At 40.2% G+C, this 54,695-nt stretch overlaps 2 protein-coding genes across 2 annotated transcripts; both read right to left on the bottom strand.

Moving 5' to 3' along the window:
- Positions 1-513: 513 nt before the first annotated feature.
- ccdc88b (coiled-coil domain containing 88B) lies at positions 514-36,092 on the bottom strand. Its single transcript, XM_026357334.1, has 27 exons — positions 35,862-36,092; positions 34,544-34,692; positions 33,275-33,383; positions 27,647-27,716; positions 27,395-27,453; positions 26,325-26,408; positions 25,322-25,462; positions 24,152-24,297; positions 23,667-23,748; positions 22,958-23,116; positions 21,363-21,509; positions 20,888-21,062; positions 20,532-20,647; positions 20,095-20,163; positions 18,735-19,409; positions 18,245-18,424; positions 16,376-16,716; positions 16,032-16,191; positions 15,103-15,501; positions 13,450-13,611; positions 12,694-12,971; positions 12,349-12,492; positions 10,797-10,983; positions 8,565-8,710; positions 5,881-5,988; positions 3,747-3,898; positions 514-1,512 (listed from the first exon to the last, which is right to left on the bottom strand). The coding sequence occupies exons 1-27, from the start codon at positions 35,919-35,921 to the stop codon at positions 1,145-1,147; spliced, it is 4,866 nt and encodes a 1,621-aa protein (XP_026213119.1). The 5' UTR covers positions 35,922-36,092; the 3' UTR covers positions 514-1,144.
- A 1,856-nt stretch (positions 36,093-37,948) lies between these two features.
- Positions 37,949-42,082, bottom strand: rom1b (retinal outer segment membrane protein 1b). Its single transcript, XM_026358141.1, has 5 exons — positions 41,933-42,082; positions 40,495-40,737; positions 39,895-40,082; positions 39,084-39,330; positions 37,949-38,215 (listed from the first exon to the last, which is right to left on the bottom strand). Exons 1-5 carry the CDS (start codon positions 42,080-42,082, stop codon positions 37,949-37,951), a joined length of 1,095 nt encoding a protein of 364 aa, XP_026213926.1.
- Positions 42,083-54,695: the final 12,613 nt, after the last annotated feature.

Below are 54,695 nucleotides of genomic sequence, written 5' to 3'. Positions count from 1 at the left end.
AGAGCTGCATGATACAGGTAATTATTCTCTATACTGTGGGTTCAGAGAATTATTTTAAATTAGAAACAGTTTAGAGAATAATAATAAATTTAGCTGCATTCAGATCTGGTTGAGTTTAATGAAAAAACTGTTACAGTCACAGAAAGATAATGGTTTGAGTCAAAATGACTGTTCTGTTAAGGTCTAAATGCCCAGATTCAGAAGACGGCAGTGCCCATGATTAATTATTGATGCCTGTTAGATAGAAAACAGGATATGAGTATTTAAGTCTCATCCAGGCCTCCACCTCACTTGAACTTTCTCTAACCAACACTATTTCCTCCTTAGCTCCCTACGGGCAGGAGTCACAGGCTAATTACTGCGTCTGCTGGAGCTTTGTCACTTTAAGTTCTGTCATTTGGGCATTTGCTGAAATAACCGTAATAAATGTGGCAAGACCGTGAAAGAACCTGAAAAATAAAAGGGCTTTTTACTAATTTATTATAGGTTAAAAAGAATAAAGCCTTTTATTTCTTTTTATACTCCATTTTTATAATTTACCTAACAGTATTATTAATATATTCAGTCACACTTTAACCTGATAAATGTAGTGAAATTAAATATCTTTAGTTTCAGGGCCCTGTGGGAGAGAAGATGTTAATTACTTCACGACTTAACTACATTGGAAATCAATAATAGAAGGATTTATTTATTCATGCGTCAAAGAATACTAAAATGATCCCATATTTAAAATAGCCAGACATACAAAAATCTATGTTGAAACACAACATTATATACAATATTAAAGATGTTTTCGAATTGAAAATTGACTCGAGTCACAGGCCATCACTCTGCTTGGGTAGCAGAGAAGATAACACTCTAATAGACACATGAACATTAGCTGGGTTATCAGTTATTGTAGATGTTAGCACCACTCTCTCAGGGCACAAATCTACTTTACTGTAATTTTTTATATAGTTTATTATTTAACTTGTTAACACAAAGATTTTTCAAAATGCTACATATATAGCAGTCCGAGCTATCTATCCAAACAATTTAGTTCGTTATTTACAAAAATAAATGACTATTATTCAAGTTCTCTTTCTTTTAATTAAATCAGACTAAATTATGTTTCTAAAGTGCACAGACATCACAATACCCTTCGTCATTCCACTTTCTCTTCCTCATGTTTCCCTTCATCCTTCTCAATATTCTCCTTATTCGTCAGTGTTGAGTCTGTTGCCTGAGGTGCATCCTTTTCGCCTCTCTCTCCTTCCCAGAGGACAGTAGAGGAGGTCTGGCTGGACTGCAGCCGCAGGCGGGGAGGTGGCTTATGGTCTCCAGGACTGAAGGATTGAGAAACTCCAGAGCCTCCTCTGGTCAGGCCAATACCCCAGCCGTGACGTGATCCCAGCTTACGGCGGCCCCCGGAGCCAGAGCGCATGGCCGGAGTCCCGGGAGCAGAGATGTCCGGCTCCGTCTGGGATGGATCTTTTCTCAACAGAGAGGGAGATACTGGAGCACTAAGTGGGTCTGAAACCATATGAAATGAATGAAGGGGGAGAAATTATTATTATTATTACTTAAATCAACTAATTATACAATGGATGTGGTAGTTATGTTGTAGCCAACATAACATGTTAACATGTAACATGTACAAAACCACCAGAGAACGGTTTCAGGTCATGAACATGAGTCCTGTCTGTCACCGTCTGCGACAAAACTACTCGGTTGCTTTACAGCACAGACCAGGAACGTACATACAAAAAGACCTCTTCTTCTACTGCAAATGCTGTTTCAGGGACGACGGTGGAGAAATAAACAAATTCAATTCCATCCATCATCCATTATCCTAACCGCTTTCCTCTCAAGGGTCACAGGAGTGCTGGAGCCTATCACAGCTGTCACTGGGCGAGAGGCGACGTACAGTCTGAACAGGTCTATCACAGGGCTTAAGGAAAGACCTTAATTTTATCTTACTTATAACGAGTACTAAATGTATTATGATTTATTAACAGATCCTCAAACAATAAAGACATGTCTGGATCAGAAGTCAGGCGATACATTTGTCACAACAACCTGCAAAACGTCTCAAAACCACGTACGGCTTCAGGAGGGACTTTCACTGCGTCTAATATTACAAGGAAAAATAAAAAAAGCTCACCACTTAGTGAGAAATTCAGACCAAACGTTGCTTTTGGAGGATGTCGATGAGATGAGCGGAGATGCTGAATTGAATGAGCTGTCAGGAGGTGAGCTCCAGATGGTGGTGGAGCATTACTGATCTGACACCAATTCCATGCACAATAATTACCCATAGGAGCACAAAATCACACATGAAAGCAGCTCATGTACCGTGCTGAATAAAAAATGTCCAGGTCATTGATGTTACAGGCATTATTGATAGTTGATAGTTAGAGACACTGATCTCAGCGACGCTGCATGTGTACATTTAAAATGACAGATGAGTTTATCATTTTTTGTATTCATGTTATTTATCAGTTTTCAGGCACCCAAACTCTGGATTCTGTTGCCTCCCTCCCACCCCCAGCTCCTCTGTAATTTGCATGCTGCATTAAACTCACAAAATGAAACATCATTAAACCCAAGCTACAAGATGAGTGATTTTAATGTTTACTGTAGACTTTATCAAACTAATAGAAGGTGAAACGTATTTTGACTTACAGCATCTTGTTTAATCAGATAAAGACCTGAGATGATGACTTCAGTCTGTGGTTAAAATCACCTTAACCAGCCATAAAGAAGCTTAGTTGCTCTGTTAAATGCAGGCGTCACCTCATTGAGAGAAAGTGAAGTGGTCTTCCCAGCAGGAACTTCCATATAACAGAGCATCAGCATCAGCTAGAAATCCGCAGCAATCCGAGGTTCTTCAATCACGACCAACTACGCTTTGCCAACCACAAGCCCTCCATCTCTCTGTCCTGAAGATTTTAAACAATTTGTCTACAACATTCGAAACATCAGAATTGTCAACCCAGCTCCTTGTGCAGGTACTTGCACATTTAACGTCTCCATATGATCCAAAATACAGCAGCATAAGTCATTTTTGATCAGCATCCTCACTCTCAGTAGTCTGAGTTGTTAGATATTACTCAATGTAAATTGTGTTTATTTATATGTATATATTTTTTACTGTTACTGTTATAGTGTGCCTTCTTTATGTGCTATATGTGCAATCTTTAAAATACAACCGTTAAATCCATTTAGCTTCTTTCAGTTAATGTGTACAAAACCACAAGAAGATAAATACCCTCCCAGTTTGACACCCGGGTTAAGAAGGCAGGAGATAATAGAAAACAGTGCACGAGGAAAGAAAATTAAAAGGGGACAATAATAGTATGTCAAACACAGAGAAAAAAATGTGCTTGGGGTTTAAATCTTGGCTTTGAAAACGTCTGCAGAGAGTTTTTTGCTTCACTCAGTCACTAAAAGTGTCAAGGTGCATAAAAAGAGGATGAAGCCTCGTGAATCTTTTCCTTCTCCAACATGTGATTAACAGAGAAAGCCGGCCTGGCTAAGCCTTGGCATTCTATAGGGAGAGATCTAAGGAGCAGAGAGTGGTATCAATGCCGACCACACTTGGTAGTCATGAGATGATTTGTATGCATGCCTGTAGCCTCGCTTGATGGGTTGAGCATGTGAGCATATCTTTGTGAAAACCAGTTGTCTGGTGTTTGTGTGTGTGTGAGAAAGAAGAGGCAGTGTGTTGTGCAGGGCTGTGTGTGTGTGTGTGTGTGTGGTCTCACCAGGATGAGGTGTGTGTGTGTCTGCTGTTAATTCAGTGCTGTCGGCCAGGTTTTCCACGCTGCCTGCGGCGGTGAAGAGGGCGCGTCCCTCTCTTCCTCCTCCCCGCGGTTTGATTAGCTTCTTCATCCTGTCTGCAATCCAGTTAGATTTCCTATGAGGACGCAGAGAACAGGGACCATTTACAAAGAGGGATGAACTAGTGGAGTGTGTGTGTGTGTGTGTGTGTGTGTGTGTGTGTGTGTGTGTGTGTGTGTGTGTGTGTGTGTGTGTGTGTGTGTGTGTGTGTGTGTGTGTATGTGTGTATGTGTGTGTACCCTGATTTTCCAGATAACACTTGCAGGGTACCAAGTGTCACCAGCTGTTTACAAAAATGCACTGTGTGTCATCCAGTGTTTTCAAAAATTAGAACAAAATACGTCTTAAAGTGGCAACTGTCATTTAGCATGCCAAAGAAAGCACTTTGAAACACAACATAAAGAAAATCCATTTTAGAAATGTTATAATTAAAACGTCATAACATATTATTTGTAGCACTGAGGACAAAATGCACAACAAAACTAATCATTAAAAGTAAAATGTATAGTATAAAATGCTCCTCAGCTCTTCAGTGTTTCCTCTCACTGAGCCGGGCGTTTGGTAAAGGTTAGAACTTATGAACTGAGAAAGCTGCACAACAAAAACATAACAAATCTCAATACACTGAACTCAATTTATCTTTTTATTTGCGTTTCCTCACACATTTCTGCAAAGATACCTTCATGAGACCGCTACCAGAGTGGGATCATCCTCTTTTTAATCATTAGTATTAGTCTTCTTGAGGAACAGATGAGGGAGTCGTTAGCTACATGTAATTAAACATGTAGTTTAACTACATTTTGCGATAGCTCGCTCTTAGTTTAACTAAATTCATATTTGCATGAAAATTAATATACATTCAGGACGCTGGACTGTCAACTCACCAGAGAAAATTATTATACTAATAATAACTGTAAAACTAAACTTGAATATACTACTACTAATATTATACTAGGCATCAATTAGCCATAAGTATTGATGATTGCTATGAAAAGCAGGCGTCTAACACAGAACCAATGTTGACAAAGTTTATAGTGTAGCTTTAATTAACCAAACTCGATTTCTCCCTGTGGTAACTTTATTGTGGTTTAATTAGTACTGATGAATACTGTAGTCAGTGTGAAGATATTTGTAGCTGGTGAAACTATTTCAAAGAGCCCGCTTTAACTGGAAACTTAGAACTTTTCCAGGAACCGTCCCTGACGTAAAAATCATTTTGAGGGAATTGTATTTGCATTTCCACAGCTGGGCAAAAGCTTTAGGAAGATTAAGCAAATTACCCCCCTGAAGTATCAAAAGCGTGACGGTATGATCATTTTTACATCATTACGTGCACTTTATCGTCAGTCCATTGCTCCTGAGATGTCTTGGGCTGCTCATTCCTGATACCTTCTACTGTTTTTATTTCAATAGTTTAATTTTAATTTTAATTAATCAACATTGACATATAGTTACTTAACCTTTTAGAAAGACTTGTTTATTTACACACTCAGACATAGAGTTTCATTATCATTCATTGGAGTCGTGTTTCTGCACAGCTGATGAATGTAATTTCACTATTTGCTCTCTTTTAGCTCTGTTTCGGTCAACAGATTTGGTAGATTAAGCTTAAGTTGCTAGCTGTGTGTCTGCTGTTTCGTGGTATTTCAGATTATGAAACAAGTGAGAGTGAATCAAAACAGCAAAGTTTTGGATGGATGGCCATAAGAAGAGCTGAACCTCAGCCTAATGCTCTGTAAAGCTGAGGAAAGCTGCTGATTCTGGTGATGAACGAACTCCCATTATCACATTTTTGTGGATGCATGCTATCCATAGTCTTGCACAAATGTCTTCTGTGTAAACTACAACTTGACTGGTCCTCAAATGCATATATATGCAAAGCAGTAATTCTAGTTTTCACATTCTTATTATAAAAATATTATAGCTGCTTTTAAAGAGCACTTTGTACTGCCATTGTATATGAAACACGCCATAAAAACATACTGGCCTGCTGGTATTGTATTGCATTGAATCATGTAATAACTTGGCAATTGATGTATGCATATTTATAGTGTGTACTTGGCCTTGGTGGCTGGAGGCTGCATGCTGGGCTCAAGGACTCTGTACTGATCCATAATCTTCTCCACCAGCTTCTGCTTCTCTCGACGGAGCTCGCTGAGCTTCTCCCTGAATGAAACATATGAAGCATTAGAACAAAGCAGCTGAGAGTAAGATGAAGACAAAAAATGAGCAGGAAGGTCTGTGTGATTCATTTCATACATTCATAATCAAAAAGAGTAGATGGGATTTTTCTGCAAGTGTGTATGGAGCTCTGTGATTCAGCCCATTCCTATAAACTCAGTACTGAGAAATGGAGCCTGCTGTTCTGTTTGAACTGGCTTCTTTTTAAAACAGCAGATCAGAAAAGAGACTGCATGTGGACGTTAATGTTCATTTGCTGCTGGTGAGCAAAGGGTTGCAGAGTTTGGGCTGCAATATGGACAAACATAAAACGGGGCATTGTTGGAAAATAGCCTGCGCGCTCAGCAAACCTCTGCAGAATAAAAGACGCCAGAGAATAAAAATACTGGACACAAAGTTGCTGACAGTATGAGGTGACCGTTGGTTACAGACACACAGCTGTGGGCGGAAAAGATCAGGCATGTTAGCGGAGACGAGCAATGGAAAATGAGACATTTAGTTCAATATAAAGGCCTTGGTACATTTTTAGCAACAGGAACGGCTGATGGCGATGCTGGTTTGTTGGTCCATTAGTTATTATTTGGTGTTAGAAAAGCTTCTCCTTCAGTGAGACAGATTAGAATTTAATAGGAAATTGAATGTTTTGTTGTGTTTTTAATTGTAAATTTGTTGTTAATGTAAAATGTTGTTAAGCTCTACCAGCAAAGTCATATAATAATGCAGCATTCTGTATTACCAATTAAAGTAATTACTACTACTAATTGCTGTTGAATCATTATGGAATTGAGCACAGACATTCATGATCCTGCTGTTTCTGGTAATATGTCTGAAGTCACCATCAGGTTCACATTTTGTGGAAATCACAGAGATCACTTTGAATCTAAAAATGCACTGTGCACCTTGTGATAATACCTCACCAAATAATTCAGATGGGAAAGGGCTGCTGAGGGAATCTGGTGAAGATTCGACTGAAGCTTGTGGAATAAGTTCAAAACCTTTGTTGTTATTAGAAGTTATTTTATGGGTCTTGCTACTTTTTTAGGTGTTTTTTACTCGTACTCTAAATATTAATCATTGTTTAATTAAATTCTAGCAATGTCTGTCACTGGAACATCCATACCTGCTACCGGAGGGCGCAATCACAATAATGAAAACTCAGATCTTTAGTTTTAGTCTCTATGAATCTTGGGGAAATATCAGGCGCTGGTGTAAATGCTCCACTGAGTTCAGCAGCTCGTTGCCATTTGGTACTGGTTGCGTTGCACAGTCTGAGTGGAACTGCTGGTTATAAGTTATAAGCACATACATTGTCACTGTTTGATGTATTGTTAATATAAAGTTATTGATTTTATAGCTGCTTGTGTTAATATGTAAATCAAGACTTAATACCTATTATGATGCACATTTGATCTATAATCCCCAGTTATGTTCAAATACATTGTTTTTTACTAAAATTAATCTTTAAGTGTATCTTTAAAGCCTGACAAATGTGTTCACTACTTTTCCTTACGCATATATTTCATTATTCATAAAACAATTGTTGGGGAATATTCCCAGGATAGAAACACTTCCATGTTGCATGTTTCCTAACTTGTTTTTCTTACTGTAGCTTTGTTTCTTGTACTGTCAGCAACTGTCGATTAGTGAAATAGTGTGAATCTACAGGCTGGAATAGTAAGTAACAACAGTAAGTTGTTACTGTGTGTGCATTTGTGTCCTTCCTCCTGGGAGTGAATGAAATCCAAACAAAACGATGACTTTCTCACCTAAACCTTCCTCCACAGCACTTTTCCTCTAAACTCACTCACTCTAAACACGATAAAAAATGGAAATGCTTTAAAAATTGATAAAACTCTATTTTTAAACTGCACATTATGTAAATAATTTGCTTATTATTATATCATGCCATATGCAGTATATTGGTAAAAACAAGAATCTGTGCATCTTTGCGTCATCTTTAAATGTTTTTTCATTCTCTTTTATATTATCTATGCTAAAATGGACTGAAAATTAAAGTGAATACTATAGGTCTGAACATTTGATGGCTGTTTAAATTAGTAACAGAGACCCACCAGTGTTACAGGTTTAAGTGGCTACAGATGTCACCTGGCAGGGTGCTGAACTCAAAAGTGCTGTGAAACACTAATAAAAAAAAAACATTTTGAAAATTGAAAGCTTAAATTTAAAAGGCTGCTTGAAATATGACTCATTGGACCTAAAGGGTGAAGCTGGTTCTGTATGCTGACTATTAGTTCTGGATTAATCTGCTACCAGTCTATTAGTCATTTAAAAGGATGACTGCTGGGGGCTGTTGGGCTGTGAAATTGTTGTCTCAAACCTTCACATAAGTGCTTTCATGAATAAGAATATAGACCATGTTACCGCCTACAAACATTACATAAAATTTGCTCTTGCATGTAGTTATAATCTGAACAGTGGTGTTAACAGTGATGTTAAGAGTGATGTTAAGATGCTTTGTTATAAACCTGAAACAGAGAAACAAATCATCTGATTTGTATGTGTGTGTGCGTGCGTGTGTGTGTGTGTGTGTGTGTACTCACTGGTACTCCCTCTGCTGTGAATAGTGCTGGTCACGGCGCTCCAGGCTCTGCTCCAGAAGGGCCCGGTTCTCCTTCAGCAGACTCTGGTTCTGCTCAGCCAAGTGGCGGTTCTCTTCCTCCATGTTCCCCTTCAACTGGGTCAAAAGCTGCACCCATAAGATCATAAATATCAGTCGAAATAAATAGTTTGGTAAGATCAATGTGAAGTTTTTGGATGTTTCTTTATGTAAACCTCACATAATTATTCAATATGAGCACATCTATGAAAGTATTCTCATGACAGTGTGTGTATTTATTCACATAAAATAAGAAAAGTTGTTAAAAAAAGGCAGGAGAAAAACACAAAATAGATCTGCAGTTATCACTCTGTTGGTTCATGTTTGGTTGAATAGCGAAGTTTTTGGATGTTTCTTTATGTAAACCTCACATAATTATTCCATATGAGCACATCTATGAAAGTATTCTCATGACAGTGTGTGTATTTATTCACATAAAATAAGAAAAGTTGTTAAAAAAAGGCAGGAGAAAAACACAAAATAGATCTGCAGTTATTGGTTCATGTTTGGTTGAATAGCAGCAGTCTGTAAAGTATGTCAGCTTGTCACATACGCTAAACCAATATCAAAGGACACTGAAAGAGGTACAGCGACACTCAGGAGTTAGTGTCTGAACAGCAGGGCAATGGTCACTAACTGTAGATTAATAAATCCTGACAGAAGTGTAAAGCGAGAGGTCAGAGCTCAGCAGCATCAGCTGACTGAAGGCACGTAACCACAAATGAGCAAAGAGCATAGAGATCAGGTCTGAATGAAAAATGGACACAGAGAGCTCGGTAAAGTTTACACCTAAGGCTAACACACGTAGCCCCATCACCCGGTGTTGTTCTAAGTCGACTTTTTCCCTTTAATCAAATCTCTTCTCCTGCTCCATCTCCTTCTGTTAAATGTTGGACAGCAGGAGCCATGCCCAGCTACAAAGAGCATGGCAGGAGGCTGAATGAAGCATCCAAGAAGCTAACACTTTAACACTTCCAGTGTGAACTAGAGAGCAGTTTAACTTGAGCCGACACAGAAATGATCTGGACAGAAATGAGGCTGAAAATGAACCAAGAAATGTAATTTGTGCAAATATCACACTCATCAGATTCAATGGGGAAAGTCATTTGAAAGAGTAGTTTGACATCAAAGAATGAACTTGATTTCTTATCAAAAGACAAAAGACACCCCTCTCATGTTTGTGTGGTAAACATGAAGCTACAGACAGTTTTAAGAAGCCCAGTACGACCACAGTCTGATCTGCTGGCCACAGAGCAGCACCAGTGGAGCACATGACAGGTCCAGTCAGCTTAGGACTGAATGCAGGTAGAAGAAGATAGTTTACAATTAAGTGTACTAATAGAAAGGCTGTATTATCTTAGTTTATTACAATCAAAAATGACAAATGATGATATGTATGATTTCAGCATGCTGCAGGAGGCCAGAGTTCACAGTCAGATAAGGGACAGTTGTGGAAATGATCCAGAATCGCAGTCTGGTCTGCACGGGTTGAATCTATTCAACAATTTTGTGTCCCTGCATCTTCTAGCCAAATATCCTTTTAGAGAACCGAGTGATTCAAGAGTGGTTTCATGAGCATTTGGATGAAGCAAGAGCACAAAACATCTGCTGACTGACTTCTTAAACTCTTGGTGGGAAGTCAGTTTCCACCTGTTTGGTCCCTCAAACAACTGGAGACTTGCCTGCTTGAAAAACCATTTTCCATTTTCAGTGCTCGTTTGACAGCATTACACAAAAAGGAAAGCTGCAGTGAAAGCACAAGATACTTCTGTTCCCGCTTAGCTCCAACACTTTTTAGACAGATTTCTAATTTTTTCCTTGATATGTCAAACTGAAATTGGTTTTATGTCAAATATTACAAGGAACAGCTACTGTTCCGAACTGATGATATGACGTGAGTTGTTCCTCTCCAGATAGATATGTAAAACACTTTCTAAAACCTGCAATCAAATCCTAATAAATCTCGTTTAATTGCCCAACAATGTTTTAAATAAATTTGTTTCTTTATTTGAAGAGGGTAATGTATCAGAGTGTCTTTGCTATGAAGCACTAAATCCCTTTTTTGCATGTAAATGATCAACCTGCAGCTTGAATACAAAACACGTGTGTGTGTGTGTGTGTGTGTGTGTGTGTATCAGCAGGTGTCTGTGTGTGCGGTGGGGTGGGGGGCTAATACCTGGTACTGGCTGGTGAGGCGGGCGTTGCTCAGATCCAGGCTCTGGTTGGTTTCCCTCAGCGCGCTGAGCTCCCCCTCCAGTCGAGTTCGCTCCAGCTGGGAGGCACTCAGCTCCCCCCTCAGCATCGAGCCCTGAGCCAGCAGCTCCGCCTGCGACACCAACCACTCCTTCTGCTGGGTCTGCAGCCTGTAACACCAACACAACAGGGTTTTACTCATTACTCACTGCTGTCACTGTTATGTGTCCTCTAAAGTGCATCACTGTTAAACTGTAAATACTCTCTAACTAAAGCTCATTCTTCTATTATTACACAACGTAATGAGTCTCCATAAAACCAAATATTAACCAAGAGATAAATCTGGTGTAATTACAGCCAGAGTGGTTGAAGGACACATTATGAAGCATCATTTGATTCACTCAGAGGTTTTAAACTATTGCTTACAAAATAGTAACAGCGAAGAGGTAGCAATCATCTTTGTTTCATTTTGTAATGAGAACTATAATGAGATAAGATGAAACTCTTAATGATCACTGAGGGGAAAATTAGGTAATGTTCAGTAATAACTATCCAACATTTTATTTTCCCAGTGTGGATTCAAGGTGTTTTGGAATAAAACTTTTTAATGTAATTTAAAATTGGACCAGTAAACAGCGTGGATCAGTGGCCGATGTCTCTATATTTCCCTTCAGACTCCACCACCACACTAATCTATTATTTGCGATTAATCCACAAAGTGTCAGTAGTTATAACATATATAGTGAATTAAATCTTTGTTTTTTGTCTGACAAACAGTCCAAGACACAACAATATGATGAAAAAATATAAAAAATAAATAAAAACCAAACTGAGATAAGTGAAAATCCACCACTATTGTTTAGTTTTTGCTCTTCTTTAACTTGATTTCTGGTCTTTACCACCAGCTGTGACAAATATACATCTCTTTGGTTGGTTTTACTTGAACCCACAGTGCAGGAGAAAAACAATTAATTTATCGGCCTGATCTTAAATATGCTAAATAAAAAATAATTCAAGCTGATGAGAGTGTCAGAGCTGAGTAATAATTCTCTGAAGGATCATCACAACGAGTGACTCCTTTTAACTACAAGCACTCATGTAATCTGGTTTTAGTATACATCTAGTTAGTAATAGTTAGTTAAACCTCAAATCATAGCAAGACTGGTCTGAGGCCTAGAAATTCACAGATGTGATCAAGAAAACATTAAATATGCAGATAGCCACAGTTTGGAGCATGGAAAATATCCTTAAGTTCCCATCCTTACATAAAACTTAGGTGTTTTGCTTTTTCTTGCTCGTCTGTTCTGTTTGTACTGATCCCAAAAGCCCCTAAGCCTTAAATCAGGAATATTCTGTGCATTCCTACAGCACATTTGCATTCGAACTGATCCGTGTTGCACCCTGTGCTTCATATAGAAGCATTACCGCTGCTGCTCCCTGTATTCAAATGAATAGGCGTGCAGTGAGAGGAGGTGAGAGAAAGCATGACCGGATCTCATGAATGCGATGCCGAAGAAGCTGACTGGATTTGTTACCGCTCGTTGTCTTCTTTCAGTCTCTCCAGCTCTCGTTCTGTCTCCTGCCTTCTCTGGGCCTCGGCTTCCATCGCTTCTCTTTCTGCCTTCATCTCCCGCTCTCTCTCCTCAAGCTGGGTTTTACCATCCAAGAGCTCTTTGTACCTTGAGATAGCACAACACAACATTCGTCCCAACAAAAAAATATTTCTTAAAATGTAAGGCTGAAAGAGAGAGTGTGTATCTTTGAAGGATGCAAGTTGTTGGTGTGTTTCTGCGTTGTTCTTGTACGTTATCACTGTTCAGGAGAACTGCACAAAACACTGAAAAATAACCTGATTTCATGCAGTCAGTGCATGTTTGTACCTGGTCTCCAGCTCCCTGTGCTGGGCCTCCAGGCTCCGGTTGTTGCTCCTCAGCTGAGAGTGTTTGTCCAGCATCTCCTCTAGCTCCACTTCCTGTCGCTGCTGTAGCGCTGTCATCCGCTCGTGGTCCCGCCTCAGGGCCTCCATCCTGGCCACGGACTCCTCCCGCTCCCGTGCCCACACTTTGGACTCGGCCTCCAGCGCCGCACACCTGACCTCGCTCTCGCTGCAGCGTGTCAGCAGCGCTGCATGCTGGGAGCTCATTGACACTTGCTCCACCTGCGTGTGTTTTTGTGTACGTAGCATTAAACAAAGAGATCACGTCTGTGCCTGTGTTTTAGGAGCTCAACACAAAGTCAATAACCCAAACACTGAAAGTTTCATAATGCTGTAGGTTTATTAGCCTTTCTGTTCCCCGGTGTCCACCTGCAGAGGCTAGCAATATTTAGAACTTTTACAAACTTCTAGTAATTAAAATTACATTAATATAAGCATGTAAGATAGGTAATCTTAACACGAATCTACAGCCACAGTAGTTGTTCTAGAGAGGCTGTTCCTAGTCACAGTGGTAACTGAACTAAATGCATGCTTACATGCAGACATTTAACAAGTATGATGATCAAAACCTCTCCATGTACTTGAATTTATCTGGACCGCACGCTTACAAACAATTTAAAAGTGAATGTCTATGTCTAGTAATTTCTTTTTTTCTCAAATTAAACAAATATATTCACACATGACTCTACACTCTGTTCACCTGTAGCTGGGTGTTGAGAGTCTGCAGTCGGGTGCAGGAGTCCTGCAGGCTGAGGGAGTGCCGGCGCAGAGCCTCCAGCTGCTCCTTAAGGTGCTCACATGCCTCCTGGGACTGGGACAACCGCGACAGCAAAGCCTCTTGTCCTGCAACTGCCAACGCTTTCTGAGGGGAAAAATATTCATATATATATATTTCACAAAGAGAAAGCATCCACAGCCATGTGTAGCAGTGACTGCTACTTTTTTCTTCACATGCACTTTTAAAAATCCATACTATCTGAACTTTGACCGAATCTGCAGCTAATCCTCTCAGAACACTTCAGTCAAGCAGTAGATTTATAAAGTGAGAACTTATACAATAAATACAGGGAGTAACTGGAAAAAGATGACGGCATAAAATCTGTTCAATGTACAATTACACCGTGCTTGCAGTACACCAAAACTCAGCTCTACAGCCGCTGCACAGTATAAATTTGTTTGAACATATTTGCAAGTACTGGCTCAGGGACCACACATTTCATGTGTGTATCGTCTAGAGAGTCGAAGGCTGAGTTTTGGTGTGCCTCAGCTCTTTTTTTCATTTTGGATTCTTTCACATTTCCTCCCTAACAGAATCACACTGCTGCACAGGAGCTTTCTACTTTTTTCACTGGCTCCTTTCTGCATTTTCACCATAGTGTTCTGCCAGATAATGTCAGAAGAGCATGTTCATCAACTCTAGTATTTACTAACTACTTGTGTACTAAGTACTAAGTATGCAGTACTCCTTGTACTTAAGCATTTCCATTTTATGCTATTTCTAATCTACTACACTATATTTCAGTAGAAAGAGTATCTTGTGAAGCATGATGGTGGCAGCATCATGCTATGATAGGGCTTCTCAGCTCCATAAGCAATGCATGTTTATCAATTTAAAAGACTTATTGATCATAAGAAAGACCTTTTGCAATTATATTAGCACTGCTGTTGTTGATTAAAGAAGTAATACAAATAACATTTGAGTATCTGGGACATCAGCAATTGTGCAATCTCCAGTTAAACTAACATTTTCATGGAAAACAAGAACATTTCTAAGTGACCCCAAACTTTTGAACGGTAGTGTCTGTTTTAACTTAAAAACACGTTTTAAATTTTAAGTATAATTCAGATTTTAACAGATTAAGTTGATTTAGCTGATAACATTTCTACTGTTACTGCTTTACTTCATCTATCCTAATGTAAAACTTAAAATTCACCTGGGAAAACGCAACAAATGACATTCCCGACCTTGGTAAAGTTGGAGCCACCCCTTAAAGTTTGATGTTAGAGTTTATATGCGTGTGTGTGTGTGTGTGTGTGTCTGTACTGTATGCACGTGTGTTTGGGAGAGAACGAAAGAAGTAGGAGCTGAACCATGAGAGCAGAGGAGATAAGGAAGATTAACAGTAGCCGAGGTGACATTATAAAAACTGATGAGCAGAGATAAAGCAGTAGTTCTGAAAATAAAGTGCTGCTCTTGGGGAAGTGGAGGTCTACAGTGAGTTGATAGTCATCAAGCAGCCCTTAAGCAAGAATTTCAGCATAATATAGATCGTGTCCCTCATGCAGAACATGCACTGAACCCAAATACACACATATACATCCGGCCGTAATATATGCAAACACAGATACGCACCTCTTTTTCCAGCTCTATCAACCTCTCACTTAGCTGTCGCTCTGTTTCTCCTGTGGCATAATCATGGGCCACGGAAAGGTTATGACCTTTGCCAGCTTCAGAGGACTGATCCAGATCAGATGTCACCTGGGTGAGTGACTCACAAATGTGTGTTTTGTTTGTGGAGTCTGAATTTGAATTAGATGCGGCGTCCATCTCTGTACTTTCTCTTCTCTTTTCCAACTGGAGAAGAGATTCACTTTTCGCCAGGCTCTGGGAGAGGGACTCTATTCTCTCCTGTGACTGGTGGAGAGAATTGGTGGTGGTCTTTAGCGCAGCTTCGGCTTTTAGTAGCTTCTGGTTGAGATGTTGAACTTCAGCGGACAGTTCCTGAGACCGTGCCTGCTCACTGGATAAGTCCTGATAAGAAAGAGAAGGGTGCAGAGTATTTAAATGTTGAACTATTTGCTCTGTTAGCATCATAAGGCAAAACAACACTACAGTATTACCAGACCTTCACAGAATATTTTTGCCCTTTCTAGATAATTAAAATTATTTTGGTTTTAATTTTTTAAATCAATAATTATAATTTTGCACAAAACAGAAATCGGATACATCAATGAAATCTTGAAATTGAGTTTATATATCAAAAAACTTTTTGTTTTGTTTCTTCTTTACAGGGTAAATATTTTCATATTTGGACAGTTTTTTCAGGCCTTTATACTAAGCTAAGAAACTGTCAATAAAGTGAATAAAGTATGGAAATTGTTGTTGTTTTTTATTGTGCACATACTTCATTGGTACGTAGTGTCATAGTTTGTTAATAGTTTGTAACAAGGGAGCATAAACTCTGTTCCTCAGATAAGATAGTCTGGCTGAGTTTAGGTGAGTTTACCTTCCTGGGGCAGGGCTTAAATCAGTGACTTAACTACCACATTTCCCTCACACACCTGGCACAGTGAGCTAATCTTGGCCTGAGCGTCTGTATACTGCTCCTGCAGCTGCTGTTTGCCCTCCTCCATGCTGGTTAATCGAGTGCTGAGCTCTTTCTCCAGGTCCTGCAGCCGAGTGCAGAGCTCCTTGGACTCAGACAGCTGCTGACACACACGTCTGCACACACACACACAGGCCAGCAGCAACACAGGCCAGACAGAAGGTTGAATGAAGATAGACTTGACATTATAGATAAATGCACGGTGCTGCTAAGTAGCTCTCTCTGATGCCTTGTAAAGTTAATTGCATACTTCTGCTCATGATCAAGGTTAAGTGTATGCACAGAAGTGTGTGTGTGTACCTGTGTTCAGCATCCAGAGCCCGAGCTCTCTGGTTGCTGTGCTCCAGGGCCAGGTTCGTGCTCTCCAGCTGTTGCCTCAGTCTGGCCACCTCCCTTTCCCTCTGCCTTCCCTCCTTCCGCTGGGCATCCAGCTCCGACTGGCATTCCTCCTTCTCATGTTCAAGCCGTGACGCCTCGAGCTGGGCCTGATCACGTGCCCGGGCCAGAGATTCTGCCTCCCGAGTGGCCTCGCGGAGCTCTGCCTCCAGCTCCTCCTCCCGACGGCGTGAAGTCTCCAAACTCCGACCCTGGCGTTCGAGCTCTGCTCTGAGACTCTGAGTGGTGAGCTCCAACTGGTCACTCTGGCAAATAAGACAAGATGGAAGATTAATGTTCTGATCACTACAGGTTACTTCAGTTTACGTTTAGTCACAATATCCAACTTATGAAACACAAAGAAACAAACAACAAACAAACAAAACTCTGTTTACAAGAGAACTCCACCTTTAACACTATTAGTTTGATCAAGAATGAGAATCACACCACGTGAATTAAAGATACACATTCAGTGACCAAAATAGCATTACGGTATGATTGTGTTTCTGTAAACCCACCCAACAGCGAGGAAGCAAAGAGAAGAAAGAGGATCTAGAGGAGTTGTAATTTCCTATTTTAGGTTTGATTTACCCCTACAGCTGAAAAAAGAAGAGTGGACGTCATGTACCATTTAACACTCACTATTATTATCACCATTGATTCTGACTCTGTTTCAAACACATGCTACTTGAAGTTATTTTATCAATAAACTGAAATTATAGCACAGCATCTCCTCTGACGTAACATTAAAAACAGTAAAAAGTTGTTTTAGTGTTTGATTAAGGGAACACTTCATTATTTTATATATGGTCTTATGAGGTGCAATGAGCAATACTGTGTAAAGGAATCGCCTGATGTATATTAGCACACTACGCTTCTGTAACAACCTACTTTTATAGATCGTATAGTTGTTGTCTGCATGGCCGTAAACCGGTTAACACAGAAACAGCTCTTACTAAGAGTATTTAAAAGATGCGTACTGTTTGGGTAATTAAATGTAAGGGTGCAGCCTCAACAGAACACAGTAGACTATTACAACATCAGAGGAGGGATTATGTACATGTCTCTCTGAATAGTAGAATTTCATGAATCCCCTTTATAGTTTCTTTAATGCTGACTTAGTACATCTTTGTCTTAGCTTGCAATTTCTCTGATGTCTTGCACTTTTACTGCAAACAGTACATTACACACACTATTCACAAAGATTTTACATCCTGCAGAGCCTGAAAGGGAGATTTTTAGTTTAGACTTTTTTATTAACCTACATATGGGGAAAAACCCCAACCTGCAACCTCCCCTCTGGGTGTGGATGAGCTGGTTGTCAATATGTCAGAAACTCACTCGATCAGTACTGGATGTATATAAACACACTGCCTTACTCTCAGAGAGCCTGAATCATCTGTTTTACTTCACGCTGTCAAATCCGCCTCCTGCTGAGCAATTTCTCCGTGCAATAATGTAATTAGTTTTCAGATAAATACAAGAGATGGTGAAAGAAATCTATTTGGCAAGTGGAACTCAGAACTAATGCAATGAATTCAATGTAAACAAGTCATTATTTAAAAAGATTACAGAATAATGAGATTGGCTATTAAAAATGGAATGAATTCATTAATGTAGGATTAATGTTGCAACAAAAAAACTCTGCTCTCTTTCATTTGGTTTGTACTTTAATTTTTTTATTTACCTCTTGTTCATCTTCCCTGAAGTAAAGTGACATCGACTGTGGTCATGTTTGGTGTCACAGCTGTCATTGCATCGTGTGTGTGTGTTGGTGCATGTGTATTCTCCAACCTTGCGCTGGGCGTTGCGCAGGGCGTCCGCGGTGCTGCGTAGTGTGTCCCTGTCTCTCTCCAGTGCGGCCCGTTCTCCCTCCAGGGTGGCGATGACTGTGGTCTGCATCCTGTGAAGCTCCGCTTGGCTTCGGAGGCGACACAGTTCCTCCTCCATGACCAGACCCTCAGACTGAAGCACCTGAAAGAAACAGAGAATTAATTCAGCTGCAACTATTTTTATTTTACAGTTGAGTTAAATGTTAATACCAGTTTGATAGAATGCTCAATGACAATGCTAACATGCTGATGTGTTGCAGCTATGTTATTTAAGCACAGTAACATGGTAACGGAGCGGAAAGCAGTTGTGTTATTAATGAAAAGAGCACCTTTTCAAAGGAAATTGAAAATAACATAAATGCAAAATAAAGCTTGACCACTTGATGTTGCTACGATGTACATCTGGCACTAAACTAACACCTTCTTGACTCCGTCCTTTCATCCACTCATACCTCTATCTGCCTCCGGGCCTCTCCCAGGCTGTCAGCTGCTTTTTTCAGACGCTGCAGCTCGGCCTCAATGACCACCAGCCTCTGCTCAGCCTCCCAGGTTTTTCTGCTCTGCTCTGCCAGCTTGGAGCGCAGGTCCTGGGCCACACTTGCCTGTCTGTCAGTCTCCTCCTGAGCCTCCTGGAGCTGGTTTGTCAGAAGCACCACATCAGGACCTACTACAGCCTGATGAGCAGCTTCTGTCTGTGTATTATCTTCCACACTCTTTGGATGCTTCTGGGTCTCTGAGCTTGTTGTTGCTGCAGCGAGTTCTTTCTCCTGTTTCTCTCTGTCTTTCTGTCCCCCCTCTGCCTCACCTCTCCTTTTGGGCTCCATCTCCTCAACACATGGTTCACCTTTTCCCCCTTGAACACCAAGAACCTCTTCACCAACTCCAGCTTCCCTCTGGGTCCTGATTATTTCTACTCTTCTCTCCCTCTCCTCCATCATCCTCACCCTTCCTTCTCCCTCCCCCCTGCAGGATTCAGAGCCCTGTACTCCTCTCTCCTCCTTCTCATCCTCTCTGTCTGGCTTCCTCACTCCTTCTTCTTTCCTCTTGTCTTCGAGCTGTTGCAGTCTGGTCACAAGCTGTTCCAGGTGCTGCTTTAATGTGGCATTTTCATTCTTCAAGTTTTGAAACTGAAAAATACAATGGGAGAGAAATTTCTGTGCCTTTGAAAGCTTTAAATCTTTTGTATTTTTGCTTTTTAATCCTTTCTTTTTGCTTCCACATATTGAACAGGAATAGATTGTATGAAAAAAAGACTCTTCTCAAACTACATCCTGGTTCACTGCATGAAATAAGTAAGACAAAAATTAACTACAGACTAGGAAATTGGTGGTTCATTTAAATGGTTTCTGGATGGTTATACTCTACAGATACAAAGAGACCTTTCTACACCGATAACCACAGCAAACCATAGACAGAAGCTACCAGCGAATACACTGTAAAAGCTGTATCGTTCAATTTCATTTTGTAAGTTCATTATAATCATCTCAATCCAGTTGATGTAGAAACTGTAGATGTTTTTAAATGTTATTGGTCAAAAACCACATGTTCATCTGTGACTTTTATCTATTATTGATTTTTGACATGTCAGTTTTTTAAGTGTTTGACACACAAAGCTATCAGACATTGCATTAAGGGGGCTGAATATTTCACGTTAAAGACAATATTAAGTTTCTAACTTTTTAGACTAGGAAATAGTACAGTCACTCAACAACGTGTCTGACAAAAGCCAGAATCCTAAAACCTTTCTACACTCCAGTCAAGTGTTGGGATTAATGTCTGTAGCTATCTATCTTCAGTTCCTTCATTGCTCACCTCCCTGAGTGTGTTCTGATGCTCCATCTCCAGGCAAGCCAACTCATCCCTTGCATCTGGAGAATCAGCCTGCAGTGAGAGGAGATGGATGGTTTAGACTCAAATTCAGACTCCAGAGAGATGCCAGGTCTACTTGTACCTTTATTAAATATTCTTGACTGTAATGATTCCTCCATTCAATACATGATGATCATTACCAATCATAAGGTACAAAAAGGCATGTAGAAACTTTATTATTATATCTGAGCTCTATCATCTCTCTCCTCTATTACTACCATCAGTGATCCACAGATTTTTTCGTTATTTATATACCAGTTGTCTTAAGTTTATGATCCACTTTGACTCTCAACCTCTGTCAACTGTTATATATTTATTATCTTGTTACATAATTATAGATTAATCTGTGAGTCATCTCACAGCCACTCTTGCACCCTGACCTCCTGTTGGGCCTGCAGCTCCTCCAGTCGTCTCCTTAGCTCTGCGTTCTCCTGCTCTGCTCCCAGCAGCCTCAGTGTTGACGCCTCACCCACCTCCACGCTTAGTGGCTTCTGATCTGAGACAGAGGGAGTCAGAAACAAAAAAATAAAGCATAAGAAAGAATAACGATGAAAAAGAAAAGGAGCGAGAGAAACCAAAACAGGAAATGGAGAAAAAGAGAAATGGATACATGAAGAGATTCACTCAGTTATTGTTGACTGATAACCTGCGGGCAGTATTACTGCAACATATTTTTTCTTATCAGTTAATTAAAATGTCTTAAATGACAAGGTGCAAAAAAGGCAGGGGCTCTGACCAATCAATTCGTTCGGCTCCTCGTCGGAGTCCAGTTCTGATTGGAGGAAGCGGTGGTGACCCGCAGCGACTGGCACAGGAACGCTGCCACTGCTGCTGCTGTGCCTCAGGTCCGCCTCAAGGCTCATGTTCATCTCCAGCAGCTCATCAACTCGCTGCCTCTCAGTGTCCCGCTCCTACAAACACACACACACACACACACTCGTTACAGGACGAACATCATATTTCAACAGGCACAGGCACAACATACACAGATTATTTTTCACTAAATCCTACTGTTGATCTACAAACAGACACTGTATCTGTAGACTTGAATACACTCGCAAAGCCAACACCTTACCAGAAACACATTTAGTGAATCAGTCACACTTAATAAAGTTAATATTTAAAATAAAACATATATGCACATTCATATAGGAGATAAAGAAAAACTTACTATCAACAAATACTAAAATATAAATTGTTGCTCCACCCACCGCTTCCACGCCCATCATTTTCTGACGCAGCAGGAGATTGTCTCTCTCCAGCTCCCTCAGCGAGGAGCAGCGCGCCCGTGCGTCCACCAGCTGTTCTTCTAGGAGAGCTTTGGTCTCCTGCAGCGCTGCACACAGCTGCTGCTGCTCCTGAAGGTGGCGCCGTGCACACAGAGAGAGGAAACATCAATATACTGTGCGACAGATGAGATGTCACCGTATCAATCCCACTTTGGTGGAGATTCAGACCAAATATTTGCTGAGAGACTGATGTTGTTTATTTATGTGTCCTGCAGCACTCAAAGCTTATCGATCTTTTACATTTGTCTGCACTGGCACGCACGATGTTATCAACACTATCAACACAGTCTGAATTTCACTGAGGCCACGTTATTAACAGTTTAAAAAAAAGGTGTCTGTTCCTCTTCCCTTCAACCACCAAAACATTACTCCTGATCATAATTTCCTCTTACAAACATAAACACAGGCTGACTGGGAAATGTTCTCATAACTGAATATATACATACATCATGGGTTTGACAGTGATAAAGCAATGACTGTCAGGTAATGAAACACGAGCCATCAGACGAGCAAACAACCATCAGAAAGCACTGGATAATTTATTTTGAAAGTCAAACTGAAATTCATTGAGTCCATTATGTCAGTAACAACCTGGCTAATTGTCTAACTTCTTTTTAAAGCCTTTTAGAGACATCTCTTCACTGCGCTTCCAGATCTCAGCAATTAAGTTAGTGAGTACAGTGTTATTACAGATAGACATGAAAGGCAAAACTATGACAATAACACCTAAACTGTTGTAATCGGGAGTTGTCTTTTAACTGTGCTGCTGTGGTGAATTTCTTTTTTAAAAAAGACAACCTGTACATCTAAACATTCAGTGTTAGCTCTTTTCAAAAACCTCCCTGTGAATTTGTCACAAGTAATTATAATTCAAAACATAAGGAGAAATTCATCCTTCCGGCTAATTTGGGATGTCACAGAGACGCAGCACGAAGGCAGAATAAATCAAATAAGACTGAGAAGGTGACAGCGAGGACACTGTGAGGTGTTTTACAAGGATATGAGCACATTTTCTGCCTCAGAACAGTTATACTGCCACAGAATAAATCCCATTTGGGTGTAAAAGCTCCAATAACTGGAGCCGCACTCCTGCTCTTTGTCAATGAAGCCGCTCCGGGCTGTAACTCCTGATGGCATCACTCAATATAATCTTGTTCTCTGTCTTTGAGCTTCAGAGCTGTTCGTACGCACTCCTGATTGAAACACTCATGGTCGTGAGATGGCTTTTGAGATTAAATGCTGCTACTTTTTTTAAAAATAATAGCTGCTCACTGAAAGGTTTAAAAGAAAGATCTTCTTGACGCAACCATCGCTGGCAATATTTAGAGTCTCACTTGATAAACTGTATATATGTATGTATATAGAGGCACAGTTTTTCAATGTACGGGACATATCTACATATCTATGTAATGTGCAACAACGATTTGAATATATTTTGTGGTGGAGTTGTGCTGCATGTTATTTATTTAGAAGTGTGTGTAGTAAACTGTGTGTTTGCACTGTGTGTGTGTTTGTACCTTCAGCTGTGTGCGTGTCAGCTCCATGGTGCGCAATCTGTGTTTACAGCTCTGAAGTTCAGTCTGAAGCTGCTCGGTCCGTGTAGCTCGCTCTCGGGCGCAGTCCAGCTCATCCCGCAGTGCACGCATGCCCCTCACCTCACTCTGCAGAGAGCGGTTCTGCAGACACACACACACATTGACCAGTGGGTATGAGGTCAAAAAAGGTTGTGAACAGATGAGCGATGTGAAGTAGAGCAAATGTTGACAAAGGCTGATACAGGAAGGAAAGGTGCATATGTGTGTGTGTGTTCACAGGACAATGAAATGTCCTCATAGGAATAGATAGAACATGGCAATATATTTCAATATTATCTTAGTGTAAAGTTAATATAATGAAATTAGACATTGTGTAATTACAGGCCTATTTTCTTTTGGATTATATGGATATATGAGTGTTTAAATTCAACACTGGAGAGGAAAGAAAATGTCTGGCTATGAATAGAACTTGGCTTCAATGTAATTATTGCTAAGTACAAAACCTAAACGGACTCAACTGGTTGTGTATTAAACTCCACCTGTGTTTTGTGCTGTTGGCTGTGCTGGAGTCTTTTTAGGCATAATACAGTGAATTATAGCAGTTGCCTAATTAGTATAGCTTTGTGTGTCTTTCTCCATGTGTCCAAAGTAATGGCAGCTCAGGCTGAATCATGTGTTCGTGTGCTTGCACCTCTTTCTGAAGTTTCTTGAGCTGTTCCTCCATGGTTTGTATCTCCTGTTTGTAGTCCAGTATCTGATCACCTTTATCTTCCCTAAAAAACAGGAAATCATCAGCATCAAAAATGCAACTACACAAATTGTCACAATATTCAATTTGCTGTTTTTCATATGATCATATTCTGTGATATTTTCTTGGATAAAGAATCAGATCTGAGCAAATTATGTTTGCGGGAAATCCTGTATGTTTATGCAGAAATTATAATTGGCCAGCAGTGACCTTTACAAAATAGTTTACAGTGAATTTACTGTGTGAATTGGATTACAGCAGCGAGTACCTGATTTGTTCCTTACTCATGGATGATAACAACTCACAGTTTTGTGTAATGTAAACTGTGACAAAATCATTTGCACATTTTTCATGTTGACCTTTATCACAACTTCTCTAAAGGTTCTCCTGAGCTTTTCCCTCACTCACACACTCACTCATGCACTCACAGTTGCTGTTTAAGGCGACGGAGTTTGGCCTTGCTGTCCGCCAGCTGGAGCGCCAGACCTTGGGGTGGCTCCTCGTTGAGACCACCCAGGGGCGTTGTGGTTGAGTCAGCATGGGCCTCCCGCTCGCGACACAGCTCTGCCATCCTCTGGGAGTGAGATGGAGAAAGAGATTGGCCAATAGAAGTGGCAGGGGACAAAGAGGATGTGAATACATTCAAGATAAAGTGAGGATTACAAGGACTAAGAAAAGACTGGAAACACAAATTTAACAAATACAGTGTTAGATACTGAATTTTAAACCATCAGCTCATTATAGTGCATAGTAATGAAAATATACTCCATTTACTTTTAGTCGTTTGACATTTTCAAGTTCAGAAATGTTTCCATTTGATGAAATGCAAATTTTATTTTACTATAAATTTCTGTGTGTAGCAATTAAATATTGAGTTTTTTGTGATTACACATAAAGATGAACATTGCGATTGTGATTCAACAGGGTTTATTTTAGTAATTTTATATTTTATGCTGCTGTGAACTGAACTGTGATCAAGGATGTTAAAAACATTTACAGTATGCATTGTTCAATACTGAACTAAGTCTTTTATTAACAAAAACTGGTAACAGATCTAAGCGGGCCAGTGATAACAATCTTTTACCATATTTGAAAAAACATTGTGATTCATTATTATGTATTTTTCATAAATAATTGACATATGTTAACCCCAAATTCCACAGTGTAATCATGATTATTATATCTTAATCTATCCACCAGCATATTCAATTGAGACACCATTTTACTAACAGCTTGTCAGTTAAAAGGCAGAATTAATGTGAGTGTCAGATAATAGCTAACCACTGAAAATGAGATCTGAGCAGAAATAAAATGCTGAGAAAATATGTGACGAAAACATATGACAAGCACTGATGAAACAATCTGACTTTATTTAACTGCCTACCAGTTCCTAAGAAGCTCATTTAACACATAACTTCCTGTTCGTCATTTTATTTAAAACCTTTACAAATGTGATTTTTGTGTTATATATTGGACTTCTTTGGCAGAGTGCTAAATAATTGTAGAGGTGTTTAAAGACACCCTAGCTGTTTACCTGCTTGTTGTAGCTTCATATTTAACATAATTTTCTTCAAATAAGTGCTTTTAAAGAAGTGTACCTCCAGGTGAGTGTCTCTCTGTGCCAGCAGGCTTTGGATCTGTTTGGCCATGGAGCTAAACACCAACTGAAGGTCTGCACCTTCCACCTCCGCCAGCTCTTCCCACTGAAGTGGCAGCACCATGCGAGGATCTTGAGTCACCTGCAGCAAGGACAGTTTCTCAGTTTTCTATGATAACATCAACATGCGTCTGGGAAATCCTGCCACAAAATGGCAGATCTGGAGATGAACGATCCAGACAGCACGAAGACTGTGTGAATACCAAGCAGAGATGCATGTGTGTACAATGGAGAGAAACTACTTCTTGCTTTTTCCTCATAAAAAAAAGCCTTGACTAATGCATGCAAAACTAATGATCATGTAGACAGTTTTGAAATGTCCCCAGGTTGAAGGCATATGAACAGCAAGCAGGAGTTGAATCCATCCACACAGGAAAAGCACCTCTCACCTCTATGATTTATAAGGCTGAGGAACCTGGCACAGAGAAGGCTGGTGGCAACATGCTGCTACTGTAATTTAGACATGCTGGTATGCAACATGCTGTTTTTGTAATGCTGGCAATTATTCATGGGAGGTGTTTTAAAAGAGTACAATTTGGCATTTATGGCTTATTGGAAAGGACAACGGAGTGTGACAGAGAGGAGATAAAGGAGAAGGGATGATGTGACGGAGGTGGAGGTGGAGAAGTGGACATGAGGGGTGAAAAATCCATCCTACGGTGGCAGCAAGGGGCACTCAGAGGTCCTTAAAAGGCTGCCAGCAGAATGACAAGTAGCTCATTTTCACACTTACTTGAAGCACCAGGAGAAGGTATAATAGTTTCCCTCTCTGTGCCTACAGGGCAGACAGTGAAGAAATTCTTTGCTAAATCACATTAAGGAACAGAAACCCTCCTGGAATAGTCTCCCCTGGACTATAAGCCCTCATGCTGTCGGTCGGCCTGCGACTGCTTTTTTATATTTGGGAGTTCTTAGATTTGATTAATTCTGCACTTTAAACGTACCTGCTGAATACAGCTGGCAATGGCTGCCTGGGTCTCGATGTCCAGAGACTGGATCTGCTGAATGAATGTCTCCTTCTTCTCACACTGTAGACACAGAGGCACGAAGAGTTCACTGCTGGTATTTCATATTTATTTACAATTGTATTATAGGGTGAGTACTTTTTCCAGACACTGTGAACTGCGACACTTTTAGCTGGGGATCAAACCACTGAGTCTACAGTTAATGGATGAACCTCTCTATCTCCTAAGCTACAGCAGCCTCTTTTTAATTTACTCTGCGATAGCTAATTTTTCTACAAACAAACACACCATGAGAGCAGTATGTATAATAGGCTGAACATTAGCTGAAGTGTTGGATGAGTAGAAATCTGTGCCCAGACAAAAAGGCTCATCTGCAGCCAGTCATAACGTGATGACCACCCCATAACACTAGCATGGTTAAAATGTATAAAAGGTTATATAAAGATTTTACATTAGCATAAAATAATGGTTGTTTACATCAGTCTTTAAAATTGTATTTCTCCCTAAGTTTCACATAACTGTCTATAATGTTACTTTTAGTAACAGTCCCTTTTTCATTCTACATTTTAAACATAGTCTAATTTCTCTGTTTCTAATTTATTTCCTGGTGAATCCTCACCAGTGGATGATGAATGTGGCTAGGCGGAATATGCCATTACTTCCCATCTTTGATATTTTCATTATTGCTGCTGTCTTCTGGGAGTAGCCTTGCTTTCAGTTGTTTGCCTGCTGTGTGCCTCTCTTGTGTGCGTGAAGTGGTTGGTGCTCACTGCTGAACAGCTGACAGGTGTGTGACTATGTGCTCATTTAAATTAATTTAAACAGGACCTGTCTTCCTCAAAAACCTAAAAAGAATATCCCAGGACTAATAAATCGAATCAATTATTTATCGAAGCACTTTTATTTATTATACTAGATGTTGTATCCTTGTGTCCTACATGCTACTTGTATTGTTCCCGGGGCAACGGGTCATCGTTAATTTTAAGCCTTGATCTACAGGGATCAGTAAAAATGTGTCATTGAGAAATGTGATGGTCATGTATGATCACCTGCACAGCGCATCCTAGTAAAAGCAGCAGCAGTCGCCTGAGCTCTTCTACGCCTGCCTCTGAGGACACAAAGAAATAACTGTCACCATCATCATTATCATCATCATCTCCACCCCCCACCACCATCCTCCCTATCATTATCACCTTAATGTGTTCCACAGATTGCAGAGATATGGACTCGTATATAAAGTATAATTACTTTCTTGCCGCTGAGAGACGTGGCGTTGATAGGATCATGTTGTTATCTCGTACCTGTTAGGGGGTCCTGCCCCAGAATGGCAACGTTAGGGAGCGGCATCAGTATCAACTGCTGCAGGTCTTCCTGACGAAATAAATACATGTGAAGAGAAAATTTAAAACAGAAAGAGCAAAAACTTTCCACAGGTCTGCAGCAGTTTGTGGCGGAAACAAAGAGCTGATATCTGATAACTTTTCTTTAGTTTTTTCAGGTCAAGGAGGTTTAGGTGAGATTCAGTTCAGTAGTAGCTGCAGTCTTTAAAAGTAAGAACATCACATGAATGGATAACAGTTCTATAACCAAATCCAGGAAATGTTTGTTGTGTTGCCTTTGTGCTTGTAGGAAATGGGTAATGTGGGTAAAGCAAACACGGCACAAAGTCGCCGCTCTCACAAGTATCGTCAACAAGCTACAAACAGTACTAGAGCTTTGGCCATCATTACTGGCTGATTTTAGCTTGTTGCAGTGGACATGGACACGACAAGAAAATGCAGCACAGAAAAGGTAATGAAGGTGTGGAACATTTCAAACTGCAGTAGCCAAACAAAGTGTAAAATGTTAAGTTCAGCCACATTAGTTTAAAAACCCTAAATAAACCGATCCTCTGCTGAAACATTTCTTAAAAGACTGCTGCGGCTCCAGTCTTATTCTTGTCTCTTGTCCTTAATTTCCTGTCATACAGTAGCTACACTGACACTGTCAGATGGCTTGAAATCCATTTAGCTGCTTTATTTTCATGGTCCAGCAGTTGTGCGTTCTGGTTCACCGTTACGGCTCTTACTTGAACAAATTGTTCTTAGTTACACAAGTGCTTTTCTTCCTATGAGAAGTCAAAATGTCAGCTGAGAGGATGATGAAATTTCACTCTTTTATGGATCTGGAGGTTCGTCCACCTACATCTTTACAAAGATAAAGGTAAAATAAATGAACTAACAACAAATTGCTTCAATAGCAGTCTCTACAGCTGAACAGGAGAGAATCACCTCATGGGTCACCAAAGGGCATCTATAAATAAACCAAATTTAACAGTTATTACAGCAGTTCAACACGTAAGTGCAAATTATGTGATACCTGGGAGTTTATTATAACCTTGCACTTTTTTTTTCATCAAACAATGAGATGAGACGGAAGACTGTATGTGCTTTAGGAGAGATTTTTAAATATATGTTTTGTTATCGCTGTATCCTGGATTTTGTGTTCACACAAAATGCTCCAAACTATTTCTGCACTTATTTATGGTTTATGATAATATCAGTTTAACTCTGCTGGCTCCTTATGGTAACTGTTGTTATTTGAACTAAAACTAAACTAAATGATTCCCAATGACTTGGTAGTATAACTAAGTGACAACTTGTCTTTTACTTTGAGCCAAGACAAACATTTGTATTCCCCATCTGACGGTTTGTGATTCTCAGCATAAAAGGAAAATAATCTAGAAAGTTTTTATTTTTTAACTACAACAGAAAATGTTTAATGTTAAAAACTAAAAATACCAAACCCTCATGGGTTAACTCTAGCCTATCTTTTAAGGCTCGCAAAGCGGATAGATGTTTTTAGCACAGTCTTGCGCTTCAACACATTTATTAAGTGTTAAAGAGTAAATATGATGATTCAGGTTCAGCAGAAACCACATTAACAGCATACTGAGTTTGTTTGGTGAGTTTCTTTGTGGGTCTAAACCTAATTCCTGGATTTCCTTATAAGAAAAATAAGTATTTGTCATGTGGACCACATGCACCTTACTCTGACATTGCCATCTGGTGCAATACCAGTGTAGCTGGTCCTCAGTCTGTTACTTTACTACTTTATTTAATTGGTCTTAAACTCTGAAAACACCACAACAACTTGCCTGTTAATTAAAAATGTTTCTGTCATAAAGCCACACGCTGACACTGGCTAGCTGCTGTCCCAACTGCTCTGAAAGCCTGTTCGCATCATCTTGTGATCCATCACCAGAGCATAGAAGCAAGTCACAATTACAGCTCTCTCTGCTGCTTACTGTAATTTATAAACTGTACAGTGAGAGAGGCGGGTACCAGGGGGAAGGCGCTCCCTTCACAAACTCCACTGTGTGTGAGTTTGGCACTAAGGCATGTGCAGCCATCCTGATGTGTTTAACTTCTTCAGGGCATGTAGGATCCTTCCACTGCAGCTCTGTGCTGGTCATCATGCAGCTCATGGTTCATGATGCCAAAGAGACTTTGCAGGAGATCAGCCAGACTGGAAATTACATAGGAGCTGCTTGTTGCTGTTGGCATACTAATGTCTTCTCATGAACAATTCCCTCTTCAGCATTATACAGCCAAGATACACTCTGTGTTGTATCCGTTCAAATCCCTCCTGCATTATATTTTATACATCAATGTACAATAATATACCCTTCTTAACCATACGGGGAACATATGGTGCAATCCTCTGAGCAATAATATAATATCCAGTTTCTCTCAAGGTTAAATTCTAGAGGATGTACAGCTTTTAATCATAAGAATCACAAATTAGCCATTGTCCATTAGTCAGTCTGTCCCTGAAAATCATCTACTGTTGTCTACAGTACTCACAAATATTTCATCAAGCTACTGGCAGCAGTGGTGAATAGAATTAAAATCCATCTGCAACATTATCTTTTCCAAAATTCCATCTTTCTATCAATAATTCCACTTTATGTTGTCTGGATTGGAGCTGGTTTTCTCTTTACTCAGTGCTTCTGTTCGACGCCTAATTTTTTTTCTGCCTTTATGGACATGTGCAAAGCAGATTTGATCTGTAGTTTTTTATGTTAATTCGAGCAACACTTATTCGTCTTAAAATGTCGTGATTTACTGAAGGGAGAGATCTTTGAATACAGAGGGTCACTAAATTAGCAGGCAAGAGAAATTAACATTTAAAATCCCATTAACGGGAGGCTGAAATACAGAGGCGGTAAAGGCACTTATATAAAATGGAAAAGAATAGAATAGAACAAAACAAACAGTAGAATACAGAACAGAATGGAACCGAATAGAGAAGAGTAGCGTGGAACAAACAGAACAACTGAATAAATAAAAAATGTAATTAATATGAACAATGTAGAATAGAATAGAATAGAATAGAATAGAATAGAACGACCAAAACCACAACAACAACAATAGAACCAAATGCAACTTGAATACAAAAGAATAAAGAGGAAAGTACAAAGATAACAGCCATGCTGTGCTTTAGACAACTCAGTATAAACGAGTCTAAACTGTAGAGGTTCTAAGTTTGTATCATCCATCACAGTCGTCACTGCAGAGAAAATTAAGCCTCACCAGGCTGAACTGTTGCTGTGGTCACACACAAACATAAACACACACACACACACAGAACCAGCATCAAATACAGAGAGCGTGAAGTAAAACTGTGACTAATGTGGAATTAACCATCTACAGCGACAATGGAGCCTATTCTGAGCTCACCTGGTGAAATCTGAGTGTAACACTGACTAATGTGAGTTTCCCGATTACGACCAGAGCCACTCTGAGTTTTCACAGGACATTGGTTGATTCACTCTAAAGCAGGAAGTGAAATCGTGTCGACTCGTGTTCTTACGTTGCGTGACAAGTCAAGCGGTGTGTGTTCAGTCCACCTGACTGACACTCGTGGAGGCTTTCTCTGCTGAGAACAAGGCCTGTGAATCATCCTCTGGGGGAAGAACTGTGTCATTTCCTCAAATGCCACAGGGACGTATAGTAAACATTATGAAATACATTATACTGAGAGCCGTATGACAGATTTTTATTCTCCTTCCCTCCTCCAACCTCGAACCACAGCTTACTCCTCCACTTTGTCTCACCCCATTTGCCTGATAATAAGCAGAGACACGTGTACCGAGGATGGAAATTTTCTGTTTCATCTTCTCTTTCAAACAAATGCTCCGTCATCCCCTGCATACACTTCAAACTTTCTACAACATCCTGGAGGCAAAATATTTGTGTGTTGAGACTGATAGTTGAGTTTCATCTTGTCCTCTGTTTTCACTACCTTACAGCTAGACAACTGCTTCTCCAGCCCCCCTCCATCACCTCCTCTCCCTCGCCATTTGGTATGGCCCTGAGTTATGCTTTAGAAGGAGATTTAAGCAGCACTTTTTTCTCTTTTTAATGAGTCAATTCAGTCCATAAAAGAAAGAAAATGCTAAAGAAAGGGAACAAGGCTGCTGAAGACACTTTTAGATGGAGCTTAAACCAGAGTAACAACATTTCCAAATGTCTGTGTAGTCTGTGTCACAGGTTTGCCTCAGTATTACCTTTCTGTGTAACAACTTGCCTTACTGCTGAGATTTTATTGCCAGAGGTTGACAAGGCATCAAGATATCCAATTAAGCTTTGTGGAGGCTGTACTGAGACAATACTAACACAAAAACGACTCAAAGAAAACATTTTGGAAAAAGCACATATTCTCTTTCTTACTGAGAGTCGCACTGGGATATAGGCCTAAGAAATAAATACAAGCTAAAGCCAGATGTTATTTAGCTTAGCATAAAGCATTTGGCTCTGTCCAAAGGTCAAAACACATCATCCACCTATTAACACATTTAAAGCATGTGATGTTTTTTTTAAGCTGAAGTGCAAAAATGTCAAGTTGTGGCTATTTCTTGCCCGCACAGATTGACCTTAAAGCAGTATAGACTGTCTTGTTAAACTGCTGGCAAAAGATTTAATAAACAAATTAACTAAAATGTCAAAATATTTCTTCAGGTTTAAAGTATTAGTGTGATTTTTAGAAGTACAAGTGATGTCCTTTTTGGTCAACACACCAGTAATGGTTTTTAAAAAAGTATCAATGTAAACAAAAAGCAATATGAGCATTTTCTCATATGTTTGTCTACCTGGTGAATTTAAGTACAATCTTCCTTTATCTCTGTTTTTGTTTCCACCGACTCTGAACCAAAATTCATTTCTCTTTAGCAGCTCAATTGTTCTGACCAGCTGTTTGGAACGGATCAGATAGTGTATAGTGGATTTAGAAGAGAAGTTTTTTCACAAAAACAGCTGCAGACAATGGCTGGAAATAGCAAAACAAGGCAGTGCAGGTATGAACTCAAACCAATGAATTGTAAGACACTAAAAGGAGAGGAATAACTGCAAAGCTGAGTCATAATCCTCTACATGTCTGTCATTACAATCACTAATCAGTTGTACTGTAAATCTAATGAAGTCTAGCTTTAAGGTCACATGTCGTTGTGGCAAACTGACAACTGCAAATGAATCTATATTTGGCTAGCTTGTTGTGAAGGCTCACTGACAACAGAAAGTCTTTTTGAGAGCTGTCACTGAGCCAATGAGATGCAGGGTTTACTTAATATGCATTTACTTTGAAATGGCTATGCACACAAAACGAGTCATCTCTAGTAGCTGAGGTTTCAGATGCAGAATGCAGGCTGTGTTAAGAAAAGAATACTTGTTAATCAGTCATAAAATCTTGTTTTAAAGGGGCAGAGAGATAAACAGAGATAAAAGAGAGTTACAAATTCAGAGAATCATCCATTTGATGAATGATAGATAATGAAGATGTTTAAAACTATAAAATAAACCTGTGCACATCCCGCTAACCCTGAGACCATCACTCCTGATTTCCCTCCTGATGATCAGATCTAACTCCTGCGCCCGGTGTCTCTCCCCTACCTGGTAGAAGGCTCTGAGGTGTCGATTTAAAATAGAAAAGTTCTGGACTCTCAGCATGTGGTCATCTCTCTCGCTGTTGTACAGCTGCTCCACCTTGGGGTTTGGGTCTCTGGGGCGAACACAGAAAAGACAGCGGTGTATTTACTGCAGTTTGATCAAACAGCCCAGTATCACGTCTATCCGGATGATAAATTCTTATGTAACCGTGCATTTAAGCAGAGAGTGAATGCAATTTTAATGAGCCTGAGAAGCAGGCAGTGAGAATCCACATGCAATCATTTGTTAAAATGACGTGGCTGAGGTCAAACCAAATTAATCAGCTGTTCTGCAAATACTGACTAAGATCTTGTCTTGCCAGATGAGAGAGAAAAGGTTTTATCCTGCTAAAATTTGCTCATGGAGATAAGGAATTCAGCAGAGATGCCTAACTGGGTGGCACATATTCAGAACCTCATTTCATGATTCACCGGAAATTTGTGGCAAATATGAATGGGTTATACATTTATACCATCCTTTCAGACAGGCTGCAGAACAAAGTGAGGTTACAAAAGGGCATGTGATAAATGTTACATCGAATTTTATGCACGAATAGAAACACACTAAGAGACTACAGCCCTGAGGGTGGATCTGTGAGGCTGAAGTTAGAAGCACACTAGCATGGGAACATAGTAACAATGACAGTGTTACCTGATGGTGAGAAACTGTAATGTTCACCATCTTAAATTGGTGTGTTAACATGCTAATTAGTAATAAACACAAGGAGATGTGATTTATTTTGCAGAAAAATGGTCATGAAACAGACGTGGTCCTACTGTCAGGGTGTCACCACAGCAATTCATTTTTAGGACGTGTATTTGTCATCTTTTGAGCTATGCCACTACACATAATGCATACTTATTATTTATTAGGCTTTCTTTTTTTTATGCTTTTAATGGTTTCCACACAAAAACATTTTCTTGTGGATTAATTCAGAAATGGTTTACAGGCCCATTTCCACATTTTCATTTATTAATAAAAGCCATGGCCAATTTTTCAAACTACAGGCAAGGTTATGCTGGTTATTTTTTTCAGTTTTCTTATGTAAATTTTTCCATGATGGCACCAAATGAGCACTCTTATTGTATTTCCAATTTTAATTTAAACGCTGTGCTAACATTACTGATTAACTGGAAACGTTCATCAAATTAGTTTTTGTTGACTTGTTTGTTTGTCGTGTTTGTTGCAGTCAGTGCAAAGCTGCAAGTCAATGAAAGTAAGAAAACCTCTTACATGACTCTCATGACCTCATTGAGAAAAATCCCATTGGTCAGCCTCAGGTAGCGATCCCGGGTACTCTGGGAGATTGAATTTACTTCCATGTACTGGTTGTAGAGAGAGATGCCATCGTCCCTGTCCACCATCTTCTCAAACAGCTGAACCTGTGAGAAACAGGCAGGGATTATGTTGTATGTGTGGAGAGCATGCACCAGGAGGTGGACAATGACAAGGGAGACAGGAGCAGAAAATAGGCACAGAGAAAGAGAGAGACAAGACGGGAGGTGGAGAGGTGCGAACATTTTCACACAGGAAGCCACTTGAGTTGGTGCACCTGTCTGGACAGGTGGGATCTGTGCTCTCACACTGGGAAGCACTTCACAGTGACAGGCAGCCAAGCAGGACCTCAGCCAAGGTCTCTCTCTCTCTCTCTCTCTACACTAAGAAGAGCTGTGCCAATGCAAACTGCAATATAATGAGGTTTATTCCCACCTGCACCTTCTAAAAACTGCACTGTCGGTAAACAAAGTAACAAGCTCGTGATGGTTCAGCTGATAATGTGAGGCAGAGGCAGAGGCAGAACCAGACCCCGTGCAACAGGGCGGCAGTCCTGTGGATGTGGATGTCTTTCAACACACGAGACAGCGAAGGATCTCGGGTGAGTGAAGAACTGCTGAAGTCCCCTTGAGCAAATACTGAACTAGAAGTCAGACCTTCTCTATGGGTGAGGGCGACAACAAAATAACTCAACAGTATCACATTATATCAGAAATACTGTTCATTGACCAGAAGGGAAAAAATCCCCTTGGGCTGGTTGGTTTCCCATGTGAAAAACCCAGCTGGAAATGCAGCCTGTTACACACACAACAAAGCCTAGTGAGACTACATATTTTCTTGAAAACACAGTAGATAAGTTTATATTATTTTCAAATCAGAAACTGCCCCAAGGACACGGAAGTGTCATGGCTAAGAGAAAAAAAAGCCTGGTCATTAAGAGGCAAGGGAAGCGGCCAAAAGGAGAAGTAGTGTTGTTTTTCTACACACAATAGAAAAATGACAGTATTCAGGCTATTTTGCTGTTTATTCAACTCCTACTTTCACATTTATTTGGGGGAATGCAGCTGAAAAGAGCTGTTTTAAAAGATATAATGTCTATAACTATCTATAACTACTTGTGACTAGGAATAATGTAGGATTTACTGCAGAACTAGTCACCAGCCAGTGCGGATTTCTACACACTCCTTGTACAATTTTCGGATTTATTCTCCTCTCTGTGCCTCCAGAAATGATGACCTTTCCTCTAACTGTAAGTGATAAATGATAAATGACGTACCCATTGCACCAACGCACTTTCCATGAATTCCTCTATTATCTCCATAATGTTAGAGTCCATTGTTGTGTTGGGAGAGCTGTGAAACACTACAGATGACAGCTAATTAAAAGTATTATCAACGGTATTTATGTAATGAATCAAAGAGAGAGAATCCATCTTGCGTCAAGTGGAGTAGTTTGACATTTGTGCGGCCCTTCCCCTCCCTCCACCTCGCTGTCTCTTCCTCTCTCTGACTGTGTGTCAGTTAGTTTCATTGCAAAACCACACCGGAATTTTCAAAAGGCACACGTTGCGTTTCTCGTTTTTTTTTTTTTTTTTTTCAGCCGACATCTTTACACACCCTCCACCCTATACGGCTTTCCAAACACTATATGAGCGAAGATGTCCAAAAAAAGACAAAATGCGCACGGTGGTGCGTAAAGAGACAGACTGTCTTCATGTGGACGCTGGAAATTCGGGCCACATTTGCTGCTTACGACATGAAATAGGCAAAATACAGAGTAATATGCAAAGTTTCCTGTGTTGCACAAGCTTATTTTAAACAGCTGTTAAAACCAAATGGATTCTTTTACCAATAAACACCACAAGGAGCCTGGTGTCAAATATTTTTAATTTAACTGGTTGTCGTGTGGAAATGACACACTGTTGTTCTCTGACAATAGTTCATGTGTTTCTTCTCCATAGTGCTCAGGAAACAGTCCAATTCAAGCCCTGTGCTGCGGTGACCTCTGGTGGTTGTATGAAACTTCCTATATGTCTATTTTGCAATCATGCCTGACATCATTGTTTCCGTAACAAAGTGTGTAACCAAGCAGCCCTACTTTTATTTAGGTAATGCACTTCCTGAGCACTATATTTAGAAGTGATCTTCCCATCAGCAGCACAATATTTCTTATTATTGTCATACCAACACCTTGAACCCTGAACGCCCACACAGTCTGCAGAATTATTAATAATGTAGTATAATCATAAAAACTAACTAGTATTGTTTTTATCTTTATTTTAATAGGTGAATAACTGCTGCAGTCTTGCTTATGTGTTATTTTTATTTTATTTGTACACTCAGATTGCATTTTATAATTATATGACCAAAACTAACTATCACTCACTTTTCTCTTATCATGTCACTTTAGCCTAATATTAATTATTGTGTTGCTATACACTGTAGGCCTAACTTCCAAACTTCAAACAGCAGTAAACGCATATTTATATGAATGTATAAATAAAAGGAAACATTCATTGACCTTATTCTGGTACAGAGTTTTATTTAAGAACAATGAGCACATATTGGATATACCCGTAGCGAAAGAGTGTTCCTGCGTGTGTCGGTGTGTGCATGATACTGCTTGTGTGGCAGTTCTGGGATTAACTACACCAGGATTATCAGATTGTTTCAGAGCTGCCAGAATAGACAAGATGACAGCTTCATATAGGGCGCTACACTCACACACACACACACACACGTACGCACAAACACACACTCTTAATCCAACTCTCCTTGCTGAACTCAGATAACCCACAGTTAGTTTATGCACTCCTCTATTGTGCTACGTGTACAAAAGGAAACCGACACTACAAAGCAGTTAAAAACATCTACCTTTAATATATAATTCATGTGCGTTGCCATTTTGAAAGGTTCCTACGCATTTCTTTGCATTTCAGTACAAAGTCTACAGCTGTGAGGTGAATAATACAGTGCACGTGGGATGAACCATAGCATCATGTGATTGTGACTTTGCAACATATTGCATGTGTTTGTACACTACACTTGTTTTAACTGAATGTGCTCTCCTCTAAATACAACAAAAACTACTACACAAACTTTCTGATGAATACACGTTCATGAAGTCCTGCACAGAGGAGATGTTTGTTCTGGTGTCTGTGCAGAGCCTGATAAGATTCCCTATGTTTCGCCTTGTTTTGGCCGTGTGCGAGGGACCTGTGGCTGCTGCATTGATGGAGCGTAAATCAAGCCTAACATGTCAAAACCCAACAGGTGTTCTACCCGCCACCAACCAACTCGCACACCCCCCCCCCCCCCCCCCACACCCCTTCCTCCTCAGCTCATGTTTAAATAACTTCTCTTTCTAGCTGGCAGGAGTAGGAGAAGCAGCCTTCTCCGTGGTGTCATCAGCAGCTTTCTCTGCACCTTCAGCTTCAGGAGACTGTTCTGCATCTGCGGGGTCGACCTGTCCAAATTTTAGCATGTTGAGGGCGTTGGCTCTGACGTCCTCAAAGGTTTCTTTCAAGCCTTTCTCCAGGAGATAACCCTCACTGTCACCTTCTGGGTTCTCCAATGCCATGGCTCCCTCCACGGCCGTCTGCAGGAACCGCATGCTCAGAAGCACTGATATCTGAAGAAGAAACGATGCTGCATAAACTGCATGAAAGTCAGTGATTATCACCTCATTACAAGAAGTGATGCCTAACCAAATATATTCATTGTGTCCATTATTTCTGTTCTGTTCTGTTTCTACTCAACCAATATATGTTCATACCAATTGCAAAAGCACTGTGGATAATTATGCTATTATTGTTGTTTTGTTATGTTTATGTGTGTTTGTTTGTTTCTACTTTTTAGTAAATAAATGTTATTGATATTTCATTTCATCCTTGCCTTGCAGACCAATTGTTTGAAAAAGATCAAACTTAAAAAAGGTTAAATGTAAAATGTTGAGCTAAAGGTTAGGGTACAAACCATCTTAAAGATTTTTTTTTTCCCAGTCAAAGTGAGGGTCCACATAAAATATTGATAATTCTGTGGATTATCTAAAGGTCCCCCTACCTTCCTCAGTCTCAAATTTCATTGGCCCTTACATAAAACAAGCTCAGTTCCCTTTAGCAGTAAACTCTGCATTAAAATGTAGATTGATTTGCTGTAGGCAGGGTGTAGTGATGATTTGTTAAGAAAGTGTATGTGCTCCTGCCTGAGGTCTTGTTTGTTACTTGAAGTAAAAAGGCTTCGATACTGTTATTTGGCAGCATTGTGGAAGTGCATTTTGATTACAAGATAGAAATCAATGCGTGTCAGTGAGGTTTTCTTTTTGTTTGTTGTCCTAGCTGTCAGTAGACAACCATTATTTAAAATTCTGTTTTGTGTATGGGTGTGTGTGCGTGTGTTGCAAAATCAAAACAAAAACAAACAAACACAAAATCAGTTTTGTGTGTGGAATAAATGTTGCACATACTTTTTTTTTAAAGAGTTTTGTGTAAGTAACACACCTGTATTAAGATGACGGACAGCACACCGGGACCAGTTGAATTCATCAAACCCATGTAGTAGTCAATCAGAGCCTGCCTGCAGCCACGGCTGTACAGATTAAGTTCCTCTGATTGGAACTCGTAGTTGTGGTGGGCCCTGTTATCTGTCAGCTGGTTCTGCAGGCAGGGCCGAGGGGAGGACGGGTTACAGCAGCTGAAAGGAACAGAATCCAACAGGTAACGGCCATCTATATTGCTCCGGATGCGACTGGAAAGAGAAGAAAGAGAGAGAAAAGTAAGTAAGTAAGTAAGAGTAAGATGAAAACACAGAAAACAGGAGATGCATCTTTTGGAAGGCACAGAAAATATTCAATTCAAACATGATAAACAACCTGAATTTTAGCTTGGTTCAAACGTCCCATCAGTGAGTAATGAGTTGTGCCTCTATACATGTGTCATCATGTCATAACCTTTCAGTTAACTCACTCCTATTCACCTATTTTACCTTTGGCCAGCCTTTTTCTGCTTCTTTCATGGCCAACCTTTACATCAATTTCTGTCATTCTTTTCCACAGTAAAGGCCGGATCTATTTTTAATACACTCTTCCTCTATCCTAACATCATTTTTCTCCTGGCGTCTCTCCATCCTTCATCAATAACATATTTTTTGACCTTTGTGGATGTGAAGTCCACTTATCTGTCACTCATCCGCTATTTCCCTTTGTTGTTTTTCCTGTATACACCTCATCAATATGGTTTCTGCTCTTTAGTTTATCATCTCAACCTCCCTGCATCTGAAAAAGTCTTAATCCCTGTAAAACGATTCACTCACTCCTTGACATCCTTGGAGGTAAAGTCCAAGTATCTGTTGCTGACCCACTGAACCTCAAACCAGTCCTTGAAGTTGTTGTTTCCGCAACAGCGAAATTCCATCTGTAAACGATCAATGGTTTCTTTCTGGAAACAGCGGCCGGGCACATCTGTGTCCTTGTAGAATCGAATACCATTCCTCAGGCCCACCTGGCAGCACAGAGAGAAAAGGGAAATAGAAGGAAGTGGGGTGTTTTATATGATGTTTGTGAAATTGAACTATTTTCTATTATATTTTTCAACCTATGATAAAAGTTAAGTCTGATGTGAAATGTTTTTATTTTAAATGATGCTTGGTTTGCAAATTCAAAGTGTGACAACCCCAATATCTTACTATATCGCTGGTTACGTTTTCAGAAATACATTTGAAAAAGGTTGTTTAAAGAAGACAGAAAGAAAAACAGTGAATTGTTTTTCAAGTTATAAGGGAATGAATCGTTTGCTTTTTACTTAAAGACCATCCTTATATAGGATGTCTCTTCACCACATTGCCTTATTGACACATACTCTACCCATACAAAATACATGTCACCCTAACCATTATCCAGACCAATGACCCCACCTTCAGGGACTCCTCCAGACGTCCCTGCAGAGCATAGCTGAGCACCACAACAGCGATGAGCAGGCAGCAGAGCAGTGCAACTACAACGAACCAGGCCAGCAGGAGGACCTTCCAACGGGGGAAGCGGCTTGCATCCAAGGAGTCCTGACACACACGACTGGCAACCCAGTTGGTGCCGATGGAGGCCAGGCCCACCATCATCAGGATGTTGGGAACCACGTGGATCTCTGTGTTGTCCATCACCTCAAGAAAGAAAGTTACAATCAAAGACAATAGAAGCCACAAGAGCAGCAGCCAACTTCATTTGCTCTGCCCACTGTAACAGGCAGTATTCCTGCAGTCAGTTAGTGTTATCTATTGTAGAAATGACCTTGGCAGCCAAGAGATTCAATTAGCTGCTGATATGCTGAATGCATTGGGTACTATGGCGATATGATGACGGATTTAATTCATTGCCCTGGTTACAAAAAAGTCACTTGTGAGCTGAGTTTATTAATGGCTGGCTTTTCAAAAGTCTGTCAGCTGTAAAATCACCTTTGCTCCATTGTTTTGCTCTAAATATCCGAGCTTTTAAAACCTCAGCTCTTTGCAGCTGCTACCTCATAATATCCTCGCCCTGTAACATCTGTGAAGTCACATGTGGTTTAATAACTTGACTAAAGGACAAATTATCTCTGTTGCTGGATACTCTGAAAGAAGGAGAAATTACAGCGCCTTGAAACAATGAGTTATACAGAAACTAAAGTACTAAAACTAAAGATCATTTATACAACTTTCTGATTTGTTGGTCACAGTATTTTCTGTTCACTCATCTAAGCCATTTCTACACCAGCTCAATTCCAAGACATTAGAAATCTAATTATCTTGCTAGAGATCAATAAGTATCTGAGAGCATTCATGACCTGCAGCTTTCCCGTGCAGCCCACTGGATATCAACGCCTCCAATCTTTCCAAATCAATCAGTGATCTATTAAGACTAATGACTCGTTGGCCTCAACAGATGCACCAATCTTGGAGAGGTCATAACCTTCACCTGCTAATCACATCACCTACATTCAACACACACTGAACCCTAATGAACTAAGGGAGGTAAAGTGTTGATTTTTCTAAGAAGCTTTTAAACAAACTGCGCCGTACAATACTTAACATGCATGAATGTGTTTGTCACTGTGTGTATATTTGCATTTGTATTTTGTGTGCTGCATTTGTATTTGCTATCTTTAAATAAAAGATAAGCAACAGCTTGACAGACTAAGTGAACAACTGCAAGCAAAAGCAGAAGTCTGTGCATATAAATAAGTATTTGCTTTTTTACTTTGGCAGAACTCAGCTGAACTTATTATGATGGTTTCAGACTTCAGCCCCACTTGGTCTTTCTAGTCTTTAAAATTACATTGCACTAATGTGTGTTTATGTGAGTATTTTTCTCTCTTTCTACCTCTGCCCTGCGGAGCAGCTCTGTCTTAAGATAAACCCCGAGACAAAAGATGAAGGCCCCACACATCACTGCCAGCCAGGACAACAGCCACAGGCCCTGAGCCAGACGCACCCGCTTCTGCTGGGTGAACTTCATCTTCAGCAGCACCATGGCTCACTACTGTGTAGCAATAAAGACAGAAGAAAAAGAGACTGCTGCTGAGACCTCTTCAGGACAGAGGACAATAGAGTTCAGTGAATCCTGGTTAAAAATTGAATCAATCCAGAGGTGGCCAGCTGCATGTAAAGAGTGAAACCAGACAGAGGTCAGAGGGTGCGCTTAGTGTTGTAGAAACTCAGTGGTCAATGCAGGTCTTCCACCTGTTGTTTGGCGAGTTATTTGCAGGTTGAGCTCATGTAAGTTGTTCCGAATGGAGGGGATAAGTAGGTAGATCCTTTAGATGGTAGAGGAGACAGTTGGCCTGAGAGGATAATCGAAAGCTTTCACTTGGATGTTGAAATTGTCCGCGATAGATTCTTTATAATCCAAATCCACACAGCAAAACAATGGAAAAGTGTATGAAAACCGCTGAATGACAAGAAGAAGGAAGAAATAAATATTCCTTTTTGCAGAGTTGACAGGTTTTAAGTTTGAAGTTGATTGGTCACACCACCATAGCCCCCAGTTCAAGTTAAAAGCAGTGATTTCTTCCTCTTGACTTGATGTTGTCTTTTGATGGCGCCCCTGTGGGTCTTTGCATGTGCGGCGCCCCCCTAAACCCCCGTATCCATGGTTGGAGGACACAGAGACTGGTCAAAGTCGAGAGTTTGGAGCCTTAATCCCCCAACAGAGTCCATGGGATCCTATTATAGTGAAGGGGCCAATGAGAAAGCAGGCCAGTGTTTGATCAGCAAACTTATTCTAATAGACACGTAGTGTGGGAGGGATGGACTTTTATGACAGGTGGACTTACCTGAAACCTGTGAGCACTGCCTAGGCTACTATGAATGTCCCAGTGAATATTGTTTTTATTTTTATTTGGAACAACAGATATTTATATGTGCTGTAAAGCAACATCTGTATGTCATATATATATATATATATATATATATATATATATATATATATATATATATATACACATCATATACATATAGAGCATATATATATTACAGCATACATATTACATATATATGCATATATGCTGTTGTTTGTGCACTTTATTTTGTTGGGGAGTACACATAGTTTGTTGCAACCCTTTGTCTGTTTCTGTGTATTTTATCTCTGATTCTGATACCCAATAAAGTCTCCACATCATTTCAAGTTTCCACTGTTTGGGTTCAATTTATGTAGTATATTGAGGTGAAATTGTCCCAAATGATGTGTGACATTTCGTGAAGGATGTTAAGGTAGAGGCAAGTTAGTGCAAAGTGAAAGTAAGACAATGAGATGAGTTGTAGGGGATTATCATCACAGCGCAACAGGGAGGAGGGTAGGTGGGGTCGGATCAATGGGATTAAACTGCTATTATACGTATTTATGACAGCTTGAGTGAGATATATAGTTAGGATGAAGGTCTTGTAACACATACTCTATAACACAGAGACCCACACTTCCTATCCCTAAATCTCCCATGATGCTTTATACCACAGAGCCACCAACCACATTTCTAGCCCTTCTTTAAATAATGAGCTGGATTGAGAGATCTGCTGATGTTGACACAGCGAGTGTTTTAGTCCTCTAGTGACAGAGGCGTAAATGCCGGTCAGCCAATATGTGGAATATTTTGATAAGAGGGAAACATTTTAACATTTACAGGTCATAATGAAATAAAATTTGGTATGAAGAGGCCATCAGAGGATCAGATTTTGGAAATACCAGATGATTAAATCCTCCACCACCAGACTGAAAGTAAATACCACATTTTTAAAGCAGCTAATGTCTTTCAGTTTTAAAGCCGAGGATATTTGAAGTCAATGAGAAGAAACATGAATAATCTGTATTTATTTAACACAATTGCTTTTAATGATGGGACATAAGTAATCACACAGTTACACATATGAACTGTAGAACATAATATTAATATGTGCTGTTGCATTGCAGTTCATTATCACAATACCTACGTATAATAACAGCTTTGTGTCTTAACTGCTCATATTTTCTACTACAAAACATCGTATTATTTCAGAAAGGAAGCGTCAGCATATTTTACGCACAAACACATAGTTAGGAAATATTTACATGAATCACTCCATGCACAGAAAAATTTTGACTTTCTTTGTATTTAACATGAAATAATAAATTAACAATATCAGTTTAAAAGCACTCTTTAAAAGCAGTTTGGTCTGCTCCCAATCATTTTTATTCTTCAGTAATTTATTGTAAGAACATATAAAGAACAAATATAATGAAACAATATATTTCAAATAGGTACTTCTGTCTGGTTTAACTATTATTCATAACATTTTCTATTCTATACATATATTTTTTTTTAAGAGTACTACTAAATATTTATATATCTGAACTGACAGCTTCTCTATCTCTATCTAAAATGTGAAGTGAAACTAGTGAGGTCACTTTTATTTAATGTTTCTTTTTCACATGAATGCAAGTGATGTCTCTTATCAACGACAGTTCACCCAAACACCTTGTCCCTAATGTCAGTATTGAGTACAATAACATACATATTGCTGTGATCTTGCTGTGTTGACAGGTGGTATTTTCATTCACCCACTTTCCCTGTTTGTTCTGCTCCTCCCACCCGCTCCTGCCCGCCCTGCTGCTCCTTTCCTCCACCCACATCCTTATGGGCCTGCAGTTGTTGCAAAAAATCATCCAGGATCTGCTGGGCTGACATGGAGGTCACATCCACAACATCCTGCTCTAAAAGCGTCACCTTAACTCCTCCTTTCCCACCCCAGCTGTCACCACACAAATGGGCCTGCTGGAGTTTTGGTGGGGTGTCAGTGTGGTTAGTGCCCAGGGGAGGCTGCTGTTGGCTTTGAGAGTAGAGATGTTGTGGTCTGTCAGCATACTCGGCAGCCATTTTGTTACAGATAGCAGTGCTGATGTCAGCTACAGAGAAAGGTGGGCTGTAGCTGGTCTCGTGCTGCACTGAGAGACAGGCATCAGTTCCCGTGGTCAGCACCCCCTGTTTAAACGGCATGAAGGCTGTGACCCTCTGCAGACCTGCCTCTGGTTTTGTCAACCAATCATGTGTTCCTTTCCCAGCTTTAGGGGCATGGGATTGGCTGTCTGCTGGTGGAGCGGTGGCAGAGCAGCTGACTGGAGTCGAGGTCGACAGAAACTTCTGTATGGCCTCAGATGAGTCAAAGTGTTTCTCCAGTAACTCCTTTATCAAGCATGGCACCTGGAGTTGAGACATCAAACACAAACAATAACTCTGAATACAATCAGTGGAAAAGAAAATGTTTTTTCTTATGGACTTCCTCCAACCCCATTCAATTGTCGTTTTGAAATTCTTGTTTGACCTGGAGTGATTTCAGGGGTGGGGTGCACACATGCAAACACTTGCACACATTGCTCCAGGTTGTTTTGCACCTTTGAATCTATATTATGAAAACGTATTATGCTGCTGTTGGTTGCTGTGATATATTTTTGACTCTTTGAAAATTCAGTGACAACGTCCCAATTCCAAATTACGTCTTCTTACTCTGGTTTGAATATGTAAGTGTGTTTTGAATGCTGCACATATTGTAAACAACAATCACAACAATTGCTCAACAATTGTTCAGCTACTTCATGCTATCACACACAATAGCCGCGAGCTAAATATATACAAAAGCGAATTCATGTTGTTTGTTGTTGTTTATCATCTGGGTTTGTGTGTGATCAGGTTTTGATAAGTAGAGGAATCGGTGCAAAGTCAGGCTTATAGAAACGTGCATTGCAAACATATCTGTGTGAAACCAGAGTGATGTGGCCTCAAAATAATAATAATACTAATATCAAATGTTTAACTTTTCAGCCTAACCAAGTATTAAAGAAAATTGATTCATGTTGTTAATACATTCAGTGTAGGGTATGTGAAAGTGTGCATAGATGTCCAGTAGATGGCAGCGTGCTCACATTGATGTTCTCCAGGGCAGCGATGGTTCTGTGTGAATCCTCCAACTCTGTGCTCAGCTGGGACACACGGTTTAATAGGTACTTCCTTTCACTGGTCAGGCTTTCCGACTGCACACGTACCAGAAGACAGAAATAATTTACATGTTAATTTGCATACTAAATGGGTTGTGAATGCAGTAAGTCTGATTCTAGATAACATTCATTGTCTTTTAGTTTGCTGCCTCACCGCTATGTGTAGGTGTTCCCCCAGCAGGTTATTGGCCTGTTTGGTCCCAGTGTGGGTCTCCAGAAGGCTATAATACAAAAAAACATTTTTTAAACTTTCACTCTATGTCCTCATGCAGAGGTAAAAACAGTTGTTTATCGAGGCAATTTGTGCCACAAACATCCCCCATGAATATGTAACAACTGACACCAAACTGGAGCTCTGTGTGAAGTGACCATTCATTCACACCAGGCTGTTGCAGGATGTGTGCTATGTGTGGTATGTGCCTGGTGGGCCTGCAGCAGTTGTTTGGTTATAAATACAGGCCTGACAGGACCAGGGTCACAAAAGGACTGTGACTGGTGAGTGTGAAGAGGAAGGACAAATGCCTTGAGGGCACGGGAGTGGCTAGAGAAAATGGTGGACTGCAGCACCAAAACCCCCACAGGAATGCACAGGGGGGACAAATAACACCTCTGCTGTTCATTACATTCATTCCATAGATCAATTAATCCATAGAAAACATTATGTAAAGCCATAGGTTGGTTTGATTTTTATTGATTATCAGAGGCCCTGGAGTCAATATGTACCGTATGCACACATAACAGTAATGAGACATGTATCCTCTATGTATTGTGCCATACTACTAATGTTTTCCTGTTCTTTTTTAATATTTGGAAATAATTTACTGTTGATCCATCATACATGTTATGTTCTGTCTGTCAAACCTTTTATATTTCTCCTTGACATGACTAAGCTCGTCCCTGGTCCTCTGAAGCTCCGCCTCAAGGCTCTCAATGCAAACCACCATCTGCAGCAAGTTCTGCTGAAGATCTGCATTCTCGTCCTGCAGTGCACTGAACACAGAGAAAACACAGTAGATACTTGATTAACTCTATGTCATACATCTATTCATTTTGCAGTGTCAGACTGTTTTGTTTTTGCTCAAATTTCGAGCTATAAAAATCAATGATAAGATACATACTATCTTAGAGGTACATTTTGTGTCACTATTGAACAAAGGCATTTTATTATATATGTTTATCAAACTACATAAAGAACAAGAATGTATGTTATATTAATGAGTTCTATATCTCTTTACCTCTTCCTGTTAAAATAAGAGTGGGGCGAGAGAGGATGCTCGTTATTGGGATCAATAACTGCTAATGCATCACATGAGAAAGTCAGAGAATAGACAGAGACAGAGAGGAGTTTATAGACAGAAAGTACACAGACACTTACTGAAGATGGTCAGTATCACACTGTGTGTCCTGGAAAAGGAACAAAATAGAGAAAAGATGTTCATTAGATAGCAAAGACATTAGGACAAGTGGAGTTCGCCTGATGTGTAGAGCCGTCTGTAATTTAATTTGGATGGTATTGTTTTAGCTCTGTGCTCCAGCACATTGAAATGAAAGTCAAACAAAAATTCAGCTCTTTCAGCTTTAATGTTGACAGTGTTTACATCTACATCCCATGACCTATGTAAAACATTTTCTACATATTCCTGAAAGAGTAAAATAGGCTAAAAGCTCTGCATGACTCATCTGGTCTAAATGTGAACACTCCCTTTGTTCACTGTTGTAGTTTTGTTTGAATTCCAGTGGGCTGGGTGAAATCCAAATACAACATGCGCTGTTGATATTTTAGCAAGCGTACTGCAGCTTCCCCACAAAGCCTTAAAAAATGGTGAACGGCACGATGATATTGGAATATCACATTTATCTTTCTTTCATTTGTTTCTTACACACACACACAAACACATATATACTGTATTTATAGGTTGTACAAGAGCTGGAACATGAACCACCGTGCATTGTGTAAAAGTCAAACTACACCCAGAACAGGTCACCACTGCATACTGAGGACATGACAGATTGAATGAACTATTGACTTATGACAATCCTGAGCCCGGAAATGGACTCTACTAGAATCAATAACTTCTGTGCAGCTAAGCCGTAACCGGAATTGTCCCCTTTGTATTTGTGTATGATTATGTATATGCATGTGTGTGTCATTTCACTGAGCCCTAATCTGACCAGACAAACTGAGACCAAATCCTTCCCTGGCAGTACAGAAATAGCCAGTGTTATGTAATGTTGTGTGTATTTATTAGTACATACTGGCAGTGTGGGGGCCTGAGCAGATTCTTACATAAGCGCAACATGATACAAACTCTTATCCAACCATTTTGCTTTTGCATAAAGCTAACTGCTACTGAACTAGTGTGAAAGAAGTGTGTGTGGATGTGTAATGTTGCTCCCTGAGCCTATGAAGGCGATCAAAAGAACATACAGCAGCTCAGGCCATAGAAAAGTTTAATTTTGAATCCCCTTCCAAGGCTATCATCTGCTGCATTGCTGAAGAATGACTCAGCTTTGCATGCGTAGTTTAGACACGTCCCACACAGCCTGTGAGTCAGCTACATTTTCACTGCAAGAGAGGAGCAACACTCCAAGTGCTGTGCTCATCTTGTTCTTTCTACGCAGTGATATTGCCTCTTCATTGCAGTGCTTTGTCTTTAGACTTTAGTCAGTACTATGTCAAGTACTGACTGATTTTACAATTAGATTTATGATTTGTTCACTGCACCAGACTATTTTTCAGGAATGTGACTCATGATAATGTCAAAATACAATATATATAGTAATATAGTAGTCTAAAGGTCAACAGATAGAAACAGTGTTTTGAATTTTCATATATTTATGTCTGCTCTGTTTAAAACATTTTCAATCCTAACATCTCAACCAAACCACATTTTATTCATGACATGAAGTATGTGCACGTTCATTCATGTGCATATACCTTACTTTCCTTACACAGATACTTTCCATTCCTGTCTCAAAATACTGCATCAAAAAAGAGCAAAAGCAGTGGTAAAGTATTCTCACCCTATGTTGTTTCGAGTGCCCACTGTGCTGTGAATGACGTTGGCCGCTCTGCTCTGAACTGTGACTGGTCGCTGTAGACGCTGTGTCCCTGGTTCTAGATGAATCCGATTTTGAAGATGAAGACTCAAATCCGAGGCCTGATCCAGCGCCCTGGGCTGTGGGTAGAGGGGAGCTAATGGGCCTTTGTTGCCCAGAGCCTGACTGCATCTGCTGAGTTGGGTGCTGAGGGAGGTGCTGGGTGTGTTTGCTGTGGGAGACAGTGGACTTCTGTTTACGGTGGTGGTGTTGTTTGGGCTGGCTGGGTTCAGGGCTGGTGCTTGTGCCATCTGTGAGGTGAGAGCCATATCTGCTATATCTATCTCCTGACACAGAGCCTCCAGTGGCTCTTTTGTCCCTACAGCTACTTCCATAGTGAGTAGTGTGGCTGGCAGAGTTGGGGCGGTGATGAGGCGGGGGGCTACCATGATGGTTCCTAGCTTCATATGAGATCATTTTGTCTGAATTGGAGCAGTCTGAGTGTTTCCGAGAGCTGCTATGAGCTGTCTTCTCCTGTCTGTTGGGTTGTTTCGAATGCTGCTGCCTCTCCTCGCCTAACTTCTCTCTGTGTTTCTTGGGTGGCAGCTGGGGCTTGACTGGGCCCAGTGTTTGAGGGGCTGCAACAGGTGTCTTCCCAGTAGTTTGGTTATTCTTCAAACCCAGGATGGTGAGATCTGATGGACTTATAACCTGTTTTGTTATCTCATCCAGAAAGGCTGAAAATTGCACTTTTCCCTGCACAAAATTTGCCTTAGCTTGCTTTATGTCAGCTTGAGTGGTCCCTTTCCCGTTCTGTTCACCCAGAGCTTGTCCTTTGGAAACTCTTGGTGACAGCACCTCCATTGACTTAGCCTTGCGTATGTCATTTTGAGGCTTCTTGTTCTTGAGTATCCCTTTGCTTGGTAGCTGGCTGGAAGATACTGCTCTCTTGGGGCCTCTGCAGACCCCGAGCACATTCTCCTCCTCACTAAAAGCTAGCCCTCGGTTCAGACTAGCTGTCTTATACAAAGGACCATAGTTCAAGTATGGTTCCTTGGATCGTTCTCCTCCAAGATCACTTTCATTACCCTGCAGAAGTCCTTCTTCACTTCTGCTGTGGCCTCGGTCAAGAGAAGAAAAAACATGTTTTCCCTTCTGATGTATGCTTCCATGTGTCTCGCTACAAACACTACCTTTTTTGTCATATTTGATAGTAGCAAAGACAACGGGCTGGCTGTTGTCATCTTCCCGGCAACTTCTGCGCACATCTGGGATGTTGGAGCAGGACAACGAATGCTGTGGCCTCTCTGCATGGCAAACAGAGACGCGGTCATTTGCTTCTGTGTACCAGGAGGAAGAAGAGAATGAGGAAGAGGAAGAGGAAAGGGAAGAGGAAGACGCTGTAGAGAGTGTCACTGGAGTGGGGTGGTTATAAAGCATCTCATTCTCTTCATCAGGGTGAAATTGCTGTGCTTGATGACGATGGCGGACGCTGTGTTGAGGGCTGTCATGGAGATAGCGTCCATGTTGTTGGTGACGGCGGTGCCCAGTGTTTTCATCCATATTCGTGTCTGTTTCATCAAATATTGTGTACCTAAACAAAAGGTAATCATGCACATAACTTACTATATAACCACTGCCAGGATCTGTATATTGGATTCTTAAAGATAGATTACAAAATCCTTTTTTATGTATTTACGTCTTCACTACAAGGGAAATGTATTTAAACTAACATAAATATAAATATGGCAAAAGGGTCTATACTATCCTACCTGTTTGACTGAGGGTGACGATGATGGTGTTTTCTCAGCTTGATCTCATCCGGGGCAGTGGGGCTGTGAACAGGCTTGAAAAACTTCTCCATCACTTGTCTCTTCCCCAGTGGTAGGCTGTTGACGCCGTTCTGGTTGAATCGACTATGCAAGGGGCACCAATAGAGATCCGTGATGGTACCCTGCTGTTTTTTCTGCTTTGCAGATCTAATTACTGTCTGATGATCTCCCTGTCTAAAAAGCTACAGTCTGTACGTCAGCTGCAAAGATCATCACTTCAGACCAGACAATAATCTACTACTTTTTACAGCCATTGTATTAGGAAGGTATTGTGAAAATAAAGAATGATCTAAACTAGCTAATGCTCACTCCACTAAGACAAATATCTAAGTATTTCAGCAAAGTATCCAGCTGGATTGTCTACATAAGACTAAGTTGGTCTCTCTCAGCGTCAGGATGCAGACTAACAGAATACCAGCTTGTTAGCAGGAATGTATGAATCCCTGGATGGTGGTTTGATTTTGCATCATGCCTGATGTAACAGCTGGGTGCTCATTGAACCAGCTGAAAGAGCGGGACCTTTGTCCTCATACAGGACACAATCGAAGTGAGCCCTGTGGCACAGGATCTATAACAGTGTTTACTTAACCCACTGATAAAAGCAGCAAAAATGGGTTTTTCCCACGTTTGTGTTTGCCTACACGTCAACCTCATGTCGATATCCTACAACCTTTTGTTTGTATGTGTTTTCACTTCTATAGTTATTAATACACAAGAACATATGAGCTACACTATTGATTTTAAGAGGTTTCCTGCAACCACTTAGCTTAGACTTTACTAGAAGTTATATGATAAGTAGTAGTGGCACTGTTTGCAGTTTCCTGGTTTTCTGAATAGTTAATGCTGAAGCTGAAATTAAGATTTCTGCATTAAACAAGCTGACGCCCAGTAGAAGTTTTATGATACAGCAGCATAATGGTCGTAAACACTGACATAAAGCTGAAGAATGGCTTTCAGAGCAGAGCCAAGACCTCAACCCAATAGAGATGCTATAAAATGGCCTCAAGAGAGAACAGCAGACATCCTAAGAATACGTCTGAGCTAGAGTAGTTCTAGTTTGCAAGAAAGATGGATCCAAAGTTCTTCATAGATGTTGACATTAGTTTTTCCACCATCATGTTACATTTGTAATGGTTCTATTCAATAAAGACATGACAAGTCATGACTGTACTCAGAAATATTGTGTTTGCTGATATTTCTGATTCTGGCAATGATCAGATCACAATTCATGGCCAGTTTATGCAGAAATCCAATAAAATGCACAGTGAATGCAAAGGTGCTATTGCTTTTTCTTGCAACTGTACTGTACACATTTTAATATGTTTAATTGTATTAAATAATTGCTGAAATGTTTCACATCAAAGGGCAAAAATGCTGGTTATATTAGACTTTTATATTTTCTCCTCAGTGTGGTGGAAGTACTTTGATTTGCAGGATTTCTCCTTGTATTTGATTCGTCTTCGTCTTCCTTACTAAAACATTTTCAGAAGTTTTTCTTTATTATAGTGAATATTGTGATATAAATGGACATAAAGGCTACTGTCATCAAAGCTGCGGTGTTGGTTATTTTTACATTTCACAATTCCTCCACTGATACAGCTGTCCTCTATCTTTCCATTCCTAATTATAACATGAATAGATCATTCTCTGCATGTTTTAGCACACTCTGAGTCACCCAATGCAAATTGAGAACAACTCCTACACACTGATGCAAGTGATTAGCAAGTGATTCGCACATGGGTCTTGATCAGAAGTATCGCTTTGCACATGAAAAAAAGGGGCCTCTTTATCTAACATAATGACTAGGCCTATATCCTGTCTCACAACCATGAAAGAGATCAATTCATTCTGCAAGGGAGGGGCTGAAACTCATCCAGAGGCAACTCCCCACAGCAGGGTGTTGTTGATCAATGGCACATGGCAATGCTAAGTAAACCATTGCATAAGGGAGATTGCCCAGACTTGCCCAGGTTACTGTAATCAATTATGAAAAACAGTCCTGCACATCAAACTAAATGGGGATAGAGCTGTTTCATGAACTGGGGGGGGCCGTGACCAGTGGCACGTCTTGTTACTGGTACCCTCTGCCGGTGAACTACAGTAACTCCCAATTTGGAAGTACTGGTAATTTTCCACCCTGTCGCAGCTGCAGGCTGTCTGCTTCTGGATATTTCTGGATATTTCTAGTTTGATCACGTCTGATCTGAAGCTAAAGTCACTAAAGTCGGGTTAGACAGATGGACATTAATACACACACAATGAATGCTTATCTAAATGAGTCTATGTGATATCACATCGTGTCATAATCAATATATAATATAATATAACAAAACTGCAAGCACTGGCAGCTTTTGCGACAGCCACCAATCTGTGTGAAAAGAGAAACACGCTACTAAACAAGTGAATCGCCATGAGTTGGCTCTTTTCTATTGTTCGTCACCAACAAACAAATCATCACTGCGGTTAAAGGGAAGTAGATCCGGCCATTCAACCACATTCTGGTTTGATCCGGTTTGCAGGGGCCGTGTTACACACAACAACATATTAATCCGCGCTGTTTTGACTGACGAGATTTCGTAATAATTCTCGATAAAGTGACTTTTATAGTAACTTAGGTATTTTTTTGTATTTGAGATACTCATGTGTAATAGATTCTGTTGGCAGTATTAACGACACTACACATGATCTTCTTCTTTTGTCTTGCCAAGACGATCCGCACTACAGCTGTGTATTCGTGCTGTTTAAGCGTGAATTAGTTATAGTTTATTTTCATAAATAAGACTTATTGATATGAATGATTTCAATTCGACACTAAAGCAGCAATCACGACACGGAAGCATTTTTTATTCCGTGAAAGTGGGACTACATTCTCATCGGATGAACATCTGGTAGTGCCACAGCCGACTGTATAAATACCACAAGCGACGCCATTTCATCTCACACTGCAGCGATTCGATTTCGGGGCTCTGAGACGGCGCAGGTTAAATTGAGATTGTTTTTTTCTTTTCTTTAAACCTTTATCATTTGATATACGATTGTTAATAGCGAAGAATCTACAAAGCTTGATTTGTGACGCTTTTGACTTGAAATTAATTTTGACTTTGTTGATTTTAATAGTCAGTTGGCGATAGGCCCTGTCTGAAAGGCAAACAACGTGAGGTTCTAGATCAAGATACGCAGTGTGCTTTTGTTGTACTTTTTCAGCAACATTTTTCATCTATCTGGTATTTAGTGACTTTAATACGTCTCAGAGGATAGATTTATATTACTTACATTTTAAATTTTGCCTTTTTTTTTGGTTTTGTTTTTGGCGACATTGTTTAACGTTATCTTGTTAACGGCAAGTCTTTTATTAGGACGTTACGTTTTAACGGTCAATTTGTTTGCCTCGCGTCATTTAAGAAATTATGTATTTTTCAAAAGCTCAGATCGAAGAAGTTGTTTTTCATAAACGAAACGGCAGTAACCTCAACATGGAGGCTGTGACGTAGGAGCGTGAACCAGTTTACTATTGGTTGATTTTGAATAACGCGGTTACGTGGCAATCACGTTTTTCCGTCGTGACGTAACTGCCAGAGATAGGAAGTCAGCGTTTAGCATCCACTAGGCTAACAATGGCTACGCGGCTCCTCCAAGCCAGCGCAAGTTTATCTTTGAATAATGGAAAGGCTGTTAAAGAGCTTTGAATTATGATAGATCTTATTGATCCACTGCCGCAAGAAAGCTAGTTTGACGTGAACAAGATGGCGAAT

Source organism: Anabas testudineus, chromosome 10 (assembly GCF_900324465.2).
Source record: "Anabas testudineus chromosome 10, fAnaTes1.2, whole genome shotgun sequence".
NCBI lineage: Eukaryota > Metazoa > Chordata > Actinopteri > Anabantiformes > Anabantidae > Anabas > Anabas testudineus.
The sequence above is the reverse complement of the archived record's forward strand: the minus strand, read 5'-3'. Positions and strand labels throughout refer to the sequence as shown.

Bases quoted from the DNA above. Each gene is read 5' to 3' on its own strand.
- ccdc88b (XM_026357334.1), bottom strand. From the start codon at position 35,921: ATGGACTCTAACATTATGGAGATAATAGAGGAATTCATGGAAAGTGCG. The intron at 23,749-24,151 runs GTGAGTGCATGA...CCTGTTTTTTAG, and splicing joins CGTCGCCTTAAACAGCAACT to GGAAGATAAAGGTGATCAGA. The intron at 19,410-20,094 runs GTGAGCAATGAA...TGTATTTTTCAG, and splicing joins ATCAGAACACACTCAGGGAG to TTTCAAAACTTGAAGAATGA.
- rom1b (XM_026358141.1), bottom strand. From the start codon at position 42,082: ATGGTGCTGCTGAAGATGAAGTTCACCCAGCAGAAGCGGGTGCGTCTG. The intron at 40,738-41,932 runs GTAGAAAGAGAG...TTCTTTCTTGAG, and splicing joins AGCTGCTCCGCAGGGCAGAG to GTGATGGACAACACAGAGAT. The intron at 39,331-39,894 runs GTGAGTGAATCG...TTCTCTTTCCAG, and splicing joins ACCTCCAAGGATGTCAAGGA to TCGCATCCGGAGCAATATAG.